Source organism: Salvelinus alpinus, chromosome 23 (genome assembly GCF_045679555.1).
Source record: "Salvelinus alpinus chromosome 23, SLU_Salpinus.1, whole genome shotgun sequence".
In the NCBI taxonomy this organism is placed as follows: domain Eukaryota; kingdom Metazoa; phylum Chordata; class Actinopteri; order Salmoniformes; family Salmonidae; genus Salvelinus; species Salvelinus alpinus.
Window position 1 is genome coordinate 25933289 of NC_092108.1, and position 62511 is coordinate 25995799.

The 62511-nt window shown below is 41.8% G+C and overlaps 1 protein-coding gene across 3 annotated transcripts; it reads left to right on the forward strand.

Moving 5' to 3' along the window:
* The first annotated feature begins 45932 nt into the window (after window positions 1-45932).
* Window positions 45933-60148, forward strand: LOC139550665 (aquaporin-4-like). 3 transcript variants are annotated; one of them, XM_071361691.1, is made up of 5 exons: window positions 45948-46161; window positions 47117-47534; window positions 47782-47946; window positions 52481-52561; window positions 57405-60148. In XM_071361691.1, the coding sequence occupies exons 1-5, from the start codon at window positions 46073-46075 to the stop codon at window positions 57678-57680; spliced, it is 1029 nt and encodes a 342-aa protein (XP_071217792.1). In that variant the 5' UTR covers window positions 45948-46072; the 3' UTR covers window positions 57681-60148. The 3 variants fall into 3 exon arrangements, with proteins under 3 accessions (XP_071217794.1, XP_071217792.1, XP_071217793.1); XM_071361692.1 differs by having other exon boundaries at window positions 46089-46309; XM_071361693.1 differs by lacking the exon at window positions 52481-52561 and having other exon boundaries at window positions 45933-46161.
* The last annotated feature ends 2363 nt before the right edge of the window (window positions 60149-62511 follow it).

The window sequence follows — 62511 nt, forward strand, 5'->3', positions numbered from 1 at the left end:
TGTTTCGATAAGGCTTGTATCACTAAAGTGGCCAAATAACTTCTTAAAATGAAACATAATCCTCTTTAGAAGGAGTATAGAGCCTAACTGGCATACATAAGCATCGCGTGAGTTTCAAGTTTAAGAAAGATAATTTTCACCATAAAAATGCAGCTTTATAATAAAAGCATGACATGCATAATCGCATTTCCAGGTCACTTTGATAATGGTGTATTTCCGCTAATGGAATATTCGTGCTTATAGCCTACTGACTTATGATGTGAAGAAATAACCTAATAGTTTATCACATTTTAAGCTAAACGTTCTGTTCTGTTGCGTCAGCCTCATTGTGTAAAAATGTGCATTTTATGCTTTTGGTTGTATTAATTTTGGCTCTATTGCATCCCACAACTGTCCCAGACTATTTTGGAATATTTATTTATCGCACAGAATAGAATAGGCCAACTTTTGTACTATGGGGATAGTAGATTGACATAGGCTAGTGCTTTTGCTGTTCATTAGGCCTACTCATCTTGTAAATGTGGACAGTTCTTTCAATATCTTTAATATGCACCTCGGAATTGGATAAGGACGCACACAGTTGCATACCTGAAGTGTCTGTCTTCACTTGTAGCCTGTGAGAAAGACCTGATCAGGTGATGGAGAGCCATGTGAGTGAGAGGTGCTTTGGAGCACGCAGCACTCAGGGAAAAGGGAACAACGACCACTGACCTCAAAAGGCATAGATTGTTTTGTGGTGCATTACGGCCACACAAAAGGGATGCCGCCTGGAAATTCAAGGCATTATCAAGTGCTTGTGAAATTGTGAATGAGAGACTGATGAAGTGTGTATAGCCTGCGTAAAAAACCTTAGCAGAGCTTATGTCTTTCAAGCAATTAAAAAAAATCATAATTAGAGCCGCATCATGCGGCCTTACAATGTATTAAAAATCTAAGCATATAGCCCATTGTTTGTAGAACAACTACAGTAACATTAATAACTATAAATTAAGCATATAGGAGTAGCTATTTCTTTGGTAACCGCTCAACACAGAATAGCCGCATGTGCGCACTCCCTCAAATCGTTTGGAGAAAATATCCTTTCTATTTTATTCAGCTTTGTTCAATTGTATTCTTCATACTGTAAAATAATGCCACGGAATTCTAACCAAATGTTGTCTGCTAAATGAACTAGTGTAGCCCACAGCCATATGACATAGCCAGATCAGGACCTAACATAAGGACATCTAAGAGTATGTTATTCTGAAATAGACTACATTTTCTTCATATCATGTTTCTTTAGACCTGTTTAAAATAAACAATGGTTTTATTATGAAGGTGTAAGCTATATTACATGGATTTATTAGACTTTTTCAAATTGATATGTTCCAAAGGTCTGCATCAGTGGTTTGTAGGCTGTGTGGAAGCCAGAAGATGCTGGATGTGTTTATGTTAATTAGTGAGACCGACATTTATTTGCCTGACAATCACCGGCTGATGAAATTTCGTGATCGCCACAGCCCTAGTCTGGAGGAAACCTGAAACCATCCCTACGGTGAAACATGGTGGTGGCAGCATCATGCTGTGGGGATGTTTTTCAGCGGCAGGGACTGGGAGACTAGTCAGGATTGAGGGAAAGATAGACAGTGCAAAGTACAAAGAGATCCTTGATGAAAATCTGCTCCAGAGTGATCAGGACCTCAGACTGGGGCGAACGTTCACCTTCCAACAGGACAATGACCCTAAGCACACAGCCAAGACAATGCAGGAGTGGCTTCGGGACAAGTCTCTGAATGTCCTTGAGTGGCCCAGCCAGAGCCTGGACGATTTAACATCTCTGGAGAGACCTGAAAATGGCTGTGCAGCGACGCTCCCCATCCAACCTGACAGAGCTTGAGAGGATCTGAAGAGAAGAATGGGAGAAAGTCCCCAAATACAGGTGTGCCAAGCTTGTAACGTCATACCCAGGAAGAATCGAGGCTGTAATCGCTGCCAAAGGTGCTTCAACAAAGTAATGAGTAAAGTGTCTGAATACTTACGTAAATGTGATATTTCAGTTTTTAATTTTTTATACATTTCATAAAACCTGTTTTTGCTTTGTCATTATGGGGTATTGTGTGTAGATTTATGAGGGGGGGGAACTATTTAAAGAAAACCCTCTGTTCTATTGAATAGGAAACTGTCCATCCATGATAAAGCAGAGGATGTTAATCCATAACACCTAGGTTTTTTTCAGCAATATGTTATGATCAATTATATCCAAGGCTGCACTGAAGTGTAACAAAACAGCTCCCACAATCTTCTTATTATCAATTTATTTCAGCCAATTATCAGGCATTTGTGTCAGTGCCGACCATGTTGAGTGCCCTTTCCTACAAGCATGCTGAAAGTCTGTTGTTAATTTGTTTTCCGTAAAATAATATTGTATTTGGTCAAACAATTTTTTCCCAAAGTATGCTAAGTACCTGATTGGTCTCCTGTTTAAACCATTAAAAGGTGCTATTTTTGCGGTGTGCAAAGGCCTGAGGGAACACTCCATCTTCGAGGCATAGATTGAAAATTTGTCAAATAGTAGTCGCAATGTATTCCGCTAGTAACCTCAGTAATTTACCATACAGGTTGTCGGCTCCATGTGTGTTGTCCTTCTTTATATATAGCAATAATTTTTTTACCTCCTCCACATTAACTTTGCGGAATTCAAAGCTACGGTGCTTGTCTTTCATTATTTGGTCCGCTCAGCATTCGTTGTTTGCTTGTCATGCGTAAATTTGCTAATCTTGTCAACAAAAAAGTTATTCAAGTGGTTTGCAATAGAAAAGGGTTTTGTTATGAATGAGCCATCAGCCTCAATGAAGGATGGAGCTGAGTTAGCTTTTCTGCAAAGAATTTCATTTAAGGTCCTCCAGAGCTTTTTACGATCACGTTGTTCCATAGTATAGTTTCATCTTCTTTTTGTTTAGTTACATGATTTCTCAATTTACTGTATGTTTGCCAATCTGCTGTGTTGCCAGACTTATGTGTCATTCCCTCAGCCTCATCCCTCTCAACCATAACATTTTTAAATTCATCATCTATCCATGAAGATTTGGCAGTTTTAACAGACAGTTTCTTTATGGGCGCATGCTTGTCAGTAACTAGAAGAAGCAATATCACAAACGCTTCAAGTGCAGCATCAGGATGTTCCAACAAATATTTTTCACATCTTCAACATGGGAATAATTGCAAAATCTCTTGTATGATCGCTTACACACTATTTTAGGTCCATTCTTTAGAACTTTCGTTTTCCTAGATATGGCTATTATACACTGCTCAAAACAATAAAGGGAACACTTTAACAACACAATGTAACTCCAAGTCAATCACACTTCTGTGAAATCAAGCTGTCCACTTAGGAAGCAACACTGATTGACAATAAATTTCACATGCTGTTGTGCAAATGGAATAGACAACAGGTGGAAATTATAGGCAATTCGCAAGACACCCCCAATAAAGGAGTGGTTCTGCAGGTGGTGACCACAGACCACTTCTCAGTTCCTATGCTTCCTGGCTGATGTTTTGGTCACTTTTGAATGCTGGCGGTGCTTTCACTCTAGTGGTAGCATGAGACGGAGTCTACAACCCACACAAGTGGCTCAGGTAGTGCAGCTCATCCAGCTGTGGCAAGAAGGTTTGTTGTGTCTGTCAGCGTAGTGTCCAGAGCATGGAGGCGCTACCAGGAGACAGGCCAGTACATCAGGAGACGTGGAGGAGGCCGTAGGAGGGCAACAACCCAGCAGCAGGACCGCTACCTCCGCCTTTGTGCAAGGAGGAGCAGGAGGAGCACTGCCAGAGCCCTGCAAAATGACCTCCAGCAGGCCACAAATGTGCATGTGTCTGCTCAAACGGTCAGAAACAGACTCCATGAGGGTGGTATGATGGCCCGACGTCCACAGGTGGGGGTTGTGCTTACACCCCAACACCGTGCAGGACGTTTGGTATTTGCCAGAGAACACCAAGATTGGCAAATTCGCCACTGGCGCCCTGTGCTCTTCACAGATGAAAGCAGGTTCACACTGAGCACATGTGACAGACGTGACAGAGTCTGGAGAATGTTCTGCTGCCTGCAACATCCTCCAGCATGACCGGTTTGGCGGTGGGTCAGTCATGGTGTGGGTCAGTCATGGTGTGGGGTGGCATTTCTTTGGGGGGCCGCACAGCCCTCCATGTGCTCGCCAGAGGTAGCCTGACTGCCATTAGGTACCGAGATGAGATCCTCAGACCCCTTGTGAGACCATATGCTGGTGCGGTTGGCCCTGGGTTCCTCCTAATGCAAGACAATGCTAGACCTCATGTGGCTGGAGTGTGTCAGCAGTTCCTGCAAGAGGAAGGCATTGATGCTATGGACTGGACTGCCCGTTCCCCAGACCTGAATCCAATTGAGCACATCTGGGACATCATGTCTCGCTCCATCCACCAACGCCACGTTGCACCACAGACTGTCCAGGAGTTGGCGGATGCTTTAGTCCAGGTCTGGGAGGAGATCCCTCAGGAGACCATCCGCCACCTCATCAGGAGCATGCCCAGGCGTTGTAGGGAGGTCATATAGGCACGTGGAAGCACACACACTACTGAGACTCATTTTGACTTGTTTTAAGGACATTACATCAAAGTTGGATCAGCCTGTAGTGTGGTTTTCCACTTTAATTTTGAGTGTGACTCCAAATCCAGACCTCCATGGGTTGATAAATTTGATTTCCATTGATCATTTTTGTGTGATTTTGTTGTCAGCACATTCAACTATGTAAAGAAAAAAGTATTTAATAAGAATATTTCATTCATTCAGATCTAGGATGTGTTATTTTAGTGTTCCCTTTATTTTTTTGAGCAGTGTATTATGATAATTACATCTGATGGGTGTGGATACTGCTTTAGAGCAGATTTCTGCAGCGTTAGTAAATGTGGTCAATACAAGTTGATGATTCCTGTTTTAAATTAGGTTACGTAAATTATGACTGCCAACACCCCTGGGAAAATGTACATTTGCAGCAGCAATATAACAGCTCAGCGACACAATGGTAGGGATTATCTGAGCAGGGCTTGGTCACTGATAAGTCATTGTCTCAATGCGGCCTTGAAATGCGAGGACAGGATTCAGGCACCAAGAGATGATTTGGACAGACAGCGTTGTTCCTGTAGAGCATCTTCTGTTTCCAAAAGGTGTCAAAGTTACACTATATATACACAAAAGTATGTGGACACCCCTTCAAATTAGTGGATTCGGCTATTTCAGCCACACCCGTTGCTGACAGGTGTATAAAATCGAGCACAAAGCCATGCAATCTCCATAGACAAACATTGGCAGTAGAATGGGCTTGCTGAAGAGCTCAGTGACTTTCAACGTGGTACTGTCATAGGAGGCCAACTTTCCAACAAGTCAGTTCATTAAATTTCTGCCCTGCTAGAGCTGCCCCTGTCATCTGTAAGTGCTGTTATTATGAAGTGGAAGCGTCTAGGAGCAACAACAGCTCAGCCGTGAAGTGGTAGGACACACAAGCTCACAGAAAAGTACCACCAAGTGCTGAAGCGCTAACCGCACAAAAATCATCTGTCCTCGGTTGCAACACTCACTATCAAATCCCAAACTGCCTCTGGAAGCAACGTCAGCACAAGAACTGTTCGTTGGGAGTTTCATGAAATGGATTTCCATGGCCGAGCATACAATGATATTCTAGATCTTCTGTGCTTCCAACTTCGTGGCAACAGTTTGGGGAAGGCCCTTTCCTGTTTCAGCATGACATTTCCCCTGTGCACCAAGCGAGGTCCATACAGAAATGGATTGTTGGAGATCGGTGTGGAAAAACTTGACTGGCCTCCACAGAGCCCTGACCTCAACTCCAATGAACCCCTTTGGAATGAATTGGAATGCCAACTGCGAGCCAGGCCTAATCGCCCAACATCATGCCTGACTCACTAGCTGAATGGAAGCAAGTCTCCGCAGCAATGTTCCAACATCTAGTGGAAAGCCTTCCCAAAAGTGTGGAGGCTGTTATAGTAGCAAATAGGGGACCAACTCCATATTAATGCCCATGATTTTGGAATCAGATGTTCGACTAGCAGGTGTCCACATACTTTTGGTAAAGTAGTGTGTGTATAGTGTGTGTGTAATGTAGTGTGTGTATAGAGTGTATATGTGTATATACATGTGTATATACACTGCTCAAAAAAATAAAGGGAACACTTAAACAACACAATGTAACTCCAAGTCAATCACACTTCTATGAAATCAAACTGTCCACTTAGGAAAAATAAATGTCACATGCTGTTGTGCAAATGGAATAGACAAAAGGTGGAAATTATAGGCAAATAGCAAGACACCCCCAAAAAAGGAGTGATTCTGCAGGTGGTGACCACAGACCACTTCTCAGTTCCTATGCTTCCTGGCTGATGTTTTGGTCACTTTTGAATGCTGGCGGTGCTCTCACTCCAGTGGTAGCATGAGACGGAGTCTACAACCCACACAAGTGGCTCAGGTAGTGCAGTTCATCCAGGATGGCACATCAATGCGAGCTGTGGCAAAAAGGTTTGCTGTGTCTGTCAGCGTAGTGTCCAGAGCATGGAGGCGCTACCAGGAGACAGGCCAGTACATCAGGAGACGTGGAGGAGGCCGTAGGAGGGCAACAACCCAGCAGCAGGACCGCTACCTCCGCCTTTGTGCAAGGAGGTGCACTGCCAGAGCCCTGCAAAATGACCTCCAGCAGGCCACAAATGTGCATGTGTCAGCATATGGTCTCACAAGGGGTCTGAGGATCTCATCTCGGTACCTAATGGCAGTCAGGCTACCTCTGGCGAGCACATGGAGGGCTGTGCGGCCCCACAAAGAAATGCCACCCCACACCATGACTGACCCACCGCCAAACCGGTCATGCTGGAGGATGTTGCAGGCAGCAGAACGTTCTCCACGGCGTCTCCAGACTCTGTCACGTCTGTCACATGTGCTCATGTGCTCAGTGTGAACCTGCTTTCATCTGTGAAGAGCACAGGGCGCCAGTGGCGAATTTGCCAATCTTGGTGTTCTCTGGCAAATGCCAAACGTCCTGCACGGTGCTGGGCTGTAAGCACAACCCCCACCTGTGGACGTCGGGCCCTCATACCACCCTCATGGAGTCTGTTTCTGACCGTTTGAGCAGACACATGCACATTTGTGGCCTGCTGGAGGTCATTTTGCAGGGCTCTGGCAGTGCACCTCCTTGCACAAAGGCGGAGGTAGCGGTCCTGCTGCTGGGTTGTTGCCCTCCTACGGCCTCCTCCACGTCTCCTGATGTACTGGCCTGTCTCCTGGTAGCGCCTCCATGCTCTGGACACTACGCTGACAGACACAGCAAACCTTTTTGCCACAGCTCGCATTGATGTGCCATCCTGGATGAACTGCACTACCTGAGCCACTTGTGTGGGTTGTAGACTCCGTCTCATGCTACCACTAGAGTGAGAGCACCGCCAGCATTCACAAGTGACCAAAACATCAGCCAGGAAGCATAGGAACTGAGAAGTTGTCTGTGGTCACCACCTGCAGAATCACTCCTTTTTTGGGGGTGTCTTGCTAATTGCCTATAATTTCCACCTTTTGTCTATTCCATTTGCACAACAGCATGTGAAATTTATTGTCAATCAGTGTTGCTTCCTAAGTGGACAGTTTGATTTCACAGAAGTGTGATTGACTTGGAGTTACATTGTGTTGTTTAAGTGTTCCCTTTATTTTTTTTGAGCAGTGTATTTATATATATATATATTTTAGGAACTCAGTCGGGGTCTCAACTTACTATTGAGAGTAAGAATAGTAGAATACAATAGGTGCAATTTGGTTGTGCATCAGCAGTTTTTCTGTTATGTCAGTCACTGACAGTCACTCAATTCGTCATGTCAGCTAAAGTTTTTTGATTGGTAGTTAGTCTAACCAGCTATCTAAACATGTAATCATGGCCGAATATCGACTGGGCACGCAGGGCACATGTCCAGGAGTCCAGAAGCCCTGACCTCCAGGGGGACCCTATTGATTTTGTTTGTCATTCTCACTCAGATATCATATTAACTTGGCATAAGTCATTACAAAATGTGTAGAATTGCAGGAAATATGCTTTAAAACCGCAAAAGTGTCTCTCCACCTCATGGCAAAAAGAGTAGAATTGCATGAAATCTGTTATCAAATTGCAAAGTTTTCTGTCCGCCACATGGCAAAATGTGTAAAATTGCAGAAAACTTGCTTTAAAGGTCCATTGCAGCTATTTTGATCTCAATATTAAATAATTTCTGGATAACAATTAAGTATCTCATTGTGAATGTTTTCAATTCAAATTGTCAAAAAGAAACAAAAATAGTATTCATGTCTTACTGGATGTCAAGCATGTCTCTAATTAAAAGCCAAAGCGTCCCACATACCTCTCCCACGGCTGTTTTAGCAGCCTGACTGTCACTCACACCGAGCCAGCGAATGCTAGCTCATATGTCCCGTGTGTCCTACCCCCGTCTACTCTCCCCTCTTCCGCCATCGTATCGTTCCTGCCATGGCTGCGCAGGCCTGTCATGTTGAGCTGGAACAGCTGACAGCTGCTTGCTGATTCTAAGCCGTGGCTTATTTACTCTGTCGGTCTGTTTTGACGTTCGCTTGGATCAGTGGCAGACTGGGGGCTCGTCAGTGTTTTACTACTTCAGGGTCTTCTAGATGAGAAGACAGCCAGGCCGGGGCAGCACACCACCAACATGTAGAATGCGCGCACACACACTTTGTGTCTGCCTGTCTGACCTGTCAGGGTTCAGGACTAGGGTAATCATGAGCAGTCCTGGTTCTGGGACAGTTGCTTTATTGTGTAGGTGAGAGGCTCTCCAGGCTTTTGAATATTAAATAAAGGCTGTTACAGCCTATTACATGTGGGAGAGTATGTTATTATCTGGACTGTCTGTTTTCTCAAGTCTGTCTCACCAGCTCTATGGGAACAAAGAACATTGAATTGTGAAAAGGCCTGCATCATATGGTAACATCTTTGGTTTCTATGAACAACTGACAGCAAAACATGGCGGAGTGGCCTGGGTGATTTGTTATTTTGCCCTTTTCAATGACGGCTCGGTTTAAGTAATGCATACACTTAGGCATGACAGCCAGGGAGCTTTATTATCTATAGCAAATTCTATTCAATTTTCACTGCTGGTTCTGGTTCCCACTTCAAATAAACTAGAGAGCCTATATTTCTATATTTCACTCTATCATACAGCAGTCTAAGGATGGACTGAACTCCTGTAAACCACACACAGAGCTTGCCTTCACAAACTGTATATTTTATTGTGAAAGATTAAATTATCATGGATCACCTTGTGACCTGCATGGACAATACTGTATACAGTGCATTCGGAAAGTTTTCAGACCCCTTGACTTTCTCCAAATGTTTTTGTTAAATTTCAGCCTTATTCTAAAATGGATTAAATTGTTTTTTTCCCCTGCATAAATCTACACACAAAGTCCGTGCTCTGGCTGGGCCACATTCAGAGACTTGTCCCGAAGCCACTCCTGCGTTGTCTTGGCTGTGTGCTTAGGGTCATTGTCCTATTTTAAGGTAAACCTTCGTACAGTCTGAGGTCCTGAGTGCTCTGGAGCAGGTTTTAATCATGGATCTCTCTGTACTTTGCTCCGTTCATCTTTCACTCGATCTTGACTAGTCTCCATGTCCCTGCCGCTGAAAAACATTCCCACAGCATGATGCTGCCACCGACATGCTTCACCGTAGGGATGGTGCCAGGTTTCCTCCAAATGTGATGCTTGGCATTCAGGCCAAAAAGTTAAATCTTGTTCCTCATGGTCTGAGAGTCCTTTAGGTGTGTTTTGGCAAACTCATGTGTCTTTTACTGAGGTGTGGCTTCCGTCTGGCCACTCTACCATAAAGGCCTGATTGGTGGAGTGCTGCAGAGATGGTTGTCCTTCTGGAAGGTTCTGCCATCTCCAAAGAGGAACTCTGGAGCTCTGTCAGAGTGACCATCTGGTTCTTGGTCACCTCCAAGACCAGGCCCTTCTCCCCCGATTGCTCTGTTTGGCCGGGCAACCAGCTCTAGGAAAAGTCTTAGTGGTTCCAAACTTCTTCCATTTAAGAATGATGGAGGCCACTGTGTTCTTGGGGACCTTCAATGCTGCAGAAATGTTGTGGTAAACTTCCGCAGATCTGTGCTTCGACACAATCCTGTCTTGGAGCTCTATGGACAATTTCTTCAACTTCATGGGTTAGTTTTTGCTCTGACATGCCCTTTAAACTGTGGGACCTTATATTGACAGGTGTGCGCCTTTCCAAATCATGTCCAATCAATAGCAGCACAGAACCTGATATGGCAGAGATAGATATACTGTATATAAACATCCGTGTAACATCTTTGTAAGGCATAGTATAGAGACTAAATACCCAGGCTATTTACAAAAATACAATGTTTGTGAGCCTCAAGTTATTATCAATATTTCGTATCCAGTTGTGACATGCAGAAGGCTACATGCAGAAGGCTACACTTGAAGACGATCCAAGTCTCAGATCTCTGCTTTGCTGTTGAAAGATGAAAAGATGCTCCTTTTTACGCTCTGGGCAAAGAGATGAGGAAGAATAGTAAAACTATTGTTAAGAGATAAGATATCCTTCCAATGTCCAGAGTCTAGCAGAAAGTTCAAGTGTAACTCCCAAGTGGACAGTTTCACATTGCAAAGGGCAGATATGAGGATAACCATAATCAGCAAGAGTCTCATTCATTAGTAACTAGGATTGCCATGCTAGCTGAGTTGTTGCTTATTCCTGCATTGAGAAACCGAAAGTAATTAATAAGTATATTTTCCACTTTGTTATGATGTTATTATACATTGTTTTAAAGCAGAAAGGGGCATTCAGTCTGGTCAATAAGCAATGATTGGGTGGGTGGGCTCCCTGGTATTGGTGGTTGAGGAAATAGCTCATGGAGATGGTTTTGGCGGATGGGAAAAGGCTTATGGGCCTCCCGGGTGGCACAGTGGTCTAAGGCACTGCATCGCGGTGCTAGCTGTGCCACCAGAGATTCTGGATTCGAGCCCAGGCTCTGTCGCAGTCGGCCGCGACCGGGAGGTCCATGGTGCGACGCACAATTGGCCAAGCGTCGCCCGGGTTAGGGAGGGTTTGGCCGGCAGGGATATCTTTGTCTCATCGCGCACTAGCGACTCCTGTGGCGGGCCGGGCGCAGTGCACGCTGACCAGGTGGCCAGGTGTACAGTGTTTCCTCCGACACATTGGTGCGTCTGGCTTCCGGGTTGGATGTGCGTTGTGTCAAGAAGCAGTGTGGCTAGGTTGGGCTGTGTTTCGGAGGACGCATGGCTCTCGACCTTCGCTTCTCCCGAGTCCGTACGGGAGTTGGAGCGATGAGACAAGACTGTAACTACTACCAATTGGATACCACGAAATTGGGGAGAAAAAAGGGGGTAAAAAAAAAGGCTTATGAAGTTGGTTTTGGTGGTTGAGTGCAGTTCTCGCACCACCTCAGGGCAAAGGGCCTTAATGGCAACACAGGGTTTATCTGGATCAGCAATTACACAGCTTCCTCTACTCTTGTTTTCCCTTACAATTATATTGTGTATTATAATGGGTCCTACCTGGGGTTCTTTTTTTTATAATTCAGAGTAATACACATATCTTGACTATCTAATAAAATGGATGAGCAAGGCTATCAACTATCAGCAGCAACATGAAAGAAAATACAAATAACTAATAATCTATGATGATTGAGCAGCTAGTTATAGACTTTAACATGCTATGAAATCATCTCATATTCCATTCAGCTGAGATATCATCTAATTTTTAGATATTTTTATTTCACAAATACATATATTGTTTTCATTTGATGAAATTGCTAGGTTAAGGTTTATTATTATGGACAAATCTGAAAATGACTGTTAGAGTAATTACAATCCTATCCCACATTTAAATAGCCAATTACACCGTTGTGGTGGTGGAGACTTGTGGTGAGAAAACAAATTTCATGAATAGGTTTGAATAAATGTCTTTTTGACTGGGAAGGGAAAACAAATATTAATTTCGTATTTTTCTGACATCTCGACAAAGGCATAGTAAAATGAAACAGAACATGACCTGTCTACCTTAATAAACACAGCTAGTTTGTCTTCCACCTTGATGTACTGATGTCCTGGACAGGATGAGAAGAAAAAAGGTTCAATTATTCTCAGCTAACTGACACATTATGGCGCTAGATTCAGAGAGACTGTCATCCTGCTGTCTCTCTAGTCATATTCAATCAGTCATTCAATCAAACTCTACTGTGGTTTTGACACCACTATAGCTTGGAATTCCAGTCCATATTCACATGTAGTTAAGACAGAGAATGTTAAGTACTGGTAGAGGCTTCCCTGCAATTCTTTAGACCCCGAGTACACTACCGGTCAACATTTTTAAAACACCTGCTCATTCAATGTTTTTTCTTTATTTGTACTATTTTCTACATTGTAGAATAATAGTGAAGACATCAAAACTGTAAAATAACACACATGGAATCATGTAGTAACCAAAAAAGTATTAAACAAATCAAAATATATTATATATTTGAGATTCTTCAAATAGCCACCCTTTACCTTGATGCCAGCTTTGCACACTCTTGGCTAATCACTGACTACTGTGTGTCCTACAGACTAATCCTGCTTCTGATGATGATGACGGTGACCTTAACACCAGTTTTCGTAGTAGAGCCTGTAGACCCATTGGATGAACACGTTCAGCCAGGAATATGCTCAAGCTCAACATCTGAAACCAGCCAGGACAGCCAAAGGTATTTATGAAAGCACAATACCCTCTTTAGAAAACAAAATCACCAATACCCTAAACTGTCTATAAGACAAGTGCTCCTCAAACCTGTATGAATAAGGCTTGAAATGACAAACAGTATGCTTTCTAAATATAGCATAATGAAATTATATAATGACTAACTATGAGATTTCACCTTCCTTATAAGTGATAAAACATCTTCCCTCATCGCTGTGAACGTCTCACGGAGCTCTAGCTTGGCTTTCTGAACTCGTTAGGAACTCGCCTTTCATCTCATATGAATCGTGTCCCTCTATTACAAACAGCAAGTGTTTTTTGTTTAAGATCTATGAATTAGTTTAGAGTAATGGCTATAAATCGATCTCCGAATGTGCTACCGTGATAAAACCACTCTTTCCTGATGCGCTAAGATGTAAAGATTGGAGGCATGTGCGTTGTCAGTGGCTGTGGTGTAGGGTTCAGCCAGGAGTTGATGGACAGTCGGAAGAGCTAATTAAATGGTAGATTTCAGATTTCTCATCCTACATCACACAGGCTCAGCAAAAATACCACTGTGTCCATGGGAACCAGGGCAATTGCTCAATGCAAGCATTTCAATCTACAATATCCACAGATCGATTTATAAGCGATTGGTTGGAACTGGTACCAGAACTACGTAAGAGGATATATAGAATGCCTAGTATGCTCACAACTGCATTGTGGTATATACAGTGGGGAGAACAAGTATTTGATACACTGCCGATTTTGCAGGTTTTCCTACTTACAAAGCATGTAGAGGTCTGTAATTTTTATCATAGGTACACTTCAACTGTGAGAGACGGAATCTAAAACAAAAATCCAGAAAATCACATTGTATGATTTTTTAAGTAATTCATTTGCATTTTATTGCATCACATAAGTATTTGATCACCTACCAACCAGTAAGAATTCCGGCTCTCACAGACCTCACAGAAAATGGAAAAAGTTCAAGATGACGGTCAATCACCCTCGGTCTGGGGCTCCATGCAATATCTCACCTCGTGGGGCATCAATGATCATGAGGAAGGTGAGGGATCAGCCCAGAACTACACGGCAGGACCTGGTCAATGACCTGAAGAGAGCTGGGACCACACTCTCAAAGAAAACCATTAGTAACACACTACGCCGTCATGGATTAAAATCCTGCAGCGCAGGCAAGGTCCCCCTGCTCAAGCCAAGCGCATGTCCAGGCCCGTCTGAAGTTTGCCAATGACCATCTGGATGATCAAGAGGAGGAATGGGAGAAGGTCATGTGGTCCGATGAGACAAAAATAGAGCTTTTTGGTCTAAACTCCAAAACTCCAAAAGTAGCTACTTGGACATAAATAATGGACATTATCGAACAAAACAACAATTTATTGTGGTACTAGGATTCCTGGGAGTGCATTCTGATGAAGATCATCAAAGGTAACGGAATATTTATGATGTAATTTTGTATTTCTGTTGACTCCAACATGGCGGAGAAATGTTATTTATATCTGAGCGCTGTCTCAGATTATTGCATGGTGTGCTTTTTCCGTAAAGTTTTTTTTAAATCTGACACAGCGGTTGCATTACGAACAAGTGTATCTTTAATTCTGTGTAAAACATGTATCTTTCATCAAAGTTTATGATGAGTATTTCTGTTATTTGATGTGGCTCTCCGCAAGTTCTCCGGATATTTTGGAGGCATTTCTGAACATGGCGCCAATGTAAACTGATTTTTGGATATAAATATGCACATTATCGAACAAAACATACATGTATTGTGTAACATGATGTCCTATGAGTGTCATCTGATGAAGATCATCAAAGGTTAGTGATTAATTTGATCTCTATTTCTGCTTTTTGTGACTCCTATCTTTGGCTGGGAAACAACAAGGAAGTATAGCTCCAGTCAGGCTATAGACTTTACAAAGCCACAGAAAATGAATCAACCTAGATATCCTGCAATGTCCTGGCAGATTGGAACATTGTTGATACAAATCCAATGGCTCTTTTGAACAAGGTCAACCATATCTACTTGCATGATCATGCAACCGGCGAAACACAAAGGCCACAATAATTGCTACAAAACATACATTTTAAGATCAGACATTAGGCTCAATCAACCAATGAAATCATTGGTGGAACTCTCCCAGTGTGAAAATTGAAAAATACAGCTAAGACACTGTTCCATTTGCCTACTAACGAATTGACATTTCCTCGACCACTTATCGATTTTCTGGTCATGGAGGAAATAGGACAGAGGAGAGAGGGTGGAGGATGGACTTTGTCCAAATGAGAAAAGATCTATGGGTGTGAAAAGTGAGTGAGCGGGGAGGAACCCACAGCCTATACACATCTGAAGGAAACAGAGAACCTTATGGGTTACAAATGGAATTGGGAAATATTCTTGACTTGTCCAAAAGAGGAGAAATATTTTCTGCTTACAAAGAGATAATGTTCTTGAATTATGCTCTTCGCATTGACAATAAAATGTGAGGTTTGGTGCAATGTTTTAATTTCAACCACCTTTATTTACCACATATCCCTTTTTTCCCTGAACTGCATTTTCACATTTGGTTTCTTATTTGTCTCATGCTAAGTCACACTGAATACATGAATAGCTGATTACTGGGGTGAGAAACAAAAATATTCTTGCAAATGAGATGTCTTCACCAAGCCGTCCCTTGTTCACAACGGGCGAGAGTGTCACTGCCTATTAACACATGTCACTGTGATGTTGTGTTTGTTAGGGTAGTTATGCGGGAAACTGTCACATCCCACCTCTCTGCTGCTGTAACACTTCCACCAAGACTCGGCTGTAAACTATCATGTTGTGGAATGGATTACCATAAGAATTATTATCATTGGCACTTGTAATATGTTAATTTAAATGTGTTTTGATACATTGCTACCCCTAAATGCAGCACTTAGGGTTGAACTGAGTTATAACAACTTATTATTGTGACTGTATTGTCTGGTAATAGCACATGTATCATTAGACGATAGGCTATATGATATATTCAATTATGGTTTCACAACGAAATGTTTGGACCAAATAATATTAAAGTTACTGTCTTACACATCCCCTAGATGTACTACTGTAGGTGTAGGATCTTAATTCGACCAGTTTCTCACATCAGGAAAATAGTCCTGCAGCAACAGGAAATGTGATTTATTGTGTGGATTATCATTAATGGACATTTTGTAAGGGTTTAGAAACCTTTTAAAATGTTGAATAGACTACAGGTTTGCATCTCCTGCAGTGCAGGAAATTTCCTGCAACAACAGTGTGATCAAATTAAGATCCTACATCTGTAGCAAGACCCCTGAAAACAGATGAATGAATCACAACGAAACATAAATAAGTGACTCTCTTACACAGCAACCTGCCCATGAAGAGAAAGAGTGAGAGGTCAGAGACTACAGAAGGACGGAGGCAGGTGGTCTGCCCTGCGTGCTGTGCAGCGCGGCCCAGAAGATTGCTTTGATTTCAGGTCTCTCACTAACTGAGGAGTTCTCTGGCTTTTGCAGTTCTGTGATGGACAGTGTCAGTTTGAAGATATGGAGATCAGGCCTTTCGATCAGAATGATGACGAGGAGTCAGCCTGACCATACAGGTACGACCAGGATGAGAAACTAAATGCAACGCATATAAAAAAGAATGTGATACACAGACACAAAGACAGACATCTCCCTTGTTTTCTAAAGTTATTCCTTGTGTGGCTTTGAGAGGGTTTGGTCAAGAGGGAGAGAAGTATGGCGGGTAGTGACTTAACAATGACTGCATTAAAAAAGGACATAACATGTGTGTCCAAAGACACACTAGAATAAAACTCCCCCTACATTCAATCATTCTTCTATGTTTGCATGGGAACCTTTTCCAAATCAACTTTTTACAAAAACGCAAAAGCACTAGCAATAAACTAGTCTTTGCTAATGTCTCTCCAGCAACATATTTACATTGTTCTCCATAACAGGAGAAGACAGAGCATGGCATGTTAATGAAAGTGCATTAGAAATGAGAGAATCCAGATGGTGTACGCTGTTACTTTGCATTTCACCTCATTTGACTCCATTTTCACCACAATAGTTTCATAAATCATGTCGTATTGTAGCTCTGCTTCCTAGAATATGGCTATGAATTCATTGTTTCATGTCACGAAGCATATATAATGTTTTCCGAGGTACAGTATGTTGTCATGTAACCTACGGTCTTGCTGTATGGCTAATGTATTTTCAGTGAGATCACTGCTCTCTGTCTGTAGCTGGGCCATTGTGGCTCTGAGTGTTTTAAATTGGCAGCCTTCCCTCTGAGATCCTTTAACCACAATCCTTTGTGCAATATTCATGTTAATGACATTAAAGTCACTGCAGCCAGGGCGAACAGCGTGTAGAAGTGATTGGTTTAAAATGAAGACACAAACCCTGAGAGAGATGGGGAGAAAGGTTAACACGTCATTATTGAGACGATGGCATTTTAAACTTTGATAGGGGGGAGGCTGTGAAGGCAATAAGGAACAAAAGTATCTCTTCTAAGGCCAATATTCTTGATTTCTGCCTGAGCTACAGCTATTGGAGTCCTGAAAAGAAACCCTCCCATTGCAAGATACTTCCTCTGATGCACTGCAGAGGCTGAGAGCAAGGTTTAGTGCTTCTGCTTTTGAGTCAGGTAAACGAGAATAAATAAAATGTTGTACTATCCATTTATACTGTAACTGTATGAATTGAATAGGTGGTATATACAACCTAGTTCTATATATAGTCAGTTCCAGTGGCGATTTTAGCATGTAATCTTGGTGGGGCAAACAAAAACTAAAAAATTGTAGATGCATGCCAACAAAGCCCCTACACAACACTACATAATACATTAATTGCACTATAACGGTGACAAACTGTGCCCACAAACTGTTAGGGCCTACATAAAGCTGTCCCAGAGTTTTCTTTTCAGCACCATGGAGTGAATCCTCACCACTGCTACACTTGGCTATCAGCGGAGCCTTGTCTGACAGTGAAATAGTTCACTTAGCCTCATTTACTGCCTTTTAAAAAAGGCCAACTTGCTCAAATGTGGTGTCGACTGACAATTGAGATGTACAGTGGCTTGTGAAAGTATTCACCCCCTTGGCATTTTTCCTATGTTGTTGCTGTCACGTCCTGACCATAGAGAGCCCTTATTTTCTATGGTAGAGTAGGTCAGGGCGTGACTGGGGGTTAGTCTAGTTTATTATTCTATGTGGGGTTCTAGTTTTGTTTTTCTATGTTGGTGATTGGTATGATTCCCAATTAGAGGCAGCTGGTAATCGTTGTCTCTAATTGGGGATCATATTTAAGTAGGATTTTTTCTACCTGTGTTTGTGGGATATTGTTTTGAGTTAGTGCATGTAGCACCGCTGTAGTCACGGTTCGTTGTTAGTTTATTGTTTATTTGTTTTTTGTCTTTGCTAAGTTTCACTTTATCATTACATTTTGTGGAACTCAACATCCGCTGCGCCTTGGTCCGATACTTATTCCAGTGATCGTGAGAGTTGCCTTACAATCTGGAATTAAAATAGATTTTTGGGGGGTTTGTATCATTTGATTTACACAACATGCCTACCAGTTTGAAGATGCAAAATATTTTTAATTGTGAAACAAGCAAGAAATAAGACAAAAAAACTGAACTTGAGCATGCATAACTATTTACCCCCTAAAGTGAATACTTTGTAGAGCCACCTTTTGCAGCAATTACAGCTGCAAGTCTCTTGGGGAATGTCTCGATAAGCTTGGCACATCTAGCCACTGGTATTTTTGCAAGTTGGATGGTTTCCACTGGTGTACAACAATCTCTTAAGGATCCGCCCCTTTTTAAAATGTTCGCCTGAAATTACATACCCAAATCTAACTGCCTGTAGCTCAGGCCCTGAAGCAAGGATATGCATATTCTTGGTACCATTTGAAAGGAAACACTTTGAGGTTTGTGGAAATGTGAAAGGAATGTAGGAGAATAACACACAATAGATCTGGTAAAAGATAATACAAATGGCAGCCCCACCACCACAGAAAATACTAAGCTGGGCTGAAACACTTCAATTTTAGAGCTGCCTTACGCAAGAAAGCAAAAAAGAGACCATGTTTGTATGCGGCTTTATTTATTATTATTTTTAAAAATGTACAAGCAAACTGATATGTGACACGTATTAATTGCAAAATAACATGCAAAACAGGCAATAAAACAGGTTGCCACGTGATGAAGAGGACATGCACCTGCTAATATCGTTTTCCTATTGAACATACTTCTTTCCGTATGAAATATTATAGTTTAATTACATTTTAGGGTATCTGAGGTTTAAATAGAAACATATTGACTTGTTTTAACAAAGTTTAGCGGTAGATTTTTGGATTCCTTTCTCTGCATGTTGATCTCTGCAAGTTGAACGAGTGGTTTACTCAAATCGATGGCGCCAACTCAACAGACTTTTTGGGATATAAAGAATGATTTTAACTAACAAAACGACACTACATGTTGTAGCTGGGACCCTTTGGATGACAAATCAGAGCAAGATTTTTAAAAAGTAATTGAATATTTAATTGCTATTTGTGAATTTATGAAACCTGTGCCGGTGGAAAAATATTTTGATGTGGGGCGCCGTCCTCCAACAATCGCATGGCATGCTTTCGCTGTAAAGCCTACTGTAAATCGGACAGTGCAGTTAAGCTTTTAACCGATATTAAGCACTTGTATGTACATAAATGTTTAATATCCATAATTTTTATGATTATTTATTTGAATTGCGCGCCCTCCAGTTTCACCGGAAGTTGTCCCGCTAGCGGGACGTCAAGCCTTAAGATGATTCATAGTGGGTCAGAGAGCTAGCATGACGTTCTCCTTATCGATTCATTATGTTAAATTCAAAACTGTATTTTCAATATAATTACTAATTAAAATGTAACCATTAACCGATGCCGGAGGTAGGGTTCAGAAGTAATGGTGTGTATGTATACATGACAGTCAGAGAGCAACAGGATGCATGCCCATTGATTTTACAGTAATATATATACACACTCAGTGGGAACACTCAAAATAAAGGTCAAGAGGGATGGGAGGCGACTTACAGATTGTTCTATTGACATTCTCCATTACAGAGGGGGGATTGTGAATTGAACACTTCCCAGCGGTAAAGTGTGTGTGTGTGTGTGCGTGTGTTTGTGTGTGTGTGTGTGTGTGTGTGCATGTATCTGTGTTTGTGTGTGTGTGTTGCTAATTGCTTGTGATTGTTGCCCCGAGGACGCTACACGCCTCTCACTTGAGAATTGGCCCAGCTATTTCCCGGCACCATCACATCAGATCATACACTGACTGTATCAGTGACTATTTGCAGCAGTACACTAAGCTTAGAGACCAGACAGCTGTTTTGAGTGAGTGATAAGTTCCCTCTGGGGAGAGGAAAGCCATGACTAACGGCTGCTAATTGAGGAAACTTTTTTTCCTTCTCGTAAATACAGTATACTACCCTGTAATGGAGTCTATTCCCTCCCCTCGCAGCATGGGGCACAGGAGCCTAATTTAGATGATTTTCTTCATCCTCTTTAAGAGTAACTTGGCTCCAGCCAGTTGGGGAGTGAACCTGGACAGGAAGTGGGGATGAAACTGTGACACATCTTGGCTCCAGTCAATAGGAAACCATGCTGAATGCACACAGAACCCAGTGTCCTACCACGGCTCTCTGTTTGCCTCTTTCAAGAAGAGACAGGGCTGTCCACACTGGCCATTGTGTGCCATGGCAACCTGTCTGTTTATTTTGTACCTGATTTACCAGCTCCTCTCAACTCCAAACACACACCAGAAGTTGTTGAGTTACTTCAAGAGAGACTGAGAGGGGAATTGGTTTCTGAACTGCTTTACAGGACCATGTGAAGCTTTACATCACGTGTAACATCACTCAGTGGGAACACTCAAAATAAAGGTCAAGAGGGATGGGAGGCGACTTACAGATTGTTCTATTGACATTCTCCATTACAGAGGGGGGATTGTGAAAGGGAAAGGGGGATACCTAGTCAGTTGTACAACTGAATGCATTCAACTGAAAGGTATCTTCCGTATTTAACTCAACCCCTCTGAATCAGAGAGGTGCGGGAGGCTGCCATAATCGACATCCACGTCTTCGGTGCCCGGGCAATTTAACACTTCTTAGCGGTAGTGTGAGTGTGTGTAGCAAAGCAAATCAGGCTAATTTAGTTTAAATTCTGTATCGTCTTTGCAATCTGAGCCAGTTGTATTATGAGTGGGGTGATAGGCTCTTTATCTGCATCTCCACACATATTTCTCTATTCCATTTTGAATTGTTGTATTAATTAGTAAACCAAGTCATATGCTGCCTCACTCCGAGTAGGTCATTTCCCACTATCTGCAAAACACGTTTGAACACAGTATAGCTTGAAGAGTCTGTCATGTTGTTGTTCTCTGATAAAAAAAGAGCAGGTACAATTTCCGGTGTCAAACTTGTCAACATGTTGACAGACGTTTTATATTTAAGCAATAAGGCCCGAGAGGGTGTGGTATATGGTCAATATACCACGGCTAAGGGCTGTTCTTAAGCACAACGCAACTCGGAGTGCCTGGATACAGCCCTTAGCCGTGGTATATTCGCAATTTACCACAAACCCCAGAGGTGCCTTGTTGCTATTATAAACTGGTTACCAACGTAATTAGAGAAGTAAAAATAAAGGATTTGTCATACCCATGGAATACGGTCTGATATACCATGACTTTCAGCCAATCAGCTTTCAGGGCTTGAACCATCCAGTTTATAATGTAGGCTATATCAAGTAGATTATTTATTTTGTACATTTGCCACACACATGACACAGATACTAAATACACTGCTTGTTTTATTAAAATATATATACCACCTTTTGTGCATTTGACTGAAAACAGATCATGAAGGGTAGCTATTCCATTGTGCCCGCTGTGGATGTTCTGCTGTGCAGGGAGAGACATAAAGTCAGAAGCTGCTACCAAGCTCAAAGTCACAACCATGACCGCCCTTAGCAGATAACTATGGTATAACACCCACAGATTACTAGCTAATTTTCACAGCTACTGACTTTCATTGCAAATGGCACTGGGTCTTTAAGCCTAATGGCAAAAGGTTTGCAACTTAAATTTTACTGCTTTATTAAAACAAAGTGTGTGTGTATATTCTGTGTACATACGGTACTGTATAGCTAGCTGGTGTTTATGGTGCATGCAAAGTAGGGGTTATTCCTGTAGGTACAGGTGGATGAGACCGCATTTCTTTCCTTGGATAAGGAATGCCAGTGCTACGTGAAAAACTGCACAAATGGGAAGTTGTAGAGGCAATGGTGAGAAAGAGAGCTTGAGAGGCAGGGACGATCTTTCCTGATTTCACAGGTATTATTCTGGCAGCCATTTAAAAACCACACATCACATCTCTTAAGCGAAGAGAAGGAAAGGGGACAAGAAGTAGAGAAGTGACAAAAGGCTTCAAGGTTAAGGACTCTGCAAAAGAGGTCTGACAGCCCAAATTGTTGTCGTTTCCAGAGGATTCAGCGGTGGTGATGTCAAATATGATTATTTGGGGAGCGAAATGGAGTGACCATGTGGAAAATTCCCTTGGCTATTTCATTTCGGAAGGGTATCTCTGCACATTAAGTAACATATATTATGTATAAACCATGTTTGACAGGTAATTATTTTAGACAATAAAAGGGAGAGGGAAAGTTGCCTCAGAGTGTGATTCAGCCTCGGTAAGAGTCCAACCATCCCTGCAGTCTGTGTGTTTTAACCCCCACAATGACAGACGTCGTTATTTAAAATACATTTCATCTTTGCACATTTCATCTTTATTTCAACACTGAGGCCTCTCTTATTTGTTCAAATATGCTTTGCATTCAGAGCTGTGTGTGTGTGTGTGTGTGTGCTAAGTGAAAGCTCAGATCTTAATAATTGTCATATGTGGACAGAGTGTAAGTCAACTGCAACGAGAACTTTCTCATGAACAAAAATGATAGACTGAAGTCAGTACACTGAAATGGTGGACACATCAAAAATCTCTAACAACGCAGGTCTCTCCACCTTCTGGTTTGGAACACTAGTCACTTTAATAATGTGTACATACTGCTTTGCTCATCTCATATGTATATACTGTATTCTATTGTACTGTATTTTAGTCAATGGCACTCTGACATTGCTCAATCTAATATTGATATATTTCTTAATTCCATTCTTTTACTTTTAGATTTGTGTGTATTGTTCTGAATCATTTTTAGATACTACTACACTGTTGGAGCTAGAACACAAGCATTTTACTACAGCCTTAATAACATATGAAAAATATGTGTGTGACCAATAACATTTGATTTGATTTGGTTTTGCTCTGTTCCATTTTGTTTTATACTCTGTTCATCTCTACTAATATTTTGTCTATCATCTCTACTATGTTTTTCCAGCAGCATATCACCCTGCATTCCACTGCTGGCTTGCTTCTGAAGCTAAGCAGGGTTGGTCCTGGTCAGTCCCTGGATGGGAGACCAGATGCTGCTGGAAGTAGTGTTGGAGGGGCAGTAGGAGGCACTCTTTCCTCTGGTCAAAAAATATCCCAATGTCCCAGGGCAGTGATTGGGGACACTTCCCTGTGTAGGGTGCTATCTTTTGGATGGGACGTTAAATGGGTATCCTGACATTCTGAGGTCATTAAAGATCCCATGGCACTTATCGTAAGAGTAGGGTGTTAACCCTGGGGGTCCTGGCTAAATTCCCAATCTGGCCCTCAAACCATCACCTAATAATCCCCAGTTTACAATTGGCTCATTCATCCCCCTCTCTCCTGTAACTATTCCCCAGGTTGTTGCTGTAAATGAGAACGTGTTCTCAGTCAACTTACCTAGTAAAATAACGGATAAATAAAAATAAAAATATATTTATATTGACATCCTTCTGATCTGCCTGTCCATAACATCCATCTACAGTGTGTACTCTATTTACCATTGATATAGAATGAATTATGGGTTCTCTATGGTAGTTACACTATTCTCCTCTGCCCATCCCTGTTAATGTCCCTGTATTTCCTGATGCAAGACCGTGTATATGTTCTGCTGGATGCTATCCTGGGGTGGCAGTGTTTTAGTAGGATTATCTAGTCACAGATGTGTGTGACAGACATGCGACCTGGGCTGGCCTGGGTGCTCAGTAGAAGTGCTCTCCTGGGTGAAAGGCTGTCACATTCACTCACTTTGGGGACCATTTCACACTCCCCCCTTCTCTCTCACTCCATCTTTCCCTCTCTCTCTCTCTCTCTCTCTGACCCTCTATTTCTGTTTCTCTCACACACTCTCTCTCTCTCTCTCTCTCTCACCATCTTGTGCAAGCACTCTACATCTTTCTCTCTCTCACTCTCTCTCTCTCACTCTCACCTTCATGCTCTCTGTCTGTCTGACATTCATACAGTAACATTCTCCAACATGGCCTCACTATTTCTCTACTCTCACTTGAAAATAGCTTCTTGCTACAGCATATATGTGGTTATTTTTTCAATTGTATACACCACACAAACTTCCCCAAACTGATACATTCACAAGGGAACCCCTCTCTGAACAGAGGCAGAGCTGGAACAATTCACTGAGAAATAGGTGACACAGATTGATTGGGTGTGTGTGTGTGTGTGTGTGTGTGTGTGTGTGTGTGTGTGTGTGTGTGTGTGTGTGTGTGTGTGTGTGTGTGTGTGTGTGTGTGTGTGTGTGTGTGTGTGTGTGTGTGTGTGTGTGTGTGTGTGTGTGTGTGTGTGTATGGGAAAGTCTGTAGTGCATTATGTGCTTACACACACGCACAGGCGCACACGCACACACGCACACAGAGCCTCTTCTTTTCAAACCACAGCAAATCCCTTTAAAGATAATGTCTCTAACTACCTTTGTCTTGTCATGCATAATGTTTTTTAAGCAGTACTCATTTGTTAAATGTGAATCTCATGTTATTCACTCATCTATATAAATCGTTAATGAGACAACTTCCAGGTTATTTTTAGGGCTATTTGTTCAGTTAGAATAAATATGATTGATTTGGAAAGACAAACACTATGCTACTGGTGTCTCCCTGCATGCTGTGAAAATTGTGCCATCACTTGAGGTCAGGACAAAACGTGCAGCAATTATTTAGTCTAAAGACTGAGGAGTTTGGTCATGAAACCTCAAAGGTGTCTGCGTTACAAAGCACGCTTACGCCCTCCTGAGGTCATTCACTGCAACTATATCATACCAGGAGAAAAGGCAGGAAGTTGAATGCTGTGTTTCTATGCTCTCTGCTTTTAGAGATAAGTGGGAAACAATATTTCATTCTGAGACGTGCATAATCAACTGAGGTTTTTGGAGGGCAAATATCCCTTCTATATTTTAGTAAATATTTTTTGTTTGAATGAAAATAGCAGTCTAAAGCACTCATGGGTTAGTTTTCTGTTTTGAATAACATTGAAAACACTGCTCCCCTTACTCCTTGGGAACGTCTTAAGATTAGAAAGAAAATACAATATCTGGTCACCCTCTTTTGATCTAGATCCAAATAATATAATTGATTTTACACATATGCCGCTAGGTGGCTATAGGCTCTTACAAAATGAATTGAGGCTCTATTGCCTTATCCCATATCCAATTAATCTCAAGTGTTAAACTACTGACTGTCAGTGTATGAGGTCCTTAACCTAGGCAGCCATTGTCTCCATAGGATTAAGCTTGCAGAATATACATACTGTAGGTTTACTTACTACTTGCCTTGATATGGTTTCAGGGTACAACCACTCAGTGCAGTGATGGAGAAGATGTTGTATGAGGTTGATTCTATAAATACAACACTGTTACTGACTGTGCATATACAATGCTAAGCACTGACTCAAATATAAGGAGATAATACCTGTGTGTATCAATGTTATTATCCATCAACAGTGACACATTATCAGTCTATGCACAGAGGGAAACAGTCTTCAATTTGTTTACTGACTGTTCTGGAGATCTCTAGCAATAATGCTGTGTGCCTGTCTTATTATAGTACATACCTTTATTACCTCTTTCTGGCTTTATATCTCCATGTTTGCTGCAATCACCTCCAGTTACACCTAAAGTCAGCATCGCCCATGGGGTTCACAGCTGCACCCCTGTCCTAAATGACATCTAATAGCTGTCATAGCAGAAGGGTTCTGTCTGTCCTCTCTCGCCAAGAAGGTGATTTTTACTCTGGGGGTGCGCCATACACCCACTTTTCCCCACTGAGCGTTCAACAGGGTACAGCAGGGTGGGCTGTGGGGTGTGGAGGACTGAGACGAGGTGTTTGGCTGCACTGGGATGGCAGGCAGGCGCAGGCAAGCTGAGAGCCCCGGTAACGTGAGACCCAGGCTGGCAGACGTTACTGCATGCCAGGGCCGTCTCTGGATGGGGCAGGAGAGGTTATTGCTGGGTGAGTTAAGGCCAGAGGGGGGACTACCCACTAGGCAAAGATATCAGATGATTCATGACTACATTTGGATTGCTGTTTGATTAAATTGTCAACGAACGTAAATTACATTTGAAATTCAGCCAAACTTTGAAACACTACTGTGCATTTAGTTCAAACCTGTGCAAAAAAAATTATATTATGGTTAAAACAGTGTACTTTGGTGACATGAGGGATTGTTAAAACAACAAGTCCTTGTAGGCACAGTGTGAACTATAAGCAGTACTGTGTTTATCCCTAGGCCCCTATCACTGTCGTCTTCATTGTAGTGGTATTTGCACAATCAGCATTGATAATGAGTTTATCTTCAGCTCTATGGAGCATGTCTGAATGACGGGCTGGTCTTGGAGTACACAAACAAATCTACAGCAATGCTCATGGTCAGCATGTAGCTCAGTCATAATACCAAACTCCATATTGATCATATTGGGATTATGGCAATAATTAATCTCTGAGTTTGTAAAGGCAACTCACAGAGTGTAAATACATTACAGCTACATTAAGCCCTCGGCTCATATCATACCCTCTGCTATTTCCTGTGCTATGGGAGATGAAGATGTTTTGCGGCGGCTGCACCAGACTCCTGCGGGGGAGCAGAGCTGACAGCATGTCTCTATAAAGGATTGGTAATGAGAGAGTGTTTTCAATACATACATGTCTCTTAATTTTTAGAGCCTGTGTGAACACTGTAGTTTTCCTTTAACCTGTCTGGGAACAGAACACAATACATGTATGTTTTGTTCGATCAAGTTCATATTTATATCCAAAAACCTCAGTTTACATTTGGCTTTGCCTCCAAAACATTCCGTGAATTTGCACAGAGCCACATCAATTTACAGAAATACTCATAATAATCATTGATAAAAGATACAAGTGTTATTCACAGAATTAAAGATATACTTCTCCTTAATGCAACCGCTGTGTCAGATTTCAAAAAACTTTACGGAAAAAGCAAACCATGCAATAATCTGAGTAAGGCGCTCAGACAACAAATCAAGCCAAACAGATATCCACCATGTTGTGTAGTCAACAGAAGTCAGAAATAGTATTATAAATATTCACTTACCTTTGATGATCTTCATCAGAATGCACTCCCAGGAATCCCAGTTCCACAATAAATGTTTGATTTGTTCGATAAAGTTAATCTTTATGTCCAAATACCTCCTTTATGTTTGCCCGTTTAGCCCAGTATTCCAAAATCATGACGCGCGATCACGAAAAGTCAAAAAGTTCCGTTACAGTCCGTAGAAACATGTCAAACGAAGTATAGAATCAATCTTTAGGATGTTTTTAACATAATTCTTCAATAATGTTCCAACCGGAGAATTCCGTTGTCTTCAGAAATGCAATGGAACTCAAGCTAACTCTCACGTGAATGCACATGGTCAGCACATGGCACTCTGGGAGAGACCTTACTCAATCCCCTCTCATTCGCCCCCATTTCACAGTAGAAGCATCAAACAAGGACTGTTGATATCTAGTGGAAGCCTTATGAAGTGCAATATGACCCCATAGACACTGCGTATTCGATAGGCCAAGAGTTGAAAAACTACAAACCTCAGATTTTCTCCGGTTTTTGCCTACCATATGAGTTCTGTTATACTCACAGACATCATTCAAACAGTTTTAGAAACTTCAGAGTGTTTTCTATCCAAATATACTAATAATATGCATTTATTAGCAACTGGGACTGAGTAGCAGGCAGTTTACTCTGGGCATGCTTTTCATCCAAACGTGAAAATGCTGCCACCTAGCCCAAACAGGTTTTAACACTGTCTGAAGAGCAAACAATAGGTAGAAGAGCAGTTACAACACCCAGACATCACATCTACACAAGCTATTTCACTTCTGGTTACAGTCTGTAAATTCTCTGTTTTCGATATCTACACAGGAATCTATTGTGAGTTATTTTTATTTCACTTACAATAATGCCATCCAGTTTTTCTACACACTATCATTCATACTTTGCTCTGTTAGTTCTTCTTAGGAGACTTTGTTTGTGGTGTGGAGAGAGTTAACCAGGTAGTCACATGACTCGAGGAGTGCAGGTTCAAATCCCAGGAAATCTATAAGCCACAGAAGTAAACTTCTGGATCTCCTGATGCCAACTGATACTCACTATCAGGACTACATTGACTAAATAATGATGCAGCGCAACGACAAGACACAATGAAGCATGAACTAAATTATCCATCTGTGTAACATGTTGGATCTTGTGCTGTGTCTCTCCCAGTGGTTTGTCTCTGTGTCCCAGTGCAGCCCAACAGGCAAGCCCAACAGAGTTGTTTTATCAAACCATGCTATTCAGAGAACACAAGACTAATTGCCTCACTAACAGTCCTAACTTCTCTGAGTGGATCTGCTGAGAGGAGGGTGCATTTTGTCAGTTTGTGTGTGTGTGTACGCACACGTGCATGTGTGGTTGGCAAGTAGCGGTTAAAAGTGTTGAGAGCTTCTGCTAAATGACTCAAATGTAAGTGTATGTGTGTATATGTGTGTGTGTGTGCGTGTGTGCATGTGTGTGTCCATGGGTAAACTGTTGCTTAGGAACAGCTAAATTAATGGAGTGATTGATTGTGACCAACGGTTTTAGGGGTCATGCCCTGAATCATGGTATGGCTCAAAGCCTCTGGAGGTTAGGCCCTGTGCTGAAGCCTTCTTGGGAGAACATGGTTAAGTGAGTAAATGGTTAGCCAATGTTTTCATCTTCATGGTGGTTCATGAACAACTCAATCAATACAGTCAGGGATATAGTCTAAAAGCCTAAATATGTCCAAAATGATAGCCAGCATGAACAATTTATCCACCTCTAATGTGTTTGTCCTGAACCCGAATGAGACATGGAAAGACAAACAAATTCCCTGTATCTCTGTTAGCTACTATAATGGAGAGATATTTATCATCTTTACTTACTGAGTGGTGAGTTACATGAATCACTCAGAAGAACCAAGACATGCATGGTGACATTAGTATTTCTCAGAACCGAGAGGGCAGCAAATAAAACCATTGACTCTTAGATTAAGTATACCACGCAGTAAAGACATTAAAGACATCTGTTTACTGACTGCCCTTTAGCCTACTAGAGAGGGAGCTACTGGTCCAATGAATGGGATAGGTTAGCCTAAAAGGACATTTTGGATACAACATTTATATTACCTTTACAACTTTCTCATTGACAATATTGGGTCTACCTGTAGAAGTATAATGCATGTGCAAATAGAGACAGACCATGACTGGTCTTTAGAAGGGATTCATGGAATGTGTGTAGAGTGAGCGTACGTGCGTGGGTGCACGTGCGTGTACGGAGCGTGTACGGAGAGTGTGTGTGTTATGGTGGGGGACAGATGGACCACTCTTAAAGCTGCAATTCTTAATGGTGAGACTGCCATGTCTGTTTGCGATATTACAAGAACAAAGAAGTTACTGTTAACACAACACACAGTTTTTTTGACCTCTGACGTCATTGTACGCATGATAGAAGAGCACAATATGTACTGCAATTTCTTCCTACCGCTCTCCTCAGCTCAGCAACAAAAACAATAACAACAGTGATAGGGAGGCCAGTGGCGCTGTGGATCTCAGCTTTACATCCCCAGAAGATGATACTACTTATGCTGACGATGATGATGATGAGATGTTCTATGTAACATGAGTGCTTGTGCTGTCCAGTGTGATTGTGGCCAGGGGAGAAGGTCAGCCAGTTGAATAAACATCCCTTTAACTATACAAACACTGGTTGATTTCCAAGATTACGTCACCTGGATGTAATTACAGTTTAAAGAATTGCTTGCTACAAATGCTACAAATGTTTACAGGTGGATAATAAACAAAGTTGCAATTTGCATCTCCATCAATGACAGATTAGATAGGAAGTGAAGTGCAATAAAGCTGTCCATAAAAACATCATAATCAACATACTTCTGGTTGGGAATTCCTTCCAGTGTTTACCCATTAGCTGGATGTACCCCATAAGGAGAGGGTCGTGCTCATGTACCCCATGAGAGGAGGCCACGCACAAGGCTGAATGGGACTAATGAAGCTTTCTGGAATGTGCCCTCTCATTGCTCTCTCTGGCCTAGAAAACATTGGGATCTTGTCACGTTGTTTTTGTCTGACAGCACACTAATCCCAACAGCTCCCGAGTGTGTAAATGTGTGAATCCATAGTATATGCGTGTATGTGCGTGCATGTGTGTATACATATCTGTGTGTATGTTTGTGGACATGTGTGTGCGTGTATTTCTATGTGTTGGTATTTGTTTATTATTTGTTTATTTAGATCCCCATTAGCTTTCGCAGAAGTATCAGCTACTCTTCCGAGGGTCCACAAAAAAACAGAAGTCTGTGAGTGCATGTGTTTGTTTGTTTGTGTCCGCTCACAGTCCTCGCCATTCCATGAGATGTTGTTTAATCCGTTTTTTAAAGGTAATTTTGTTGTGCGCTTGAGTCATTTGAGATGGAAGGGAGTTCCATGTGATCATGGCTCTGTATAATACTGTGTGTTGTCGTGAATTCGTTTTGGACTTGGGGACTATGAAGAGACCGGTAGGTAGCCTAGTGGTTAGAGCGTTGGACTAGTAACCAAAAGGTTGCAAGTTCGAATTCCCGAGCTGACAAGGTAAAAATCTATAATTCTGCCCCTGAACAAGGCAGTTAACCCACTGTTCCTAAGCCATCATTAAAAATAAGAATTTGTTGTTAACTGACTTGCCTAGTTATATAAAGGTAAAAAAAAAAATTTAAAGACCCCTGGTGGTATGAATGGGTGTCTGAGCTGAATGTTATTTGATTATGCAGACAATCTGGAATTTTCATCACAGTAATATATCTCATAAAACTAGAAGAGAAGCATTTAACCTCTTGTCAACCCTCAACCAAGAAAGACTGGCATGCATCTTTTTGATGTTAGTTCTGTATGTGCAGTTAAGGGCAAGGCGTGCTGCTCGGTTTTGAGCGAGCTGCAGCTTTGCAAGGTCTTTCTTTGCTGCACTTGACCATACGAACAGTAATTAAGAAGGGACAAAACCAGAGCCTTAACAACTAATAGAGTTGATTTTTGTGTCAAAACGCAGAACATCTTTGTACAAAAGACATACCCCTCCCCATCTTTACAACAACTCTGTCAATATGACTTGGCCGTGATAAAAGACCAATCAATGTTATACCTAAGAGTTTAGCTTCCTCAACTTGCTCAAGCTTATGTACAACTCCAGTTGAGGTTTAGGCCTTAGAGAATGTTTTGAACCAAATACAATGCTTTTAGTTTTAGATGTAAGAGCAGTTTATTATTAATCACCTATTCTGATATGACTGTAACTCCTTATTTACAATTTCTGTGAGCTCACTGATTTTGGGTGCTGACATGTGGCGTATGGAATCATCTGCATACATAGTCATTCTAGCTTTGTGTAAGACCAGTGGCAAATCATTTGTAAAATAGAGAGTGACGGCCCAAGGCAACTGCCCTGAGGGACACCGTACTGTACATTGGATGAATAACTCTCCAACCATGTGATGGCAGGTGATGTAAAGCCATAAAAAGTGAGTTTATTCAATAACAATTTCTGATCAATAACATCAAATGCTGCTATGAAATCTAACAATACAGCTCCAACAATCATCTTATTATCCATTTATTTTAACCAATCATCTGTCATCTGAGTCAGTGCACTACAAGTTGAGTGCCCTTCTTTATATGCATGCTGAAATTCAGTAGCTAACTCATTCTCTGAAAAATAGCGTTGTATTTGGTCAAACACAATTCTCTCCATCAGTTTACTTTGGACAGGCGGAAAACTGTTTGGACGGCTATTAGAGCCAGCAAAGGGTGCTTTACTATTTTTCGGCAGTGGAATTACCTTAGCTTCCGTCCACGCCTGTGGACACACACTCCTTTATGCTTTGGTTAAAGATATTGGAATACAGTCTGCTAACATTCTCAATAGTTTCCCATCAACTTGTCTATACCTGGTGGCTTACCATTATTGATGGATAACAATCAATTTCCACCTCCTAATTTGACCAAATTGAAAACGGTAATCCTTCTCTTTCTGGTATTCCAACCACAACAATGTTATTCCTCCTGGATTGTCCCTCTGTTTTCTGTTATCACAGTCCTCTGTAATAATGATTCACAGACTCATGTCATCTTGCGTGGAATTACAGTTTGTTCTCATCATGCTGCAAGTGTCTTTCAGGACATCCACCTCTCCTTGGGAGAAATGCAAATTGTTCTCAAGGTCTTGGACCTCTCTAGTCAGATCATCCATTCTTTTGTTTTTAGTTTTTATTTCACCTTTATTTAACCAGGTAGGCTAGTTGATAACAAGTTCTCATTTGCAACTGCGACCTGGCCAAGATAAAGCAAAGCAGTTCGACACATACAACAACACAGAGTTACACATGGAATAAACAAACATACAATCAATAATACAGTAGAAAGATCTATATACAGCATGGGCAAATGAGGTAGGATAAGAGAGGTAAGGCAATAAATAGTCCATGGTGGCGAAGTAATTACAATATAGCAATTAAACACTGGAATGGTAGGGTGTGCAGAAGATGAATGTGCAAATAGAGATACTGGGGTGCAAAGGAGCAAGATAAATAAATAAATACAGTATGGGGATGAGGTAGATTGGGTGGGCTATTTACAGATGAGCTATGTACAAGTGCAGTGATCTGTGAGCTGCTCTGACAGCTGGTGCTTAAAGCTAGTGAGGGAGATAAGAGTCTCCAGCTTCAGAGATTTTTGCAGTTCGTTCCAGTCATTGGCAGCAGAGAACTGGAAGGAGAGGCAGCCAAAGGAATAATTGGCTTTGGGGGTGACCAGTAAGATATACCTGCTGGAGCGCGTGCTACGGGTGGGTGCTGCTATGGTGACCAGTGAGCTGAGATAAGGCGGGGCTTTACCTAGCAAAGACTTATAGATGACCTGGAGCCAGTGGGTTTGGCAACGAGAGTGAAGCGAGGGCCAGCCAACGAGAGCATACAGGTCGCAGTGGTGGGTAGTATATGGGGCTTTGGTGACAAAACGGATGGCACTGTGGTAGACTGCATCCAGTTTGCTGAGTAGAGTGTTGGAGGCTATTTTGTAAATGACATCGCCGAAGTCGAGGATCGGTAGGATGGTCAGTTTTACGAGGGTATGTTTGGCAGCATGAGTGAAGGATGCTTTGTTGCGAAATAGGAAGCCGATTCTAGATTTAATTTTGGATTGGAGATGTTTAATGTGAGTCTGGAAGGAGAGTTTACAGTCTAACCAGTCACCTAGGTATTTGTAGTTGTCCACATATTCTAAGTCAGAACCGTCCAGAGTAGTGATGCTGGACGGGCGGGCAGGTGCGGGCAGCAAACGGTTGAAGAGCATGCATTTAGTTTTACTTACATTTAAGAGCAGTTGGAGGCCACGGAAGGAGAGTTGTATGGCATTGAAGCTCATCTGGAGGTTAGTTAACACAGTGTCCAACGAAGGGCCAGAGGTATACAGAATGGTGTCGTCTGCGTAGAGGTGGATCAAAGAATCAACAGCAGCGAGAGCGACATCATTGATGTATACAGAGAAGAGAGTCTGCCCGAGAATTGAACCCTGTGGCACCCCCATAGAGACTGCCAGAGGTCCGGACAACAGGCCCTCCGATTTGACACACTGAACTCTATCAGAGAAGTAGTTGGTGAAACAAGCGAGGCAATCATTTGAGAAACCAAGGCTGTTGAGTCTGCCAATAAGAATGTTGTGATTGACAGAGTCGAAGTCTTAGCCAGGTCGATGAATACGGCTACACAGTAATGTCTCTTATCGATGGCGGTTATGATATCGTTTAGGACCTTGAGCTTGGCTGAGGTGCACCCATGACCAGCTCTGAAACCAGATTGCATAGCGGAGAAGGTACGGTGAGATTTGAAATGGTCAGTAATCTGTTTGTTAACTTACATTTACATTTACATTTAAGTCATTTAGCAGACGCTCTTATCCAGAGCGACTTACAAATTGGTGCATTCACCTTATGATATCCAGTGGAACAACCACTTTACAATAGTGCATCTAACTCTTTTAAGGGGGGGGATTAGAGGGATTACTTTATCCTATCCTAGGTATTCCTTAAAGAGGTGGGGTTTCAGGTGTCTCCGGAAGGTGGTGATTGACTCCGCTGACCTGGCGTCGAACTTGGCTTTCGAAGACCTTAGAAAGGCAGGGTAGAATAGATATAGGTCTAGAGTGTCTCCCCCTTTGAAGAGGGGGATGACCGCGGCAGCTTTCCAATCTTTGGGAGTCTCAGACGATACGAAAGAGGTTGACCAGGCTAGTAATAGGGGTTGCAATAATTTCAGCGAATAATTTTAGAAAGAGAGGGTTCAGATTGTCTAGCCCGGCTGATTTGTAGGGGTCCAGATTTTGCAGCTCTTTCAGAACATCAGCTATCTGGATTTGGATGAAGGAGAGGTGGGGAGGTTTGGGCGGGTTGCTGTGGGGAGCGCAGGGCTGTTGACCGGGGTAGGGGTAGCCAGGTGGAAAGCATGGCCAGCCGTAGAAAAATGCTTATTGAAATTCTCAATTATTGTGGATTTATCGGTAGTGACAATGTTTCCTAGCCTCAGTGCAGTGGGCAGCTGGGAGGAGGTGCTCATATTCTCTATGGACTTTACAGTGTCCCAGAACTTTTGGGAGTTTGTACTACAGGATGCAAATTTATGTTTGAAAAAGCTAGCCTTAGCTTTCCTAACTGCCACTGTATATTGGTTCCTAACTTCCCTGAAAAGTTGCATATCACGGGGGATATTCGATGCTAATGCAGAATACCACAGGATGTTTTTGTGCTGGTCAAGGGCAGACAGGTCTGGAGTGAACCAAGGGCTATATCTGTTCCCGGTTCAAACATTTTTGAACGGAGCATGCTTATTTAAGATGGTGAGGAAGACACTTTTAAAGAATGACCAGGCATCCTCTACTGACGGGATGAGGTCAATGTCATTCCAGGATACCCCGGCCAGGTCGATTAGAAAGGCCTGTTCGCTGAAGTGTTTTAGGGAGCATTTGACAGTGATGAGGGGTGGTCGTTTGACAGCAGACCCATTACGGATGCAGGCAATGAGGCAGTGATCGCTGAGATCTTGGTTGAAAACAGCAGAGGTGTATTTTGGAGGGCGAGTTAGTTAGGATGATATCTATGAGGGTGCCCGTGTTTACGGATTTGGGGTTGTACCTGGTAGGTTCATTGATTATTTGTGTGAGATTGAGGGCATCAAGCTTAGATTGTAGGATGGCCGGGGTGTTAAGCATGTCCCAGTTTAGGTCACCTAGCAGCAATTCACATTTGGTGTCCAGGGCACAGCTGGGGGCAGAGGGTGGTCTATAGCAAGCGGTAACGGTGAGAGACTTGTTTCTGGAAAGGTGCATTTTTAAAAGTAGAAGTTCGATTTGTTTTGGTACAGACCTGGATAGGAAGACAGAACTCTGCAGGCTATCTCTGCAGTAAATTGCAACACCGCCTCCTTTGGCAGTTCTATCTTGGCGGAAAATGTTATAGTTAGGGATGGAAATTTCAGGGTTTTTGGTGGTTTTCCTAAGCCAGGATTCAGACACGGCGAAGACATCCGGGTTGGCAGAATGTGCTGAAGCAGTGAATAAAGCAAACTTTAGGGAGTAGGCTTCTAATGTTAACATGCATGAAACCAAGGCTTTTACGGTTACAGAAGTCAACAAATGAGAGTCCCTGGGGAGTAGGAGTGGAGCTAGGCACTGCAGGTCCTTATTAACCTCTACATCACCAGAGGAACAGAGGAGAAGTAGGATAAGGGTACGGCTAAAGGCTATAAGAACTGGCCGTCTAGCACGTTCGGAACAGAGAGTAAACGAGCAGGTTTCTGGGCACGATAGCATAGATTCAAGGCATAAGGTACAAAGGTATGGTAGGAAGAGAGTACATTGGAGGTAAACCTAGGCATTGAGTAATGATGAGAGAGATATAGTCTCTAGAGATGTTTAAACCAGGTGATGTCATCGCATATGTGGGAGGTGGAACAACATGGTTGGTTAAGGCATATTGAGCAGGGCTAGAGGCTCTACAGTGAAATAAGACAGTTATCATTAACCAGAACAGTAAATGGACAAGGCATATTGATATTAGGAAGAGGCATGTGCAGCCAAGTGAATCGTATGGGTCCAGTGAGTGGTTGGGCCTGCTGGGGACACGGCGATTCAGACAGTTAGCAGGCCGGGGCTAGCAAGCTAGCAGTTAGCAGGGCGGGACTAGCAAGTTAGCAGAAGGGCCTTAGAGGGACGTCGCGATGGGGGAAAGTCTGTTTTTGCCTCCTCGTGCTGTGACGTCGATAGACCAGTCGTGGAATTAGTAGGGTTCCAAGTAGCCCCCGCCGGGAGATGGGCATAGCATGGGCTAGCTGCAGTTTAATTGGTGCTTGCCCTGGGACGGAAACGTTAGCCAGGAGTAGTCAACCCGGGTTGCGGTTAGCTAGCTGCCATGATCCAGATGAAAGGGTTCAGAGTTTGCGGTAGGAATCCGGGGATATGGAGAGAAAAATAGGTCCGGTATGCTCTGATTTGAAACGCGTTGTACGAACTGGCGAGAGCTTTCCGAGCTAAAGGTTAGCTGATGACCGCTAGCAGTGGTTAGCTGACTGTTAGCTGGTAGCTAGTTAGCTTCAGTTTAGGGATTCCAGTTCCGATGTAAGTAGAAATACTTTAGAAAAAAAACCAGATCCACACCACATTGGGTGAGGCGGGTTGCAGGAGAGTATTTTGAAGTTGAAGTTTAGGAAGAATATTCTAAAAAATGAGGAGAAAAATATATAAAAAGATATGTACATGGGACAAGACAAAGATGTCTGACTGCTACGCCATCTTGGATGCTATGTTAGTTGAGTCCACCAGTATTTGGACAAAGTTCTTGAAACTTTTCCTGTTGCTGTAACAATTGCTTGTAGACATATTTTTGTTGATTTAAAAGATCACGCACCTGTGATAGCGAAACACTGTCCTCTTACTCCAACCTTCTTTATCTTTGGGTGGCATGATGGTAGCAAATTTGGCTAACGCTGGTACTGCACTTAATTTCAGCCAGCACAGCTTGCAGGGATGATGGAAACAGCAACAAACAGCAGGGATTTAAACAGCCACAAGCCCGGAATTATCCGCGGTCCCGGCCTCAAGGGCTAACTGCATCGTGGGGTTCAAACCTGACTAGCTTGATAGCTAGCAGCTAGGTTAGCTGCTTAGCCAAGCAGCAGCTCTTCAGACTTTAGGGTTTGTCAGTGTCCTGGGACAGACAGTAGCGGTCCCAGCAACTGAGGCTAACAGCATTGTGGGATCAACATTAAACAGGTAGGCTAGTAAACAAACCTTTTCCAGGAAAAACTTCAGAAACTTTCAAAACAAACTGAGCTCTCTCTTGTTCCGCGTTCAGCATACATCACGCATGTTTGCACAAGTGTGTATGTGCGTGCATCAGTGGAGGCTGCTGAGTGGAGGATGGCTGGAATGGAGTCAATGGAGTGTTATCAACCACATGGAAACCATGTCTTTGATGTATTTGATGCCATTCCATTGACTCCATTCCAGACATTATTATGAACCATCCTCCCTCAGCAGCCTCCACTGGCATGCATACGTACATGCAGGTGCATGTGTGTTAGCTGGCTTCATGTGTGCGTGTGTAAGTGTGTGCATATGTTAGCTGTTTTCTCATGTGCCTGCATGATGACCAGATCTGACAATTAACGGTCTGTTTCGATCCCTTGTCCAATTAATGAATGTGGGGCTCGTAAAAGCAGACAGTCACATTTCCTTCATTTTCTTCAATAAGAATCAACCTCGGGGCTCTCTTTCATGTTTCGAGAGGAGGGCAAGGATTTGGCCCCATGTTAGACCTATAGGTTATGTTGGGGTGAAGAGACTGTTTGCCATGTGAGAAACCTGGCCGCGTGCAGTTGAACAAAGGGGATAGATGCTGCCCAGCGAAGAGTGGTGATATTACTCAGCAGGACAACATGGTCCTGATCAAAACAGCTCGGCTTTCATCATCAATTAATTAATTTGATTCAAAGGCCTAATAGCCATAATACACACTTGAGGACATACCAATTTAGGAATTTTCCCTTAAGTGATCCAGAAAAATGAGCAGTATAGAAGTAAAGATTTTGCACACCCAAAAAATTACCATACAAATTAAAATTTCTTAGGGCAAAAATAACTGAAGTTGAAACTAAACTAACACCTCTGGATGGTGCTTCTGAAATCAAACAGAGTCCTAGTTTAATTATCAACTGAGATTAGTTGACTCCACTATAAAGTACACAAATGCAAATGTTAAATATGAACATTGAAAGATTTTAATTAGTTAATGAGAGATGCCTCTGATGTGTGTTAAGCCTGGAGGAACAAATTAAACGATAATACTAATGAGTTACTCTATTATCACTATTAGTAGAACTCATGCATATTCAAGATTAAATATACCATTGGTTTAATCTTTATACATACTATGAGTTTTCCTTGAAGTCACATTTACTATAATAAAAAGGTTTGTTATCCTCGTACCCAAATAATGTTCGCAGGTTGACGTTTATTGTCATGAGTCTTGTCCTGGAGGCAGAACTGAGCAATTTCAAAGTCAAAATTGGCTATATTGTAAATATTCCTGAAACCAAAATAGCTTTTAGGTTTTAATTTAAGGTTAGGCATTAGGGTTAGAAGTGTGGTTAAGGTTAGGAAAGGTTTAAAGTCAGATTTCATGACTTTGTGGCTGTGTCAGCTAGTGGCCACTCTCTAGAGCTGCCTCCAGAACAATATTCATGAAGATTTTTTTTTTTACCTGCATAATGTTCTTGACTCATCCTCGGATAAATAAGAGAAGAAGAAAAAAACACTTTAAAAACCAAACCTCAAACTTGTATCTCAAACAGGCCGTTTGCTATTTCCTCATAGAGTATGATGTCATCAGTGGTTTACTCGTGTAAATATTTTTAATGACTGGTACATGCCCGCTACATTCTGTTGTTGGGGTATGAACACACCATTCCAACTCAGAAAAGCTGAGTTTTAACATACATACCCATTTTTGTAAGGAAAACTATTTCACTCATATTGTAATTCATTCTAGGTAGTGTTTTATAGAAATCAAACACTGGAATCTACCCAAATAGATATCAAGGACTGTAAAACTAAAGTCTGGGTGGCAGCCTGCTTAGCTTTTAATGCTCTTTAAACGCTCAACTGAGTTGCTATTTTTCAAACTGCTTCCTTAGATTTGGTTTTAGATCAGTAAATATTGATCCAATATCAGGCATAATGCCACTCAATAATGAGACAATGACAAACGGTTTCTATACAATTGATTGAAAATGAAATACAGCAATATCTCATTTACATAATTATTCACATCCCTGAGTCAATACATGTTAGAATGACCTTAGTCAGCGATTACAGCTGTCAATCTTTCTGGGTAAGTCTCTAAGAGCTTTGCACACCTGGATTGTACAATATTTGCACATTATCATTTTTTTAATTCTTCAAGCTCTGTCAAGTTGGTTGTTGATCATTGCTAGACAGCCATTTTCAAATCTTGCCACAGATTTTCAAGCTGACTTAAGTCAGAACTGGAACTAGGCCACTCAGGGACATTCAATGTTGTCTATTGGCCTTGTGTTTTAGGCTATTGTCCTGCTGAAAGGTGAATTTGCCTCCCAGTGTCTGTTGGAAAGAAGACCAAACCAGGTTTTCCTTTATGATTTTGTCTGTACTTAGCTCTGTCCTCTTTCTTTTTGTCCTAAAATACTCCCTAGTCCTTGCCGATGACAAGCATACCCCTAACATGATGCAGCCAACCACATGCTTGAAAATATGAAGAGTGGTACTCAGTGATGTGTTGGATTTGTCCCAAACATAACGATTTGTATTCAGGACATAAAGTTAATTTCTTTGCCACATGTTTTGCAGTTTTACTTTAATGTCTTATTGCAAACAGGATGCATGTTTTGGAATATTTTTTATTGTGTACAGGCTTCCTTTTCACTCTGTCATTTAGGTTAGTATTGTGGAGTGACGACAATGCTGTTGATCCATCCTCAATTTTCTCCTATCACAGCCATTGAACTCTGTAACTGTTTTAAAGTCACCATTGGCCTCATGGTGAAATCCCTGAGCAGTTTCCTTCCTCTCCGGCAAGAATAATTAATAACTTCACCATGCTCAAAGGGATTTTCAATGTCTGTTGTTTTTTTTACCCATCTACCAATAGGTGCCATTCTTTGCGAGGCTTTGGAAAACCTCCCTGGTCTTTGTGGTTGAATATGTGTTTGAACTGCTCGACTGATGGACCTTTACCTCACATGTATGCCTGCTGTGCAATTAATAAATCATCCATTCAAACATTCAGATGATAATCTTTCATTTAACCACAGATACTCTGACCATTTAATAATGTTGCTGCCGACATGGCTGCATGTTTCAATTCATCTGATTACTTTTATGGCCAAAAAGCAAGCAAATGTATGTTAGGTAGTCGGCAGTCCCTTAGCGTAATACTTTCAAATGTACTGACTGTAATAATTGTACTGATGGGTAACCTGTCTAAAAAGTAATCCAGTACTCACAATGGTACCAACTCCCTCTAGGCTAATGAAACACACTTGTGAAAGTGCAGTGAGGAAAATCCACTATCTGCACCAACTGAATTCCAGTCTTAGCCTCTCATTGAAGGTTATACCTAGCTGGCCAATGTCCAGTTCTGTTTTGGGTTGTATGCCTATAGGGCAGGCTGAAGTAAGTGGTCATGTTACCTGGCAAGACAAGCACTCACACACGTCACTGGAAATTTACAAGTGATACGACAACTCAACCAACAGTTCGTATTTGATGAAACAACACTAGTAGTAGTCATATGCTTCCAAACTCAAATATGTTTCAATGTCTTTAAGAATATCTGAATATCTGTAGTCTTGCAAACATACTTTCCCCTTGACAACATTTGCTGTGACCCTAAGAGAGTATGACTTGTTTTAGAATATTATTATTGTGATGTAATGGAAGATGAACTAAGCACTAAGGATGTTGTGTGACAATCATTATTAAATCAGAGCACTCACCCTAAACGATTCTACCTCACATTTAACTGTTCCAATCTGCTGTCCTTGGGGACAGGGTCACCTACAAGCTATAACAAAAATGAAGACTCGCAATTTCACTGCAGGACACACTATGGTTGCGTTTACACAGGCAGCCCAATTCTGATATTTTTTCCACTAATTTGTTCTTTTGACCAATCACATCAGATCTTACCACATGAGTGCTTTTTCAGAGCTGGTCAAAAGACCAATCAGAATTGGGCTGCATATGTGTTTCTGCTAGACCACATACACTGACAGAGGCTTCATGACAATAGGGGGTACGTGCCCCCTCAGATTTGTCCTGTTGAAAAACTTTTTTGTGTTGTTTCTCTGTAATGCTAGTATGACTGTTCTGCCTGCGGCTATGGAACCCTGACCTGTTCACCGGACGTGCTACCTGTCCCAGACCTACTGTTTTCAACTCACTAGAGACAGCAGGAGCGGTAGAGATACTCTTAATGATCGGCTATGAAAAGCCAACTGACATTTACTCCTGAGGTGCTGACTTGCTGCACCCTCGACAACTACGGTGATTATTATTATTTGACCATGCTGGTCATTTATGAACATTTGAACATCTTGGCCATGTTCTGTTATAATCTCCACCCGGCACAGCCAGAAGAGGACTGGCCACCCCTCATAGCCTGGTTCCTCTCTAGGTTTCTTCCTAGGTTTTGGCCTTTCTAGGGAGTTTTTCCTAGCCACCGTGCTTCTACACCTGCATTGCTTAGGCTGGGTTTCTGTACAGCACTTTGAGATATCAACTGATGTAAGAAGGGCTATATAAATACATTTGTTTTGAATGGAAGCTAGATTTAGCTAGCCCAGATAGGTTCTCAATCTCCCAACCTCATAACTAGCTACCAAGAAGCCATGTCAGGCTAACCTGTCTAACAGGTTAGGTAACTGCCAAAATAAAAGAAACAGTAACATAAAGTGTGTTTAATAGGGCGTTGGGCCACCACGAGCCAAAACAGCTTCAATGCACCTTGTCATAGATTCTACAAGTGTCTGGAACACTATTGGAGAGATGCGACACCATTCTTCCACGAGAAATTCCATAATTTGGTGTTTTGTTGATGGTGGTGGAAAACGCCGTCTCAGGCGCCGCTCCAGAATCTCCCATAAGTGTTCAATTGGGTTGAGATCTGGTGTGGCTTACATTGATGTCATGTTCATCAAACCATTCAGTGACCACTCGTGCCCTGTGGATGGGGGCATTGTCATCCTATGGTGGTGTAGTCATAGTAAGCAAAGTAAGGGCCTGCCCAGCATTTTTATACATGGCCCTATGCATGATGGGATGGTAAGTGCTTAATTAACTCAGGAACCATGTGTGGAAACACCTGCTTTCAATATACTTTGAATCCCTCATTTACTCAAGTGTTTACATTATTTTGGCTATTACCTGTATGTTAGCTGGCAAGGTTGATAGACTTTAGATAAGCACACAATAACTAAATGTACTGAATTAGACTCAAATTCTTTTCAATATTTTACTCACATTTTAGCAGAGATGCAGAGAAGCATATTACGTTTCTTTAAAGAAAATAACCACCAGACAGGTGGAAACAGACAGCTCAAGAGGTATGCTTAGATGTTCAGAAAAATATAATTTTTTTATGTAGAATTAAGCATATTGATTATATCTCTAGATTGCAGGGGAAAGCTGTTTCAGGTGTTTGAAAAATTCTCCAACTTCCAGACCCCCCTCCAGACCACCCCCCAGCCATCCTCACATACTTAATGCCTCCTCAGATTTTTGGCCCCTGTCCACTGATACTAACTACTACTACTACAGTAAACATTCATCTTTTGTATTCCTGGAGGGCACCACCACCACCAAACATAGCCTTATGAGACCAGGACAACCTTGAAGAGATTCTGTAATTCCCGATTCCCTCGTAGCTCCAACTTAACAATGTGCAAGACAGTCTGAGACATCTCAACATGCTGCTGGCTTTCACTTTTCTAATCTAGCGAAAGATTATCTCACACAATGTAACAAAGAACAGAAGATGGTATGCTGTTACTGCATCATGAAGCATAGTTTCTCCATTAACCAAAACTGTCCCATCCATCAGACATGAACATTAATCAGCGGGGGAGTTCATTCGGGTTTAACCCACTTCACTTTTGTTTTGAGACAACTTTGCTGTCGGCTAAAACAGGGCATGGGGGGCACCTGGCTCACACTGGGAGGCAGCCCGGTTCCAAAACGAATGCAATCAACGCTAACCTGGTTCACCCGGGGCAGGCCCGGGGCATTCATTGAAATCCCTTCTATGACTTCATCAAAGATGGCAGCCAACAAAGCGTAAAAGTCAGAGGTGTGGAGTGAAGGCCATTGGCCTCACCTAATCTCTGATAATTTAATGATATTACTCATACTTGTGAATCTCATCAGATATCACTAGTGTTGTAACAAGCTGTGAGTTGTGCATACTAACTCCATTATGAAGGGTTAAAAGAAACATTGAGGTAGGTCCACATTCACACTGTGATTAGAAAGATATTTGGAATTTTGGACATTCTGGATGAATATTAGGACAAATTCAGCTAAATAAAAAACGTACAGAATTACTGAGCATAGTGCTCGCAATGCCATGATAGTGGTTTGATTCCCTGGACCAACCGAACATAAAATGTATGCACACATTTTCAGAACATAAAAACACATTTTTCAGGCATTGAAAACGTGTAATTTAGAGACTAAGAAAATGCATTTTTTTTTGTTAATAGATCCAATGAAGTAAGCACTCTATCACAATTTTCCAAACCTCTTAATATAGGAAAGAGGCGGCAACTGAAGAATATTCATTATTGCTTCTCTTTTTCAAAAGCTTTAAAACTGGCAGCAATAATGTTCAAAGTGATCCAACCTAGAGAAGAAACCAATAGACCAGCTCAACTACAATAACATTGTCACGTGTGCACCCTCTCCGGCCTCTAGGTCACCAGGCTGCTCGTTATGGCACACACCTGTCACCATCGTTACGCGCACCTGTGCATCATTAGACTCACCTGGACTATATGTCACTCCTTTTGGGTCCTTCCCCAGGCGTCATTGTTTCTGTTTCATGTTCGTGTTATGTTTTCATTTATTTATTAAATTATTCACTCCCTAAACTTGCTTCCCGACTTACAAACATTCTCAGTAACAGTTATAGATATTGTTTTGCTAGGACTGTGATATTTTTTGCTAGGACTGTGATATTTTTTGCTAGGACTGTGATATTTTTTGCTAGGACTGTGATATTTTTGATATGTGATATGTTGTTTATCTACCTTAGTCGAATACATTGACGGTAAATCACTCTGGATAATTGCGTCTGCTGAATTACAAAAATGTAAATGTAAAAACACTTGCAAAGCGTGCTGGGTATTATTCAAATGAGCCCCGCCCCCAACCAAGCACACATTTGGTCACTGCGGACCAGATCCAAACCTGAATGAATCATAGATGTCAAGATTGTTTTCACATTATAGTACGGCACAGTTTAGTACAGTAGAGCACTGTTAAGTACAGGACAGTCAAGTTCAGTAGAGTACAGTACAGTAAAGTACAGTTTAATTCGGGAGAGAAGAGTACATTAGAGTAAAGTAGGGTACAATACAGTACACTATACTTTACTGTACTCTACTGTGCTGTACTGTATAGTGCTGTACTGTGCTGTCCAAACATATGAACAATAGATGTCTATGATTGGTTCAGATTTGGTCTGGACCGGACCCAATCTGAACCAATTATAGACGTCTATGTTTGGACCAAATAAAAACCAGACCAAAAATAAACGTCCTTGGACATTGAAATCAAGTCCGGACTGCACAAAAAAATAAAAACGCCTGTTCCGGACATGACCAAAAAAAGACGTCCAAAAGACATCGTCGGTAAATGCTTAGTGGGCAACCATCACTACAATCAAAACTAATTTGGGTTGATGTCACCAATAGCACAATAGAGTTAGGTAACCATCACCTCTTTACTTTGATGGAGTAATCCTTGCAATCATCTTGTGTCTTGATGCAATATAGCTATATTGAGAGCCCAAGGGGGCCACCTAGGAGAACAGCTGGCTACAATCTCCAAGCTCTGTTTTAATGTTTAGATACATTATTAATCCTCGCTAGCGATACTGTTTTCGAAACCAACTGTCAAGGCTCAGGAGAAGACCCAGACAGTTTCGAAGTAACAAAAGTTTATTACAAAAACAGGGGGGCAGGCAAACAACAGGTCAAGGGCAGGCAGAGGTCAGTAGTTCAGAGCAGAGTCTGAAAGGTACAGAATGGCAAGCAGGCTCAGGGTCAGGGCAGGCAGGGGTCAGTAATCCAGGGTGGTGTGACAAGGTACAGAACGACAGTCAGGGCAGGCAGAATGGTCAACAACAGATGCAGGAATGCCCACATGCAGGAACACACCGAATTGCATGCAGCAATTGCACCCTTCTCTTACATTTGGGAAAATATTTTGTTTGTTTCAGCATGTTTATAATTCTGATAAGAACAACAGTTCTGAGTAGGCTATGAGGACAAAACAATATCGCGGTTGGTTGGGTGACTCCATCACTCTGTAAGAGTTATCTCGTGGGCGGGAACTGCTCTGCCCTTGATACTGAAGTCTCCTCCTCCTCTGCAAGCTGTTTGCTTAATTCTCGTGGGGGTGATGCCCTGTTACTAACGCAATAAAGCTCCTGGATGCAATCCACGGCACAATGCATGGATCATTTTCATCGGACAGACCCACTACTACTTTCTCCTCCCCTCTCGCACTGTGTCATTACCAGCCAACTGCTGCCTGTCTGTAAGTAGACATTTTGGGACTATTTGTTAGATTTATTTATTGTGCAGTACAAAGAACAGGGAGACATTTCTCTCATTCAATCGGATTGTTGCAGAATGAGTGAAGAGAAAGCAATAGAGGAGAGTGGGAGATCTTGTATTTATTTATGGTAAGTTCTAAATGGAGTCAGGAAAATTGTTATTCGAGAAATAATAATGGGGTAGAACACAATGCAAACCAGTTATTTGCCATGCGAATGCATATTGTTTTAACCCTCAAAGCAGTGAAAAACTGAATACAAGATGTGAGTTGTGAGTGAGTTGATATCCTCAGTTAATGCATAACCTATTTATAAAACATGGAAGCATTTGCCGCACTTATCCATGTAAATAAATGTATGTTATTGATGACATATTTAACTTGTTAGACTTAAATATGATGTAGCTGTCAAACATTTTATATTCTGATATATAATATTAACTAAAGTCATAAAAGTCAAATATGAGTTCTGGTCAATCATTAGGTCACTGGGTTTAGGTTGTCTAGGGGTCAAGGATGTGACATATTGCAGCTTCCAAGAGAGTCACCTGTTTTACTTGACAACCCCCTCCCCTCTCTTTCTCACTCTCTTTCTTTCTATCAAGTATCTTTATGTCCCCCCCTCTCTCTTTCACTCTCTCCATTTCTCTCTCCTCATTCAACCTCGTCCATCGTTAGAGTCCAAGTGTACCCACAATTTGAAAGTAGTCTACTATAAACGCATTGATTGCAAAATTACATATTGCATCCCTCTGTGCTGCCTGGCATAGTGTGCATTGGAAAGTCACTGGTTCAATTCCCTAGTGGAGTTATAAATGTTGTGTCCAGGAGCAAGTTCCCTTCCCTGGAAGGGCTAAGTGAATTTCAAGGCATGCAGACAGATGTCTTCCAACTGGGGATAATCATTTCATTAATTAATTAATTATTACTTTGCCAGGAGCTGCCTGTCGGCGTGTAACCAGCATCCCATGATGGTGGCATTCAAAGGAATCTGGACCAAGGACTTCTGGAGGGCTGTCTCAGCTGAGTACCTAGCCACCATGATCTTCGTCCTCCTCAGCCTGGGTTCCACCATCAATTGGGCGGCCGAGTCAGACAACCCTCCCCCTGCAGACCTGGTCCTCATCTCATTTTGCTTCGGGCTGGCCATTGCCACAATGGTGCAGTGCTTTGGTCACATCAGCGGTGGCCACATCAACCCGGCAGTCACTGCAGCCATGGTGGTGACCCGGAAGTTGAGCCTGGCCAAGGGTGTGTTCTACCTAGCTGCCCAGTGCCTGGGAGCGATCACTGGGGCAGGGCTCCTCTACCTGGTGACACCAGTGTCTGTCAGAGGGGGCCTGGGAGTGACTATGGTAAAACATATAGATCGGCCTGTAATCACAGAATCTGGATTATAGCCAAACAAGTATAGCAACAGTCAGAGTTGACACTATGCATAAGATAGTATTTGAATCTATTTTGCTCTTTTGGGACTATTCCATCAGGCAAGCTCAATCAAGCACAGCTAAAGTATTTGAAAATATACTATTTGAACACAGGTCTGGGATAGTTTGATGTCATGAAAAGTATTGTTCATTCACTCTTACTCTTGTTTCCCAGGTGAACCCCAAGCTCAACGTGGGCTGCGGCCTGTTGGTGGAGCTCCTGATCACCTTCGAGCTGGTCTTCACGGTGTTCGCCACCTGTGACCCCAAACGCTCTGACGTTAACGGCTCGGCTGGCCTCGCCATCGGATTCGCTGTAGCCATCGGTCATCTGTTCGCAGTGAGTGTGATTCTATCTCTCACTTATTAGTGCTAGAATTACAGCAAACCTGAAGGCCTCAAGAGTCAGACATTACATTTAATTCAATGCATCTATGGAATAAAATGTGTAGTGTGTTGATGTAGATTGATGATGTAGTTTGTACTTTAATCATCATAATGGTGAAATAGTACAACAGGTATACCATAAAACATTAGTTCACAGTACAGTAAAGTATACAAATGTCTCTCAGACCTGCTCTCACATACACATCCTCAATGGGTACCGCTGTTGCAACTCCATGGCAACCAATCACTTGGGAACTACCTAAACCACACTGAGCAAATTAATGCTCCTGAAAGCAACATGCTACCTACCCCTCTTCACAGCACAGCTTGATTTCAATGTGCTGCCTACATGCCACTAGATTATCCCTGCTAAACTAGTACCTTGTATACCTATGGAATACCTGCATTTAAACTACAATTCCCACAATTATATAGGTTTCATTTTATTATTATCTACTTTATGGATTCATGTGGAACAATACAATAGACTTCCATACTATGCTATCTTGCTACCGATAGCCATCTACCCGGCCAGCTGTCTGGATCGCCGTGACCCCAACCAACCTCTACTCACTGGACCCTTATTGATCACTCGATTAAGCATGCCTCTCCTTAATGTAAATATGCCTTGTCCATTGCTGTTCTGGTTAGTGTTTATTGGCTTATTTCACTGTAGGGCCTCTAGCCCTGACCACTATACCATATCCAACCTCACAGTTCCACCACCCACATATGCGATGACATCACCTGGTTTCAATGATGTTTCTAGAGACAATATCTCTCTCATCATCACTCAATACCTAGGTTTACCTCCACTGTATTCACATCCTACCATACCTTTGTCTGTACATTATTCCTTTAAGCTATTTTATCGCCCCCAGAAACTTCCTTTTACTCTCTGCTCTAGAAGTTCTAGACGACCAATTCTCATAGCTTTTAGCCGTACCCTTATCCTACTCCTCCTCTGTTCCTCTGGTGATGTAGAGGTGAATCCAGGCCCTGCAGTACCTAGCTCCACTCCTATTCCCCAGGCGCTCTCTTTTGATGACTTCTGTAACCGTAATAGCCTTGGCTTCATGCATGTTAACATTAGAAGCCTCCTCCCTAAGTTTGTTTTGTTCACTGCTTTAGCACACTCTGCCAACCCGGATGTTTTAGCCGTGTCTGAATCCTGGCTTAGAAAGACCACCAAAAATTCTGACATTTTCATCCCCAACTACAAGATTTTCAGACAAGATAGAACGGCCAAAGGGGGCGGTGTTGCAATCTATTGCAAAGATTGCCTGCAGAGTTCTGTTTTACTATCCAGGTCTGTTCCCAAACAATTTGAACTTCTACTTTTAAAAATCCACCTCTCTAAAAACAAGTCTCTCACCGTTGCCGCCTGCTATAGACCACCCTCTGCCCCCAGCTGTGCTCTGGACACTATATGTGAACTGATTGCCCCCCATCTATCTTCAGAGCTCGTGCTGCTAGGCGACCTAAATTTTAACATGCTTAACACCCCAGCCACCCTACAATCTAAGCTTGATGCCCTCAATCTCACACAAATTATCAATGAACCTACCAGGTACCACCCCAATTCCGTAAACACGGGTACCCTCATAGATATCATCCTAACAAACTTGCCCTCCAAATACACCTCTGCTGTTTTCAACCAAGATCTCAGCGATCACTGCCTCATTGCCTGCATCCGTAATGGGTCAGCGGTCAAACGACCTCCACTCATCACTGTCAAACGCTCCCTGAAACACTTCAGCGAGCAGGCCTTTCTAATCGACCTGGCCGAGGTATCCTGGAAGGATATTGATCTCATCCCGTCAGTAGAGGATGCCTGGACATTTTTTTTAAATGCCTTCCTCACCATCTTGAATAAGCATGCCCCATTCAAGAAATTTAGAACCAGGAACAGATATAGCCCTTGGTTCTCTCCTGACCTGACTGCCCTTAACCAACAGAAAAACATCCTATGGCGTTCTGCATTAGCATCGAACAGCCCCCGTGATATGCAACTTTTCAGGGAAGCTAGAAACCAGTATACACAGGCAGTTAGAAAAGCCAAGGCTAGCTTTTTCAAGCAGAAATTTGCTTCCTGCAACACAAATTCAAAAAAGTTCTGGGACACTGTAAAGTCCATGGAGAATAAGAACACCTCCTCCCAGCTTCCAACTGCTCTGAAGATAGGAAACACTGTCACCACCGACAAATCCACTATAATTGAGAATTTCAATAAGCATTTTTCTACGGCTGGCCATGCTTTCCACCTGGCTACCCCTACCCCGGACAACAGCACTGCCCTCCCCTCTGCTACTCGCCCAAGCCTTCCCCATTTCTCTTTCTACCAAATACAGTCAACTGATGTTCTAAAAGAGCTGCAAAATCTGGACCCTTACAAATCAGCCGGGCTAGATAATCTGGACCCTTTCTATCTGCTGAAATTGTTGCCACCCCTATTACTAGCCTTTTCAACCTCTCTTTCGTGTCGTCTGAGATTCCCAAAGATTGGAAAGCAGCTGCGGTTATCCCCCTCTTCAAAGGGGGGGACACTCTTGACCCTAACAGCTACAGACCTATATCTATCCTACCCTGCCTTTCTAAGGTCTTCGAAAGCCAAGTCAACAAACAGATTACCGACCATTTCGAATCCCACCATACCTTCTCCGCTATGCAATCTGGTTTCAGAGCTGGTCATGGGTGCACCTCAGCCACGCTCAAGGTCATAAACGATATCTTAACCGCCATCGATAGGAAACAATACTGTGCAGCCGTATTCATTGACCTGGCCAAGGCTTTTGACTCTGTCAATCACCACATCCTCATCGGCAGACTCGACAGCCTTGGTTTCTCTAATGATTGCCTCGCCTGGTTCACCAACTACTTCTCTGATCGAGTTCAGTGTGTCAAATCGGAGGGTCTGTTGTCCGGGCCTCTGGCAGTCTCCATGGGGGTGCCACAGGGTTCAATTCTTGGACCGACTCTCTTCTCTGTATACATCAATGATGTCGCTCTTGCTGCTGGTGATTCTCTGATCCACCTCTACGCAGACGACACTATTCTGTATACTTCTGGCCCTTCTTTTGACACTGTGTTAACAACCCTCCAGGCGAGCTTCAATGCCATACAACTCTCCTTCCGTGGCCTCCAATTGCTCTTAAATACAAGTAAAACTAAATGCATGCTCTTCAACCGATCGCTGCCTGCACCTGCCCGCTCTGTCCAACATCACTACTCTGGACGGCTCTGACCTAGAATATGTGGACAACTACAAATACCTAGGTGTCTGGTTAGACTGTAAACTCTCCTTCCAGACTCACATCAAACATCTCCAATCCAAAGTTAAATCTAGAATTGGCTTCCTATTCCGCAACAAAGCATCCTTCACTCATGCTGCCAAACATACCCTTGTAAAACTGACCATCCTACCAATCCTCGACTTCGGTGATGTCATTTACAAAATAGCCTCCAAAACCCTACTCAATAAATTGGATGCAGTCTATCACAGTGCCATCCGTTTTGTCACCAAAGCCCCATATACTACCCACCACTGCGACCTGTACACTCTCGTTGGCTGGCCCTCGCTTCATACTCGTCGCCAAACCCACTGGTTCCAGGTCATCTACAAGACCCTGCTAGGTAAAGTCCCCCCTTATCTCAGCTCGCTGGTCACCATAGCAACACCTACCTGTAGCACGCGCTCCAGCAGGTTTATCTCTCTGGTCACCCCCAAAACCAATTCTTCCTTTGGCCGCCTCTCCTTCCAGTTCTCTGCTGCCAATGACTGGAACGAACTACAAAAATCTCTGAAACTGGAAACACTTATCTCCCTCACTAGCTTTAAGCACCAGCTGTCAGAGCAGCTCATAGATTACTGCACCTGTACATAGCCCATCTATAATTTAGCCCAAACAACTACCTCTTTACCTACTGTATTTATTTATTTATTTTGCTCCTTTGCACCCCATTATTTCTGTCTCTACTTTGCGCTTTCTTCCACTGCAAACCAACCATTCCAGTGTTTTTAGTTTTATTTTACTTGCTGTGTTGTATTTACTTCGCCACCATGGCCTTTTTATATTTTTATTTATTTATACATATATTTGTTTGCCTTCAAAAAAATAAGTCTATATACAATGTGAGCAAGTGAGGTGAGATAAGGGATATCTCACCTCACTTGCTCACATTGTATATAGACTTATTTTTTTTCACTGTATCATTGACTATATGTTTGTTTTACTCCATGTGTAACTATGTGTTGTTGTATGTGTCGAACTGCTTTGCTTTATCTTGGCCAGGTCGCAATTGTAAATGAGAACGTGTTCTCAATTTGCCTACCTGGTTAAATAAAGGTTAAATAAATAAAAAAAATAAAAAAAATACGCTACTGTAGGTGTTGTGGCAGTTTGTGGCAGTTCTGGCTAGGTCTTGCTCCATGTCTCTCTCTCTACAGTCCCCTCATGTTAGCATCTCTATGCCCTGCTTTGTTCTAGATTCCATATACAGGAGCCAGTATGAACCCCGCTCGCTCCTTTGGGCCTGCAGTCGTCACCATGAACTTTGAGAACCACTGGGTAAGAAAGAAACTGCTGCACCCTTCTCACCCTCAAAGGCCCATCCAAGATAGCACATTTGTTGTGGAAACATACATTTTTGGTTTCCCATTGGTTCTGGGAATGAAGCCATAGGTTTCCCAAACGGCAAAACTGGACATTTTTTTAAACGTTCTGAGAACAGAAGTAAAAATGTTGCCTGTTCTGGGAACGTACATTTTTATATTGCAGGGAGGTTCTGAGAATGTTTTTCTATGGTTCGCTGAAAGTTTTCTTTGAAGGTTTTATTAACTGAGAATGGAAATTCTAGGTTATATGGAGGTTTTTGAATAACTTCCTTAAAACTTTAATTTAATGTTTCAATTCCACTTCTAGATTAATAAATTAATTATTTTGAACTCCAAATACAGATAGGACACATGGAAATGCTCTCTCTGGGCTGGCAAGCGTAGCTACATACAATAATATCATCATGTGAAGTGGCTAGCTAGCTGTAAAATTGCCCTTTCCCACAGACACACAGGGTGCATTGGGAGATGGTATTTGAAGGATAAACGATAAGGTTATAAATAACAATCTTAGAATGTTCTTTGAACGTTATTAAAGTGTTCTTGTGTTTTTTATGGATTTTTTTTTTTATGTTTTGAGAACATGACTTTAAAGAGAACCATGAGAAAACAGAATAACTTTTTTTCTTAATGTTCTCAGAACAATTTGTGAACATTATTTTAAATAGAACCATGAGGAAACCTGTAGGAAACGTTATGCTGAAGTAATGAAATTCCCACAGAAGAATGTTTCTTAATATTCTCTGAACGATTTGAGAACATTCCCAATGTCAAACCAGTTGGAGAATGTTTCTAGAACATTACCAAAAATGTAATTAAATGTAACCATGTTTGAACTTTTAGGAAACATTCTCTTAACTTCTCTAGGATAGGGGGCAGCATTTTCACGTTTGGATGAAAAGCATACCCAAATTCAACTGCCAGCTATTCATCCCCAGAAGATGAGATATGCATATTATTAGTAGATGTGGATAGAAAACACTCTGAAGTTTCTAAAACTGTTTGAATCATGTCTGTGAGTATAACAGAACTTATTTAGCAGGCAAAACCCCGAGGACAAACCGTTCTATTTTTATTTTTATGAGGTCACTCTCTTTTCAATGAGATTTCATTGGGAATGCAGATTTCTAATTGACCTTCTTGCAGTTCCTACTGCTTCCACTGGATGTCAACAGTCTTTAGAAATTGGTTGAGATTTTTTCCTTTGTGTAATGAAGAAGTACGGCCATCTTGAACGAGGGTCACTGGAAGTGTACTGTTAATTAGAGGCGCGTGACCAGAAAGCTAGCTACAGTTTGTTTTAATCCTGTATTGAACACAGATCATCCCGTCTTCAATTTTATCGATTATTTACGTAAAAAAATACCTAAAGTTGTATTACAAAAGTAGTTTGAAATGTTTTGGCAAAGTTTACAGGTAACTTCTGAGATATTTTGTAGTCACGTTTCACAAGTTGGAACCGGTGTTTTGCTGGATCAAACGCGCCAAATAAATGGACATTTTGGATATATATCGACGGAATTAATCGAACAAAAGGACCATTTGTGATGTTTATGGGACATATTGGAGTGCCAACAACAGAAGCTCGTCAAAGGTAAGGCATGAATTGTATTTTTAATTCTGCGTTTTGTGTCGCGCCTGCAGGGTTGAAATATGCTTCTCTTTGTTTACTATGGTGCTAACTCAGATAATAGCATCGTTTGCTTTCGCCGAAAAGCCTATTTGAATTCTGACATGTTGGCTGGATTCACAACCAGTGTAGCTTTAATTTGGTATCTTTCATGTGTGATTTAATGAAAGTTTGATTTTTATAGTAATGTATTTGAATTTGGCGCTCTGCATTTTCTCTGGCTTTTGGCCAAGTGAGACAGTAGCGTCCCGCCTAAACTCAGATTTTTGGATATAAATATGAACTTTACCGAACAAAACATACATGTATTGTGTAACATGAAGTCCTATGAGTGTCATCTGATGAAGATCAAAGGTTAGTGATTCATTTTTATCTCTTTCTGCTTTTTGTTACTCCTCTCTTTGGCTGGAAAAATGGCTGTGTTTTTCTGTGGCTATGTACTGACCTAACAATGGCAAGGTGTGCTTTCGCCGTAAATCCTTTTTGAAATCAGACATGTTGGCTGGATTCACAACAAGTGTAGCTTTAATTTGGTGTCTTTCATGTGTGATTTCATGAAGGTTTGATTTTTATAGTAATTTATTTGAATTTGGCGCTCTGCATTTTTACTGGCTTTTGTCCAAGTGGGACGTTAGCGTCCCACATATCCCAGAGAAGTTAAAGTAATGAAATACCAAGAAAATAAAGTTGCTTAAATGTGCTGAGAATGTTTCATTCCCAGAACAGAATGTTGTGGGAAGGTTGTATGCTAAATAAATATAGGACAACCATGCTCTCACCAAGCTCCAAGAAACATATGGTTCTCAGAACATTATGTGCTAGCTGGGATACTCATACACAGTTGTGGGTGAAGGGCAGGGATTACAATTGGGCTGGGGCCTGCAGGCACCTACTGTATGAGCCAAATGAGAGCCAGGAGTAGAGGTTAGGTTATGTGAATTTTGTCTACAACAATATCTAATCAGAATACTGGTATTGTACCCCGTGTTGCCCGCCACGTATCGTCAAGGCATAAGAGACTCTTGTGCACATACTTCTGACTGCTCACACAGGCTGTGCCACTACTACAAAATTGCTGCAGACACACCAAGAAAAAGGAACATTACATTTTTTTTTGTCCAAGACACACTTTGAAGACGCTATTGTCCACATTTACTTATCCTCAGCCAACAATCCGACAACCCCATAGTAGAATAGTTTACATTTTCAATTAGCTTGTTGCATTCAATGTAAGAAAATAATATTCCTCTCAAGGTGTTTTTAAATTGTGTGTGCCACAGGGAGAAAAACATGCATTGATATGCATATACCCAGCCATTGCACTGTCACGGGAAATACACACATTTGAAGTGGGTTAATGGCCATTGTTAAAAGAGGAGGATCCCAGCTTTCCATTATTACTACATGTTTTATTTCTCAACTCCTAATAATGAGTGAACTGCATCATTTTCAAACAGGAGAATCAACAGAATGGTTTAAGTGCGTTTACCTCTTGCCTTTCACGTTGAGTTTAGCTCAGCTTGACCGGGGCCAAATGTTACATGGGTAAAGTGTAACAGGTAGGCCTGCATTATATTTTTGGGACATTCAAGTCATCAATATGATGCTATCTAGCAACAAGATAATGTTTAGAGTTTGTGAACTAGCTAATGATTAGCCCAATGGGGTAAAAGCAGATGGGCATTCCCATTCTTATTAATTAGCCACTGTGCCAGCCAGGTGATCGCCAAATGCTTTTTGCTAAATAGCACACCTGCCAGGCATGGACCAATATGTTATTGCGCACTTTTATGGATGGGTAAATCATATTTTAGATCGTGCCAGCATAATTTTATTTCATTAATTTGGAGTAGAATGTCCTTTTAAAAAGTCACCAGAACTGAAAAAATGCCACCACTGCTAAAAAAAATTCTGGAAACACTGACCATCCATTGATGTTTTAGTTGTTAAAGCCTAGACACTTCAAATTAAGAGAGAGCTTCAGGCCTAAAGTGGAGTGACTTTTCATGTTTGAATATAAAAAGTCACTCCACTGAAATGTCATAATCTGAGCATTACACAGAAATCACAAGCTATTTGGTTGTGAAGACATGGGTTAAACAGATGCCAGTTATTACAGCAGTGTATTATAATAAAGAGCTTGTAGTATACTTTCATGTGTACTTTTTGTTTATATAGTTTAGGTTAGTGCATCATTGTGTGAGAAGTGTTCAGGTCATCTCTGTCCTCCAGTAGCTAATGTTGTCAATATCATTATAAGTGGGGGGCAACGGTTGGGGTGGGGGGGGGGGGGGGGCATACTGAAACTTAATAAGGTCACAGTGCATATCACCATGCCATAGCAGCTACGAAGGATCCCATCTAGTGTCGATCAAGGACATCTTAACCCCCCCATAGAGGGCATGAGCGCTACAGACTGACATCAGTAATCCATAGAAACACAGAGTGCTTCATAGGTAGAGAAACATTGAAATGTCAGGAAATGCTCTTATAAAACATGCGTCCTCGATAGTTCACTTGACCCTTGCTACTAGGTATAGATTAATTCATTTCAGCTTCCTATTTCAGAATGAAATGAAAAGCACATCCGTGGTATAGACAACTAAAGACAGGTGTTCTGGACAATACCCACGGAATGTGTTTCTTTAATTAATTATCCAGGGCAATTGTCACAGAGGTGTTCATAGTAGTGTGTGTGTGTGTGTGTGTGTGTGTGTGTGTGTGTGTGTGTGTGTGTGTGTGTGTGTGTGTGTGTGTGTGTGTGTGTGTGTGTGTGTGTGTGTGTGTGTGTGTGTGTGTGTGTGTGTGTGTGTGTGTGTGTGTGTGTGTGTGTGTGTGTGTGTGTGTGTGTGTGTGTGTGTGTGTGTGTGTGTGTGTGTGTGTGTGTGTGTGTGTATTTGGGTCTTGGGTATAATTAGGAAAGGTCCTCAGAACTGAGAGTGGTGTCATATTATCTGACAGGTGTTCTCTCTCTCTCTCCGTGACAAATGTTTGACTTGGCAGAACCTAAAGGTACCTGGCTCCAATGTGGATGCCCATAAACAATGATTGCTGCCCCTTTACAGACATGACAAGACATGACATCTGGTCTAAATATGCATGACAGCTGTCTGTGGTTATAGGTTCATATTTGTCTGAACAGAGTTTCACCTTACCTGTCTTGCAGGTGTACTGGGTTGGTCCAATCCTGGGTGGCATAATGGCGGCTGCCCTCTATGAATACCTGTTCTGCCCTGACCCTGAGCTGAAGAAGATACTCCGCGAAGTCTTCCAGAAGGATCCATCTTCGGGGAAGTACAGGGAGGTGGAGGGCGGTATGTACCAGGGGGAACCAGACGACCTGATCATTAAGCCAGGCTCCATCCACCATATCGACCTGGAGAAGGGGGAGAAGAAGGACCCTTTCCTGGCCTCGACGGGCGAGGTGCTGTCCTCTGTATGACTACCACGGGCACTGGAGAGGGAGACCAACCTATAGAGCAGGGGGAGATCCAGAGAGAGACACTTTGATTCTGGGTCCTCCACCCCTGTACCCATACCATAAGCCCCATACCCCATGTCCCCATACCTAAACCCACACAGACTCACTTCTCAGGCAGAATAGGATTGGTGCATTTCCTCTCAATGCATGTGTATTATTGTATATGGTGGTGAGCCTTCCTCAACATTTGTGAAGTAACTGGATAATATACACTACCGTTCAAAAGTTTGGGGTCACTTAGAAATGTCCTTGTTTTTGAAAGAAAAACACATTTTTTGTCCATTAAAATAACATCAAATTGATCAGAAATACACTGTAGACATTGTTAATGTTGTAAATGACTATTGTAGCTGGAAACGGCAGATTTTTAAGGGAATATCTACATAGCCGTACAGAGGCCAATTATCAGCAACCATCCCTCCAATGGCACGTTGTGTTAGCCAATTCAAGTTTATAATTTTAAAAGGCTAATTGATCATTAGAAAACCATTCTGCAATTGTGTTAGCACAGCTGGAAACTGGTGTAGCACGTTGTGTTAGCCAATCCAAGTTTATAATTTTAAAAGGCTAATTGATCATTAGAAAACCCTTTTGCAATTGTGTTAGCACAGCTGAAAACTGTTGTTCTGATTAAAGAAGCAATAAAACTGGCCTTCTTTAGAATAGTTCAGTATCTGGAGCATCAGCGTTTGTGGGTTCGATTACAGGCTCAAAATGGCCAGAAACAAAGAACTTTCTTCTGAAACTCGTCAGTCTATTCGTGTTCTGAGAAATTAAGGCTATTCCATGTGAGAAATTGCCAAGAAACTGAAGATCTGTTACAACTCTGTGTACTACTCCCTTCACAGAACAGCGCAAACTGTCTCTAACCAGAATAGAAAGAGGAGTGGGAGGCCCCGGTGCACAACTGAGCAAGAGTACAAGTACATTAGAGTGTCTAGTTTGAGAAACAGACGCCTTACAAGTCTTCAACTGGCAGCTTCATTTAATAGTACCCGCAAAACACCAGACTCAACGTCAACAGTGAAGAGGCAACTCCGGGATGATGGCCTTCTAGGCAGAGTTCCTCTGTCCAGTGTCTGTGTTCTTTTGCCCATCTTAATCTTTTCTTTTTATTGGCCAGTCTGAGATATGGCTTTTTATTTGCAACTCTGTCTAGAAGGCTAGCATCCCAAAGTCACCTCTTCACTGTTGCCCACAAATGCTGATGCTCCAGATACTCAACTAGTCTAAAGGCCAGTTTTATTGCTTATTTTATCAAGACAACAGTTTTCAGCTGTGCTAAAATATTTGCAAAAATGGTTTTCTAATGATCAATTAGCCTTTTAAAATGATACACTTGGATTAGCTAACACAACGTGCCATTGGAACACAGAAGTGATGGTTGCTGATAATGGGCCTCTGTACGCCTATGTAGATATTCCATTTAAAAAATCTGCCATTTCCAGCTACAATGGTCATTTACAACATTAACAATGTCTACACTGTATTTCTGATAAATTTGATGTTATTTTAATGGACAAAATGGCCTTTTCTTTCAAAAACAAGGACATTTCTAAGTGACCCCAAACTTTTGAACGGTAGTGAAACTTTGCACGCTGCTCACCCTAACCAATTACCCATCATGTGAAATCTATTGATCTCCACAATCTTGTCCCATCATTATCTGTCCCAGCTCTGTTTGCTTGTGGCACTCTGCTGCACTGCAGAGTGATAACAAAAGACTACATTTCTGTCAGGGAAAAATGTCCAGGTCAACCAATTACATGGGGTCATGACACTGAATTGGTAAACCACAGAGGAAACATCAAGCTTATTATTTTTGGATTAGTGTCACATATTGAATATGAATACGATGGCATACGTGATCTTAACTATGTATGGTTGTTAAGCACATTATAGAACTCATGTTGTGAAGGAAAAGTTCTACCGAACATTTACAATCTTCAGCCCACTCCTATATTGTTTGTATTTATTTTCCATTTTCAATGCACATTGGTCAGGGAAAAAACGATTAAACTTTACATGTCTATTTCTTTGTAGAAACATATGTCTTAAAACAGATTTTAATTGCCAAGCAACAGATAAGACAAACCATCAGATATCAGTTATAGATTTGGATTTTCATAACCATAAGCAGAAAATAGAATCAGCTCTTTTGATATATTTGGAATGATAGCATTCTTATTATTGACTGTATTTTCATACTGAAATTATTATTGTCCTTACTTATGAAGTGGTGTGCCTGCTTTACATTGCTTGGTCTTGAAAACCAAGGACCCATGAGGGAAATGCTTGCCTCCATACCAACCACTCTGGATTTGAGTATTGCATAGATTTTAATGTTAGAATTGAATACTTGAAAACTGCACCTTGCTGCAGTTTGTGTTGATTTTAAATTTCATGAAATAAATGGTGATTTCCACATCTTTAGTGTGAACAATTTTGCTATTATACTGTAAGTACATGCAAGCCTTGGTTTGGCTTCTGTTAGTACCTCTCAAAACACAATACTGTATGATATACCAAATAGATACAAAAATGTATTTCTGTCTCTGACATATAGCACTTCTGATAACACAGCTTTCAATAAATGTTAAAGTTTAAAGCCAGAGGCCGGGTGGAGATTTGCTCCTGAAGAGTTGTATCAGCTCACTGTAGAAGGCAGTAGCAGTTTACAGAAGCAGTACGACAGAAGTCCATCTCAGCCATGATGGATAGCCTCCTCCCCTCTAGACAGTGTCTCCTCATAGCCAGACAGATGGGGATGATGTGTAAAGTCTGAGACTATAGCTCAAAATCTCATTCCATCAGTGAAACACCACAGGAAACGCTGGGCCACTTTGCCATATAGAATAGAGGTGATCTGTCACAATCTCTCTTTATTTCCTTTGGAAAAATACAGACAATTGAATGTGGAGAGAAGCCAAGCGAACTGCATATAATGCTAGCTAGATGATGAAAAACTGGTTGACTTAGGTTGACTGAGTTAATACTGTTTCTTTTCTTTTTTTCCCCCGCTTTGGTTCTGTCATGGTTCCACCTGTCACCAGAGACTGTCCTAGAGACATTAACGACACTCAGGTGTGTCGAATTTACTCATTATGATTTCCCTGTTAAGAGTTGTGTTTTCTGTTGTCCTTTGTAGAATATTGAATTGTTTACCGTGTGCAGTCGTTTCTTGAGTGAGTTTCCGAGATTTAGTGTTAGCTGTTTTTTTAAAGTTTGCTGTGATCCTGCAGCTACTGTTTCTCAGTAAAGTATTATGTTCATCCTTAACCTCTCTAGGGTAGGGGGCATCATTTGGATGAAATGCATGCCCAAATTAAACTGCCTGCTTCTCGGGCCCAGAAGATATGATATGCATATAACTGGTAGATTTGGATAGAAAACTCTAAAGTTTCCAAAACTGTTAAAATAGTGTCTGTATATAACAGAACTGATTTGGCAGGCGATAACCTGAGAAAAATCCATTCAGGAAGTATATTTTGGGGGGGTTTTGTAGTTTTCTATTCAATGCCATTACAGTATCCATTGACTCAAATTGCAGTTTCTATGCCTTCCACTAGATGTCAACAGTCTTTAGAAATTGTTTCAGGCTTGTATTCTGAAAAATTAGGAAGTAAGAGCAGTCTGAATGAGTGGACCTTAAAGTGTCACAAAGCTTTTTCATGAGCGAGACCGAGAGAGTGCCTTTATTGTTTACCTTTTATATTGACGACATTATTGTCCGGTTGAAATAGTATCAATTATTTAGGCTAAAAACAACCTGAGGATTGAATATAAACATTGTTTGATATGTTTCTATGAACTTTACGGATACAATTTGGATTTTTGGACTGCGTTTGAGCCTGTGGATTACTGAAGAAAACGCGCGAACAAAACAGAGGTTTTTGGATATAAAGAGACTTTATCGAACAAAAGGAACATTTATTGAGTAAATTAATGTCTGCTGAGAGCAACCATATGAAGATCATCAAAGGTAAGGGATTAATTTTATCTCTATTTCTGACTTGTGTAACTCTTCTACTTGGCTGGTTACTGTTTGTAATGATTTGTCTGCTGGGCTATGTTCTCAAATAATCGTAAGGTATGCTTTCGCCGTAAAGCATTTAAAAAATCTGACACCGTGGTTGGATTCACAAGAAGTTAATCTTTAAACCTATGTAAAATATGTTTTGTTTTCTGAATTTTTATAATGAGTATTTCTGTATTTGAATTTGGCGCCCAGCAGTTTCACTGGCTGTTGAAGAGGTGGGACGCTAACGTCTCACGTAACAATTTTTTTGTTTAAGTCTTATTGTCACAGGTGTCGTCGTCGGATGAAGAGGAATCGGACCAAAGTGCAGCGTGGTAAGTGTTCATGACTTTTTATTTAAACTGAACACTAAACAAAAATAACAAAGTGAATAACCGAAACCGAAACAGTCCTGTCAGGTGCAAAACACTAAACAGAAAACAACTACCCACAAAACACAGGTGGGAAAAAGCTGCCTAAGTATGATTCTCAATCAGAGACAACGATAGACAGCTGCCTCTGATTGAGAACCACACCCGGCTAAACACAAACAAATACAAAACATAGAAAATGAACATAGAATGCCCACCCAAATCACACCCTGACCAAACCAACATAGAGACATAAAAAGCTCTCTACGGTCAGGGCGTGACACTTATACTATAGCCATAAAGTGTTTCCTAACCTAACCTACTCAGTATTATACCATTCCTAACCCACTTTACTAACCTACTTTACCTTTACCATCCTCCCTGTTGACACATGGCTTTGCCC

Coding starts and splice junctions, on each gene's coding strand:
- LOC139550665 (XM_071361691.1), top strand. CDS start 46,073: ATGCATGGATCATTTTCATCGGACAGACCCACTACTACTTTCTCCTCC. Junction 46,162..47,116: donor CAGCCAACTGCTGCCTGTCT/GTAAGTAGACAT, acceptor TTACTTTGCCAG/GAGCTGCCTGTCGGCGTGTA. Junction 52,562..57,404: donor TGAACTTTGAGAACCACTGG/GTAAGAAAGAAA, acceptor CCTGTCTTGCAG/GTGTACTGGGTTGGTCCAAT.